General features: G+C 31.3%; 2 protein-coding genes across 2 annotated transcripts; one reads left to right on the top strand and one right to left on the bottom strand.

The window, feature by feature from the left end:
* Window positions 1-18,025: 18,025 nt before the first annotated feature.
* Window positions 18,026-21,422, bottom strand: LOC139492413 (acetylcholine receptor subunit alpha-type acr-16-like). The gene is made up of 4 exons (XM_071280613.1): window positions 21,295-21,422; window positions 20,631-20,767; window positions 19,566-19,702; window positions 18,026-18,499 (listed from the first exon to the last, which is right to left on the bottom strand). The coding sequence occupies exons 1-4, from the start codon at window positions 21,338-21,340 to the stop codon at window positions 18,142-18,144; spliced, it is 678 nt and encodes a 225-aa protein (XP_071136714.1). The 5' UTR covers window positions 21,341-21,422; the 3' UTR covers window positions 18,026-18,141.
* An 8,759-nt stretch (window positions 21,423-30,181) lies between these two features.
* LOC139492412 (very low-density lipoprotein receptor-like) lies at window positions 30,182-44,647 on the top strand. The gene is made up of 10 exons (XM_071280612.1): window positions 30,182-30,277; window positions 30,975-31,032; window positions 36,100-36,219; window positions 38,253-38,372; window positions 39,190-39,315; window positions 39,697-39,822; window positions 42,950-43,075; window positions 43,633-43,761; window positions 44,127-44,302; window positions 44,574-44,647. The coding sequence occupies exons 2-9, from the start codon at window positions 30,981-30,983 to the stop codon at window positions 44,276-44,278; spliced, it is 951 nt and encodes a 316-aa protein (XP_071136713.1). The 5' UTR covers window positions 30,182-30,277; window positions 30,975-30,980; the 3' UTR covers window positions 44,279-44,302; window positions 44,574-44,647.
* Window positions 44,648-62,971: the final 18,324 nt, after the last annotated feature.

Genomic DNA, 62,971 nt, shown 5'->3' with positions numbered 1-62,971 from the left:
ACCTGACCTAAACTATATCTTAAAATAGTTCAGGAGTGTCCGTAACAGATACACATAATAATGTATTATTTTCTTCTTCTGGATCGATATTACTAATGTAAAATAGAAAATACTTTACATACATTGTATGTATATATCTCGTATCTCTATTAAAATAATAGTATTATTTATTGGTCAGCGAAATAATTATAGTTTGATAGTTAAAGTCAATTAGTATTTTTCATTAAGAAAAAAACTGTTATTTGTCAGCGGTTGAACCTATTCGTATATACAGGTGGTCGAATCCCCATGAGAATCAAATCTGAACTAGTGACTTGTATGTATAAGTCAAGAACTTTATAACATTCTGTTGATGCAATTAATATTTCTTGTCATTTCACTTTAATTGACATATCCTGTTAAGTACTTCCTGTATTCTTTTCATGTGGCACTTTTATTTCGGACATAATTATTTGTTACTTCATTGTAAGTTATTGATGGTCCATTTTACTTTTCAAGCTTAATTCTTTAATATATTTGCAATGTCCCTTCCTTTGGCTTAGAGTTGTTCTATATAGTTTTTCAAATCTATATTTCAGTTTTTTGTCCCTTATCATCATGATCATGGTTTTGATAAGCAATTCTACAAAGGGTTATAATAAGCGTATATGGAGATTGTCTAAGACAATACTCAGGTTAGACCACTTTAAAATCAATCGGGTCCAGGACCAATCCAGTATATCTTATCAAAATCCTTCGTTTTAAATTCAATTTTCTATGTGCCTTCCTTGTAAAATAATTAAGAGCTGATAATTTCAGTGTATGATAAATATATATTTCCGGTTATGGAATATATTCTTCAGCATATATTTCCGTATTTTTCTAGAAATTCACAATTGCATGTTTGTAGTATAATAATTTTTGTGTCTGTATTAAAAAATATTAACAAATATAATGCTTACCCATGTTAAAATTAGCATTGAGCAGGGCAGGATAGAATTATTTCTTAATGTGTTGTACATTTGGTTGCTATGGTTACAATAGCACCATAACAACCCTTTAATTTCAGTCCTAAAACCTAAATAAATTCTGTCTTTCATCACAGATTTTTTGTACAAACTGCAAATTAATTTCGATTAAACAAAAATATGTTTTCATAGTTCCACATTTGTTCTAAAAATTAAAGTTGATAAACAGAATGTGTAACTACGGCAACTCTTGTTTCCTTGGCAACCAATTGTTTCAGTTTTTCATTCTCTTAAAAGGAGTGAAAATTACGTTTTTCAAATTCTACTTTCTTCCAAGAGCAGGGTCCTATGTTAAACTTGTTTGTTTACATTTGTTCATTGGACATTTGTATAGAACATGTAGAACATATCAAAAATAATCGTTTGTAGCCTCTTTTACATTTTTCAGAAAAAAAGTTTGTTTTGTCTCATTTTTTTTTATGCATTTTTTTTCTTACAATAAGCTTAATTATTTTCTTGTATTTATAGCACAATTCATTTGATTGTGTCTTTTTAACTTGTATTACACCTAAATATAGAAACAAAGTAAAGAAAACAGTTACTTATTTATTACTATCCTCAAATCAGGGAAACAGAACACACCGATTTTGAGAATGACACATTTTTGATAAATGCTTTGTAATAATAAAATTTTAATCAAGCATTTTTTTTAATTTTTTTTTCTCCATTTTGGACAAGAAAAGGGGGTACATGTTTGAACCCTATCAATATAGTAGTAATGGTTCAAGATAATGCTCAACACTGTTTCTAAAAAGGAGAACACATTGGTTGTTATATAGGATCAGAATACACATGTATCTCATCAACTATACATTTTTTTAAAGATCCATGACAATGAGCCATTGAGGTCAAGGTCAAATACATCCTGTCAGACAGACGTGTACACCTTACAATTGTTCACTTCAGTACATTAAAATAGTAATATCTTGTTTTGCTTATGATAATTAAAAGACATACCAAAACACAAAACGTAACATTGACCAATGAATCATGAAAATGAGGCCAAGAGCAGATCAAACCACCTGGAAAGTATATTTTTTTTTGATTTTGCTGAAACATGAAAATGTTGTCAAGGAAAAGGGACATCTGACAGAAGGAAACTTCTTAGCATAAGGTATCTGCATAAAAGGTTTGAAGCATCCATGTCTTCTCGCCTCTAAAATATAAAGCTTTATACAAATAGTTAACACTGCTGCAACAAGATAGTAATCTCAAAGTCTCCCATATATAGAGCTCTTTTTTTCACAGGCAATACACAATTCAGTTAAAAGCATTATTTTCTTTATAATTTTATAAAAATTTTGTTTTTACATATAATCAATCAAGTATTTCCTTTAAAGATGCAGACGCACACACGCCAATTCAGTCCCTTCTAAACAAACCACTTAAAGGATAAGGGCAAAAACTTTATTGCCCAGTCCTTAATTTCAAATCAAAACTTCTTCAGGCTATAATTCATCCAAAAGGGTAGTATGTCCACTTTCCTATTGATATCTTATAAAAAGCTGCTTCCAAGACATGATATGTGACTGTGATAAATCTATGTCTGTTATGTAACTCAATATGTAGTTCCTCTAGAAAATTTGCAAAACAGAAATAAAATATTTTAATACATGCAAATTATTAAAGGTTACATGTATGATCACGTTTAGAATAATTGCAAGAATAAAAATCATAGAAATCAAATGTCATACTTATAAATGCCTTTTTACTCAACATGCTTGTGATGTCAAAACTTGAAACTGTTAAATTTTGTTTAATTAAAATTGAAGTACATATCTTCCTACATTATATTTTTGCATGAAATTGTGTTTTGCTTTGGGAGAGGAAAAAGTGAAAGTAGACAGTCATCAATTATGAATACTAACAGGTATTTATTTTTTTTTAATATAAGAATAACTTTAAAAAAAAATTCTATTGGTTAATTGCCATGTGTACAATGTATCACTTTATTCATAATTAAAATTACTGCTCTAATAACTTTAAATGACACTGGATGACTGGTAGAAGGTACCATAAAAACAGATTAATAATAAATATCCATAAGATTTTTAAATTAAGCTAAACAAAAAATAAATAAATATAAAATATGGAGTTTAGTATGGCTTTCATTATCACTGAACTAGTATATTTATTTGTTTAGGGCCAGTTGAAGAACACCTCCGGTTGTGGGAATTTATCGCTGCATTAAATACCTATTGGTTACCATCTGCTGTTGCCAGTTCTATGGTCGAGTTGTTGTCTCTTTGACACATTCCCCATTTTCATTCTCAATTTTAACCTTCTTACCTTTTCTAAAAACATATTTTTGAATATATTGGCTTAATTAGGAATAGTAAAAAAAGTGAAATACAAATGCAATTCCAAGATTCCTAAAAGTGAGTCTTGCAACAGTAATTATAAAGAGTAATATAGAGTCAGTGATGTCCACTGTGATATATAACAAACAAAAATACAGTAAAAACAATGTATGTATTTCAGTTGCTCACTCTGACATATTAAGAAAAATAGTTTCACAATGCAAAGGCATCATGACATAGTAATCAAGATATTGCAGATTTCTGAAAGTTTCATGCAATCCAAGTCCTGGTCTTTGTGGAATTGCATATTGCACATTGTGTATTGCATCCATAAATCTCCAATATTCAACTACATGTAAATGGCAAAACAATAAAGGAAGAACACAAATTATAAAATTATAAATTCTTTAAAAGCAGCCTTAAAAGTCCGTAATACATACAATTCAGTGCATGTGGTTGTCCTTTGTTTACGTACATGTACTAACTAAATGTTGTATATATCATACCGGCATTTGTTTTTTATATAAAAAAAATTGATGTAAATCAGACTGTTTAATAGTTTTCTGTTTGGAATGCTTTACATTTGTTATTTCTGGGTTATTCAGAGCTTACTATATAGTATGGGTTAACTCATTGTTGAAGGATGTATAGTGTTAATGACAGTAACATAGAAAGTAAATTTAGATGTGACTGTCAATTGATCTCTAGCATGTCTACCTGTTATGGTAATAGAGAATGCTTTCATTGTTATCGGGTCCGTTCGCCCTGATAACATGTTCGCCCTGGGTTCGTTCCTCCGGGTTCATTCGCCCAAAGAGTCCGTTCACCCTACAAAAAAAAATATTGAGGGCATTGAAGTTGAATAAAGATATTTTTATTCTTGAAATTTATGAAAATTGTAACATGGAAATATTTAAAAGTTGATGGCTTGTTTTGGATCAATTAATGACATAACCATTCTCACTGATTGTTGTGATACTTATAAATGATCTTTGATGGATTAGTAATGAAAAAACTTTTTTTGATAATCTTGTTAACTTGGAATTAACAAAAACAATGATGTACGAATTGCATATCATAAAAGGATTTACAAGTTAATTTACTAGTTAAGTAGTCGCAGTAGTCATGTCAGTTATACTACACACACTGACTAAACATTTAACAATTATCAATAAAAGTAGATACATTGTATTTCAGTATTCTTCTATGCAAATCAAAGGAAAAATAATAAATTGGTTTTGGCAATGCAAATATTTGGGTAATTTTTCAACAAACTTTCAACATGTTCTGTTCACATAATAAACATTGTGCCACTAGGAAACATTTAGGAAAAATATAAAAATCAGACAGACTTGAAGTTTTTCACTATGATCCAGCATTTATTTTTAAATCACTTTTTGTCGCGTTTCAACATCAACTGCTAACCTTCTTAAAATCTGTATTACTGAATCAATTTAAAAAACTAGAGTACCATTTTCATCGTATCAGCTAGTAGAACACAGAAAATATAATAACAATTGAGGCAGGAGGGGAAAAATTCCACCTTACTGTAGCACTCCACAGTTAGGTGTGTAGTTAAGCATTTTGGCCCCTGTGGATTTTTCAAATATGAGAGCTAGTATGCAATAAAATTCATTTTTGGATAGCTGATTATCAAAATAGCCTTTGAGTTGAGTTTATATGAACATCAATGTTATGTTAAGTATGTAATATAGGCTGTTTTCTGTATGACAGTCCGTATTTGCAGGTCCGTACCATACATTGGTCCGGCAATTATTGTAATGCTTTTTTTCCAACTTTTTATCGCACGAACTTTGTGATTGGATTTTACGAAAAAAATGAGGCGTAAGACACCCATTTTTTATTTGATCATTAGGAAGATGAATGTCAACAGCTTCTAAAAAGGTATCACTCAAAGTCATTGAAATTCTAGTTTGATCCAAATTTTTGTGGGATATGTGACATGTTCACCCCCCTTTTTGCAATATTTTATGGTAAATAAATGCAGAATGTTGCTATGGATACACATAAAAGGAATTAATTTTCACCCTTTTAACTTTTGAAAATCAAATCTATGGAAGATACTGCTTACATACATATGCACATGTACAACACAAACAGTAAGGTTAATGTATTAGAAATCCAGAAATAGGAGATGATAAAACATTTTGTGGCTCATTTTTAATTTAATTTTTAATTTTTAACTGTGGAGTGCTACCTATGCGATACAGGGTATGCGATACGGGGTATGTGATAAGGGTAGATGATATAGACTGGAAAAAAAGAACCTTTATTAGATATACAAAATTGCTGTATTTTGTACTAAACATATGATAAAAAAAATATCAGTCAAAAAAGGCTTAACTAATCAGATGGATACAAATAGAAATACATCTAACAAAATCACAGAGTGAACGTGGTAGTGTACTTATACATCCCAACAACAAAGACCATAAGTACAAATCTGATAGTACTCGTCGTTACTGATAGCCAGTTTAATATAAAAGCAAAAACAATTAATCAAAAACATCATTCATCAAAAACTAAATGGATTTATTAAGTTTATACATTTCAACTTGTTGTAATTTGAGTATACATTTTAAAATTGTATGCTCCTTCAAATTAGAAATAAAGTTGACTGTGTTTACTAAATTGTATGTTTGAGTTTCATTGTAAAACAAAAGTACATGTTTCTTATGAACAAACACACATACATCTTCAGAAAAGTACTGTACATCCACCAAGTAAGATTAGATAATAATAATACACGATAATGGCTGTCATTTACAACATCAGAGATTATATTTTAAACAGATGAACCCTATATAGTTTTGTTAATTTATTAACGCATTGTTCTGACTTCCTCTAACCTGGGACAGGGGTGTAAGGTACAACATAAAACAAAAACATTTAGTCGAAAAAGGCTCACCAGATTGAAACAAATAGAAATACAGTTTGTGCGATGGAAATGTAAATTTGCTCAAATGTTGGATATAGGAAATCAGAAGTGGAATACGTACTGGACAAATCAAAGCACAGCCTACTTAGCAACCAATGAAGACAAACCCCCTTCCTTGTTCTTTTATGGATCTGAAGAAAGGATGATTTGCAAATGTGGAATTTCTCAAACCTGTCAACGGAGAAACGTACTATGCAATTGCGATATCGACGATGGGATTTGGCGATCTGATGGAGGATATGTCACAAACAAGGATGCTTTGCCAATAGTTGCTTTCTTTGCAGTTGACACAGGTAAGGAACAATTACCATTTAACAATTGTATTAGATAACAATAGTCAATAGATATGCGTATATGATATATCGTGCTCATCAGACTAATGTTGTTGTTTTTTTTTTGTTTTTTTTTATTGCAACAGAGAATAGCATCATTGTTTAAATATCTGTCAACGTAAATATCTTGCATGACATTAGTACCTTAGCCGTATTTGGTATAACTTGTTTGGAATCTTAGGTGCTCATTGCTCTTCAACTTTATCCTTGTTTAGCTTTCTAGCTATTTTTGATCTGAGTGTCACTTAGTTTTTACTAAGACGAAAAGAGCGTTTGGCGTATCGAATTATAAGCCTTGTACCTTTGATAACTATTCACTTTCCAAAAATGATAAATAAGGTCTGTTTTATCTCTTACGATGCCACAATTTCAATGGTAAAGCTAATCACTTGGAGAAACAACCAAAAGGTGTATGTCTCATTGCGATTAGTGACAGTGAATCAGTGGAGAAATCAACTGAAAATACGTTCAATACTGTAAACCAACTTACTTTTTTTCACGGGATTATAGTAAAAGTATAGAAACTTAGGATTTGCGAATACTTTTGTATTGAATCTTCCTTTATATTGATACATTACGAACATAGGAAAACTCGGCTAGAAAGAGCAAAACATAAAATATATCATATAAGTTCAAATTGGTTTACAGCGTATCTTATGTATTGGTAGAAAAAAAAGTTTAAGAAAAAAACACTTTCTCTGATTGTCAATAAATATTTCCTGTAAAGTCAGAAATTGTGAGTTTTTTATTAATGCAAAAAATGTGACTTGGTGATTATCGCAATAATAGCAACTCGCATTCTTGTATTTGATATATATAGTTGTATGCAGATTTTCCTGAAATTGCAATAACTAGCCTTCAAAAATCTAAATATTAACATACATGCCATAATTTCTACAGTTACAGTGTAACACACAAATATCAATCTTCAAAGCAAGTTCAAAATGGTAAATTCCATCAAAAATGAAAAAAAAGCAAAATCAAACGGTATCAATCAACGGAACAAGTGCCATATTCCTAACTTGGGAGAGGCTATAAAAAAGGTTAATATATAGGAAATAATTATTAGTCATAGGTGATGTGGCGTGAAATCAAACAGAAACCTAATACCACAAACATTCAGAATGTATATACAGGTCAAAATACATTATTTAGTAATACATGTAATAGGTAAGGACCGTAATGTTAAAATGATTACAACATTGCTCTCATTGTATATCTTCTAACAATGGTCAATAATAACGACATAATTTGAGTTTTTCTTTTTGGACTTTCAGGACATGCCGTGGACAGGAAAACATTTCATATGCCCAATTAAATATTATGGGATTACCTAGTTTTTCATGTTGAGCAATCGGGAGCAGTCATCCAATCCTGGAAAACTATCAAGTCAACTTTACAACAATTGTTCATGTTCATTTTTAGACAATTATATTTATTAGATACATATATTCAATGACACTGTACCTTCTTATATATATATATTATACCTTTCTGGAACAAGATAATTATCCGTTTATGTATGCAGCTAGATCGGAGAAAGTCATGAAAACATTATTACAAAGGAATCGAGTGTTAAGCAGCAAAGATTAACACTCTTTTTAGTTGACATTTAGTTAGTATACAATTTCAAACGGACCATTTTCCAATGTAGACAGTGAATGGGAATAGATCAAGAAGACTTCAAATACAAGTACAAGACTATCTTTTCTTAAAACTGTATAAATAATATTTGAAGGATACCTATTTCTTAAAATGTATATCTCTATTTTTTTTAACTTGTTCCGACGGAAATTTTATATTCACTGAAAGACAACATTTCTATATTTAATGTTCATGTAACAAGAGCAGACCGGTGTACTCAAACACTTAGATGGGACGATGTGTAAGTGTATTTTGGAAAGTTGTAACACGCTATAGACTTTGTGAACCATCCTGGCAATTGGTTACTCGAAATTTTTTTAGATGTTATATGTTCATAATTTTTTCTTACTTTTTTCTAAATAATATGCAGCAAATACTTACATTCTTTGTCTGCTTTGATATTTTTCTACCAAAGTCAACAAATATATTATCGATCAAAACTTCAACCATTTAGATGATTTAAAATAACTGACTGATAGTCAATTTCGAATAATGACAGTTAATCCCCTTTGCATGTATCTATGTTTATAGGTTGCATTTCTGTAAATATTGACAATGCAATTTCCCATAGGAACTCCTTTTACGGCTAAAACTGTGCCACTTTTACTATGAAGTTTTGAAAAAAATCTTATCCTAGAATTGAAAGTTCATATGCACTACAATTTTTTTGAAAGGTCAAGATATAGGGCTGTGCGGCATATTTTCAACGTTTATATGCCCTGAACTTTTCAGAGTTTAAACTAACACTAATTTTTTTAACTACCCCTACCTCGAATGAATGGTTACCACAGATTTCAATGTAAACAATATGCACATGTATATTTACTGGTAACATTCTCAAGTTATGTCTCTGTGAGATGGAAAACAGAGAGCATAACTGGGAACCAGTATGTGAACAAAATTAATTTTCTATGAATATTCTTAATCTCCCCAAAAAAGGCGTGGTTTGAGAAACAGCTGTATTTACAAAGTGCAACCTAAATGTTTGTTGTTTCGAAAGGATACCGTTATCGTGTGTATGTATATGTATATACCACCCATTTTATTAAGTACCATCCTATGGAGAGATTCAGATGGCTGCCTGATTTCAAATCCATGTCGGTATTCTTTTATCTTGCATCCTTCAATTTAAAATTTTGATTGTTGATTAACATTCTATCACTGTCTTTACAACATAGATGATTATTACATCACCTTAATTGCACAATATGACAATTTTCATTAGTATTTCAGACATTGAGATTTTTACCAGAAATGTTATTGAAATGGCTATATTTAAGCATGATAATTATTCAAAATGAGACAAGACAAAACATTAAAAAAATTGTATTTAAACGTATACAGGTTATTACCATTTCACGTATTGGTTAATGTACCAATCTCAGTTGAAATTTGATGCGACAATCATACAAGTGAGAGGTTTAGCTAGCTATAAACAATCCACCATTTTCGACATTAGAAAAATGCCTTTACCAAGTCAGGAATATTACATTTGGTATCCATTCGTTTGTTGTGTTTCAGCTTTTGATTTTGATATTTGGTTAGGGACTTTCCGTTTTGAATTTTCCTCGAAGTTCAACATTTTTGTGATTTTACTTTTTTCCATTATAAGTTATAATCAGAATTTAAAAGATGACATATTTAATTTGAATATTTATGTTTCATTTTTTCAAATACAAATTAAGCTGTACTTTTAACATGATTAAATGCATTAAATTATGCATTGACACATCCTGCTTTATAAAAAAGAAGATGTGGTATAATTGCCAATGATACAACTGTCCATAAGAGACCACAATGACATAGACATTAACAACTATAGGTCACCGTACGGCCTTCAACAATGAGCAGCAAAGCCCATACCGCATAGTCAGCTATAAAAGGCCCCGATAAGACAATGTAAACCAATTCAAACGAGAAAACTAACGGCCTTATTTATATATAAAAAATGAACGAAAAAAAATATGTAACACGTAAACAAACGACAACCACTGAATTACAGGCTCCTGACTTGGGACAGGCACATACATAAATAATGTGGCGGGGTTAAACATGTAAGCGGGATCCCAATCTTACCCCTAACCTGGGACAGTGATATAACTGTACAACATAAGAACATAGAACTTTTTCAATCAATTATAAATAATACACATGTGAATGATTACATACAAATGAGCAGTAGCATAAAACATCTGCAATCAATTACTAAAAATACACATGTGAATGAGTACACGTGGAAATGAAAAAAAAAAACATGAGCAGTAGCATAGAACATCTTCCAATCAATTACTAATGAAAGACATGTAAATCTAAAAAATGTATTGTTTAACAAGTAAAATAATTCAAAAAGATCTTTCAAACTTTATTGTACTTTGTTTGTACTTTTTGCTAATTTGGAGTTCAAATGGGAAAATAACACCTTCCGTTTATTTCATTTTAATCGTTTTTGAAACAATAAAAGGTATCAATTACTCAATCAATTTTGCTCATTAATTTATTTTGTCGCTGACTAATTCTTATCACGACAAAAAAGCAAAACGAGAAAAAAAAGAAGAGTAATATGATCTCATTCATAAGATAAACCCCAATACCTAGTCAACATTGAACGGATGACATGAAATAAATGGAATTGTGAACATTGATACGATATTCTAGAGCGTTTGTGTCCTAGGATATAACATTTAACGAAACTTCATAGTAAAAGGTGGCACAGATGTAGTCATTGTTTCTTCTCCACGAATGGTGAGGGGGTAGAAACATGTTTGAAGGCGCTTATCCTCCTCACATGCCCTTTTTTCTTTTAGTACGAACCAGTGTTGAGCTGAACAGAAAATAAAGATAAAACTCCATTTGAATGATTTAATTTAAAAAAAATATTTGGATTATGTATTGCATTGTGGTCCTCTTACTAGTTCTACTTAATTTTTTTTTTATCTTTTTGAAAGGGATTTATGGTGTAAAATCATTGTCCTTTTGAACATTTGAAGTAAAATCTCAATTTCAAATGTATTCATATTATTTCATGGTGCTTTCTGCAATTATAGACAAGTACCCCACGTATTTACGTTACCTCAGATGTAAATACCTTGAGGTACACGAAAACAAGCCTTCAAAACTAATCCATGGTGTATGTACTCAATTTGTATAGCTTGTATATATTTCTAATTATGCATACAAAATTGCAACCCAAGTTTGGGTAAAATACGTCTGATAGGCTTATATTGCTGAGTAAGTTGAATAATTTATTTAATTAACAGGGATTCTACTAGGTCAAAATATAGTTTGCTGTCCGAATTGAACATTGATTATCCATAATTTTACTTCAACTTTTACGATCTTTTTATGTTACACAAGTTTATTGGTGATTATCAATGATACAGGACATTGAAATCATTGCTTTTGCATACTTAACTGATTGATTTTCCATGAGTAAATATATATAAAAGTACACCCGAATGTGTGTCGTCCTTAGACAAAAAAGAACGGCCTTGATTTTGTATCAAAAATTTTCATTTCAATGACGTTTTTTGAAATTTCTCCAAAATTTTCAATTGTATTTTTTAGGCAAAACAAGTATGAAAGCTGTAATATTAAAATACAAAATACGCTAGTCAGAGAGAATACGTTTTTATATCAACTTATATTTTTGCAAAAAAAAATGTTTTATAAAAACGGATCCAAAAAGACAACTTCATATCTATGTGTTTTTATATTCAAGTAAATCACATTTTACACATGCTACTTATCTTTTTATCATCATATTCTGCATGGTCATGTGTTATTTAACTTGGTTTTTTTTTCGTAATTTGATATATGTGGGAAAGAAAAAGTAATAAGCGCACATTTTTAGATTGAAGAACGAAATGTACGTAAGTCAACACTTTTACACCCCTATGAGTTTACAGAAAGAAGCATTCAATGATATCATTCAATTCTAAAATAAACTAAAAGCAACCATAAAGACATAAATAAAAGGTACATTAGATAAACGAGTAGCAATCTGGTTAAATATATATAAGAAGATGTGGTATGAGTGTCAACCAGCCATCTCTCCATTCAAATCATAATATGTAAAAGTAAACCATTATAAGTCCACGTACGGTTTTCAACACAGTGCATTGGCTCACATCGAACTGTAACATGCGTAACAGATAGATAAAAACTTATTTTACTAATAAACAAGACTTAAGCATATAAAACAATAAACTCAATAAATCACAATAGTCCGAAGCAACTACCAAATCAACTCTGAATTGGTTCGAATTTGCATGATAGACATTTGTATTTTTTCTCTACCCGTCTACTAATGATGTGGTTTAAGAATACAGAAGAAAGTCTATATATAAGTTTGATTTGTTTCAGACATTGATTTGTGGATTAAAGAATTTGATTCACCGTAATGCTATTGTTGTTGAGACAAATAACGATTGAGATGTCGAAGCTATTTGTTGACTTCTTAAACATGTGGAACATTGAAAATTGAGTTTCTTTATATAATAGATCAACCATTTAAAAATGATGTGCATCTCGATATTCATTAGCACAAGTCTAGAAATTTTCCTTCAGCTTATCACTATTCATTTGTCTGAAACACACAAAAACATGAATTCCATTTATATTTGACAGAAATACAGTTAAGAAGAAATTTCTTTACGACAAAAGTGATAATCTAAAAGTTGCGATTGTTTTTAATTTCGCTGTTCTTATGTTGTAATACTATATACTCGACTATAGACTTTAACTCTATACAAGAGCGTCAATGTCATAGGCTATTACCACTGGGGTAAAGCTGATGACCGTAACTGCATTCACGGTCATGCCAAGATGTCGGATGAAAAATAAGGTCAGTATCTGTATTGTCTGTTTAAGTGTTTCTATACCAATTTTTTAACAAAACATACATTGATACGATGTAAATTTATAAAAGATTCACACGGAAATCACTAATTACTACCGAGAAATGTGCATGAAATTTCGATTTGAAAAAAATGCTCAGATGACCGTAACAGAATCAGCGATCCATAACAAGGGTGACCGTAATTGGTTTTAAGATGACCGTAATTTGTAAATGATGACTGTAACTTTAAAAGGATGACCGTCAATTCTAACAAATATTATCCGTATTTATATAACGACTTTTTTTGTATCAAACAATTAATCGTGTAAGTATATTGCTATTGCTATTTATATTAATAAATGTTTTGAACTGAGAAAACTATCAATATAGTATAGATATTGTTTATTAAAGATGTTGAGAATATTTGCCTGTTAATAATAAATATATTGTTATGCCTTTTTATGTATGTGGCTCTGATCTGGTTGTAGATTAACATCTAAGAAATAGTTAAATTCATGTTTATGATTTGTGTCATTATTGTTTCATTATTGTAACAATTATAAAAATCATTGTAATAAATTACTTTGCTCTTCATGGGCCCTTTAATTGGAATAAAAATATCTTATCTTATCTTATAAACGTATTTATATGAGCCTATACGTAGATGAAAATAAGACGTGCTTCAAATACATAGTTCACCATATGTATATATTTTTTACAGTAGAGGGCTTAATTTTTAAAATGAATTCGCAACAAGACATGCACATGAACAATTGGGGAAAACATGCTACAAAAAAAACCAATAACATGACACCTTACAAGTAAAATTTTAAAAAATGCGGTGCACAGCCTCAAACTACAAGTCAAAAGATTTTTTTTTATTTCTAGGATTCCTTTTAATGACATATAATAAATGCACCTTTTTTATGCCCAACCTACAATATATATCAGATATACCAATGTTTTCTGTTCGGTTCGTCCGTCTGTGCATCCGTCCTTCCGCACAGACCAGAAAACATAATGCCCATAAATCTACCATAGAAAAAACATTAATTATACATATGAATATCCGGTAATCGAGCCCATGTGTATAGTTCCAGAAGAAGCAGATTAAAATCTTAATTTGTCTTGATATATGAATGACATTTCTGTATATATACAAATTGACAAGGTTTCCCCTTGTACATGTAATACACTATTCTAACAAGACTATTTTAAGGATCTATTTTGCTGGAGTTCACCTTTACTCGTTTGGTCGTATTATTTAAAACAAAACATTTTCTATTACTTCATTTGCAAGACAAAATGGGAGACTAATCAAAGACGATATAATATCAATGGGTGTGCATGCGTGTCCAAAGTACATGGCTGCCCCACTCGTCCGTTCTTCTGTCCGTCGGTCCAGCTTCAGGATAAAGTATTTGGTCGAGGAAGTTTTTAATAACGTGGAAGTCCAATCAACTTGAAACATAATACACATTTTCCCTATGATATATGACAGTGTTATCCCATTTTCACGGTCGAATGAACATAGACAATGATAGTGTTGATGAGACATCCGTGTACTAGGGACACATCCTTGTTTCTTCAACATTTCGTCGTTTCGCTGTCATTTTTTATTAAAATTTCTACGTCGTTTTAATAAATATTTCATTGTTTACGAGACATATGTACTTTACTATCATTGTCATGAACCCAAAATACGGCAAATAGTTAAAAAGAAATTCGTGAAACATATATCTATATCAGCTAACCAAGCCCCTATTGAGACAAACTCAACAAAAACTATGAACATAAATACGGATATTTCTTAGAATTGACAGTCATCCTTTAAAAGTTACAGTCATTCTTTTTTAAAATTACAGTCAACCGTTTACAAATTACGGTCATTCTTTACAAGTTACGGTCATCTGTTTACCAATCACGGTCATCCTTGTTATATGTTACGGTCATCCTGAAAATATTTTGATTATAATTTACGAACATCTTAGCGATTTTTCAAATCGAATTTCCCCTTTCATGCATATTTCTCGCTTATAATTAGTGAATTCCGTGTGAATCGTTTATAAATTTACATCGTATCAATGTATGCTTTATAAAGAAAATGATATAGAAACACTAAAACAGACAATACAGAAACTGACCTAATTTTTTATCCGACATCTTGGGATGACCGTGCATGCAGTTACGGTCATCAGCTTTACCCCAGTGATTACTTTTATAATGATCATAATAAAGTGCTTGATATAAGTACCAACACTTTGGTGTACTATTCTTGTGATCAAATGACCATTTATCTTCTTCAAATCTTATCAAATAGTATGTTTTTGACTTAAAATAAGGCAAAGGTTTTCATGTTTTAACTTTGGTGTGTATAAATCTATTATTATGTTTTCTTATGGTTCTAAAGAAAACAATATTATTTTGCGCACATAGAATAAACATGACTGTCTGATTTTAACAGCATTATAACGAATGTACCTAATAAGTCACTTTGTGCATGTTAATAGATGTGGATATTCTTTTATATGTCTTGTTTTTCTGCACTTTTTTGTTTTTTTTATAAAATATTAAATTACAAAGTTAATACAGTCTATCAATTTGTAGACCATACGAATTTAACACGCTGACTTATTTATCTCGTTTAATTTGTGATGATTATATTTGTCAAATGACCTACAATGAACTGTTTATTTGTTGTTTGAGTGATAAATAGTTATCAAAAGTACCAGGATTATAATTTTATACGCCAGACGCGCGTTTCGTCTACATAAGACTCATCAGTGACGCTCAGATCAAAATAGTTAAAAAGCCAAACAAATACAAAGTTGTAGAGCATTGAGGACCCAAAATTCACAAAAGTTGTGCCAAATACGGCTAAGGTAATCTACTCCTGGGGTAAGAAAATCCTTAGTTTTTCGAAAAATTCAAAAGTTTTGTAAACAGAAAATTTATAAAAATGACCATATAATTGATATTCATGTCAACACCGAAGTTCTGACTACTGGGCTGGTGATAAAAGATACCGTAGCATACAATACAAGGTCAGTTCCCTATATAATACAGATAAATTTCAATGAAAAACATCACATCTCAGTTATATTGCTCACAATGTCATCTTAAAATTTGCCCTTTGATTTAATGGAAATTTGCATCATTGGCAATTATGCTACGTTTCCTTATTCATATGTATGGTAATACGATGAATTTATTAGTTTATGCATAGTTTTACAATAAAATTGTGGATACCTGTATCTATCTTACAGAGTTTCTATAACATATGTTGCCCTTGTATGTTTTAAGAATGTAACATAGATAAACATAATCTGAATTGGTCCATTTAGACAATTGTCTGAAGATTTTTTTAAATTTCAAACTGCAACAGTATACAAAGTAAAAACATGCAAACATACATTTTTCTCCAGTGTAAAAATAATTAGTTTGTAGATAAAAGCTTAACATGAAGACCAAACGATCAAGATGATCATACATGTATAACATGTATAAAGAAATATCTTATGTTAGGGTGAAGGGTGGCGCCTGTTACAACGATTAAACCCACTGCATTTATTTGAACCTGTCTTAAGTCAGAAAACTGTTGTTCAGTGGTTGTCAATTGATTGCTGTTCGATGTGAACCAAGGCTCCGTGTCGAATGTCCTACTTTGACCTTTAAGTCCGAACAAATTACTTGGGTGGAGAATTGTCTCATTGGCACTCGTACCACATCTTCTAAATCTATAATCTGTTACTCATTTCGGGTTTTAGAACCTCTATGAAAAGGCGGTAATTGTTTGAAAATTGATTTGTTATAAGAACATTACAAAACAGACCAAAATTCATTTTTTTAAAGTATTTTAATGTTCCAAAATTATCAAAGTCTTATGAATGTACATGTATACATGAAGCATTTTGTTTATAACGAACATTATTTAGAGGAGACGTTGTTGTGGCAATACATGACACAACATATAACGTCGATAAGAGGGTCAAATATTAGACACTGATTTTAGTGTGACATCATTTTTGGACATCGATTTAGTGTAAGGACGTCGATCTGAGTTTAATATATACGTTAAATCCCATTTGTGGTATACATATGATATTTTAAAGAATAAATATACATTGTTTATATTTATAAATAATTGATGTTGGGTCCATTTGAATGATACATTAACCAGACGATAAAACTTCAAATTCATGAGAACAATTTACAGTCGTCAACAATAAATCGGTGTTTTTCCAATTTAATGTCCAGCTTAATTAGTTATCAATGGTACCAGGATTATACATGTGAGTTGCGCTGGAGAGAAATCGATCTTTTGAAAAAATATAGCAGAAAATCTGTAAACATTTTGGGTTGAAAAAAATAGGATTTTTATATTGATCGATTGTCATGAGAGATTTCAATCTTTAAAACATGATACATGACTGTGTTTACGACATGGTAGTTCGTTTTACTTCCAAAATTCAGATCACAACGTTATTGTTGAAGTCGTCTATTTGTCTTTTTATTTTTTTTTGCCATGGCGTTGTCAGTTTGTTTTCGATTTGTGAGTTTGACTGTCCCTCTGGTATATTTCGCCCCTCTTTTCTTCTTCCAGCAATTCTTTCTATCTCGTTGTTCTAAGTTTGTTTTTTGACGCCTAGAGTTCAAGGAAAGAACGAAAGACCTTCGGCATAAAAACTGTCATGAGTAGTAAAATAAGATCAGAGTTGAAAGCACATTGCCTCGAGCGTGTTTCGAACATAAAACTTCAATGTTAAGAGACCAGTGAGCACTACAGAATGATCTTTCAGACAAAAGTGTTATATATGTCATATTTAGTTCAATAAATTGAAAGCAGTTGCCATTGCAACTAAACATAATTTAGTTTTATTCTAATTTGGCGTAATATGATTTGTTCTTTAAATAAAACATTCTCACTTGTAATAGTGTATATTTTATCATTTGAAAGAGAGAATCAATGCATCAAAATTCATTAATATTCATTAACGCTTCACAACAGCACAACAGCACAAAACAAACGAGTACAATTACACGAATTGATAACTAGATTGTTTTAAGACCAAGGAAACCATTGTTGGAACTGCTGTTTAGGTTTCAAATGTAGTATATAATCTAAAGTAATATATGGTTCTGGGCAGCATGCATATTTAGTTATGTTACGTTGGACTTTAGAGTTAACAATTTCGTAGATATCATTAGGGATGTAATCGTCCATGTCTATCGTTTCACTCGTTGCTTCAATATTGAGCTCATTTCCATTGTATGTCCAGGAGCCAACTTTAAATTTGCACTCAATTATAACATTAACAAATTTGCAGTCATCTGTATCTAATTTGGTCACTGGTACATAATGAACGGCACCATTTCGTCTCACCACGGTATTTGGCTCATATGTAGACGTCGTTATTGGACTGTAAATTTATTCAAAGAGCATTAGATTAATTCATTTGTAATTGATGTGCATATTCATTTCAAAAATGATTAATTTAATAAAATGTATTATCCAATAAGCCTAACATGAAAAAATCAGCATATGCAAATCTATTAACGTCGACCTATCGTATAGATGAAAGTGTATGCCTGTTGACGCACATATTTGTTGATTGATTAGTGTTAAACGCCATTTCAGCATTTTGTTTTCTTTTTCTGATGATGATTTTTTTTTAATTTTTAGAGTACCTGAAGAGAACAAATCATCAGAAAATGTAGAAAAAACCTCGAAACAGCATCGAATCATTTTACGAAGCAGCTTAGATAAGATTTAAATTGCTCTATTTCAGGGTACAAAAATGTTAAATTCTTGTGAAAAGAAATAAAACACACAAAAAAACTGCAGGTTAACACTGTAGCTAATTAATAGAATTATCATAACGAGCCAATATAGCAAACCTGGGGCAAATAACACGATGCAATAAAAAAAATAATCACGTAGTATTATCACGGTATAAACTCGAGGCAGACATATTATCTCGAGAGCTCTACTAGATGGATTATATTGAATAAGGCTTAATACGGTGTGAGATACTTTATAAGTCATATCACAGACACTTTTATATCATATACTTAACACATGTCTTCCACCCGACATGACACATAAAACTTGTAGCGCATTATCTTATATTGGCCTTTACATGTCGTTACTCATAATTACTATGTTGTATTCTAAGTGGAATTAGACGTCATTCAGGGGAGCAACTCAGTTACAATAAAACATCTAAATCATAAACATTACGAGAAAATTTCATACGTAATTTCTGGCTAAGGCTAACAATATTTGAGGATAGGGATACTGCTGATGTATGGTAATACCACAAACATAACAACATTTCTTTAAATTCACTTGACATGGCGTAATTAATTAACAGTTACTGTTAAATGTGTAATAGTATTTCATGTACTAAGATATTGTACCAAGAAATTGATATTAATAAACCGATTATCGTTTTTTGTGTATCTAATACTTAAACCGATTCTTACTTATTGTAACATACGATATCGGGAGTCCATATCTCAGAGGGAGGGAGGTGTACAGTTGAAGGTCCTCCTTGCCATACCAGTCTTGGGTCTTTCCATGTCATCACGTTCCAGGCGTGAACAACTAGTCTTTTAGTGTCCTGTTATAATCAAAAGTTTAATAGACATCTGTAAGGCTAACTCAACAGTATTTGACTTATTTAAACAGTACTATAGGTAGAATTTTTAGAGCTGTGATTTAAAACATTTGTATAAAAAGACCAAAAAAATAGTGTGTCATGCAATGATGCGCAATGGATACAAGTATGTAATATATTATCTGTTTGTTCGGTGAACAAGGACTTGTGTTTGTCTATTACGGTGAAGAGAAAATAACAGATGGAGACAAGAAGAATATGAAACCGTAATGCAAAAAAGAAACGGATAATATCATGACAAATAGTCTTAAAACAAACGGTATATTCTTGTCATCCGTATCTTGTTTCCTTAGAAAAAAATGTTGATAAGGATTTGAGGCAAAAAGCGTTATATTATTAATACTCGTGTCACAATTAGTATAGAAAAAACTTTAACAATATATTGTGATATCCTTTATCTTAAACTTTGTGTTTGCATTGCATTAAGTAATTACATAGAGAATACACTATACCATCAGAATATCACACACACGAGAATGTTAGACCTCAAATGGCATAGGCTGACGGAAAAGAATTGAAACAAATATTAAAAAAAACTATAAAGCCTGGTATCTAAATATATTAGTTGTTTAAATACGATGGATATTCTGATCCTGGTGACGTCTTTGATAGATAAATACAATACACAATTTACACAAAAATATAGCCATGAGTTTGATGATATCCTCAGTTTTGTCATGCTTCTTGTTAAACAATTCGGTGTGTCTTTAGAAATGCTCGTCAAGTTATTCATACATAGCAAGACATATCAACCCTGTCTACGCATTTTGGATTACTGCATTTTATTTTCCACATATTTATCATTGGTTTCACTATTACATGTATACTTGCCACTGTTTCATGAGGGTAGAATTATGTTTAATAAACTTACGAATCCAACAATCCTTCTGATACTCATTGAATATGTAACATTGACTGGTGAGTCATCAGTACTAGCTCTGGCATACTTATTATAGTTGTGAAAAATGGTGTTGATCGGGGTATCGTCTATGCTATGAATAACTGCCTCTAGTTTATAATTAAAAAGAAAGAAAACTTATTTTTGTGTTTCTACATGGGTTTATGTGCACTTTGAATATCATTTTGTGATGTAGATAAGTCGTATTGTAAAAATTAAACAGATAAAAGCAGATGATTGTTTATTCATACAGCTAATATGAAATAAAGTCTATGAACTAGTTGTGTATTTCGATGTTCTTTCAGAAAAAGTCTTAGCATTCAATCGTAAATTACATAATTACGGTTGCCTAAAATATGTGTCTTTAATGAACGTCTCTTCAAAACGTTATATAAAAGGACACATCGCTTACTTTGCAACATCAAACCATTAATAGGCTCTCAATACCTGTACCCTTTACGTCTTTTTTCTCCCATTTGTTTTACTTGACGTCACGTTTGCTGCACTCTCATCGGTGCATGGTTTACATTAATAGAATTATGTTCATTGACGTTGCTTTTTTTATATATCAAACAAGTTGTTACAAAAATTAGATAAAATCATCAAGTGTTAGTTGCATATTATAAAATTACAATACCTGAATCTTTTAAGACAAATAACACTAGAAAAATAAGTTTCAACATCGTCTTCTATCGGGTATAAACAGACAGAAAACTAAAGAATACCATCTACGTTTATATCTTTAATTGGTCTTGATTGACCCCGACAGATAGTTAATAAGCAAGATAATTCTCTCTATCTGATGAAGTTCAAGATCCATACAATGTAATAGTTTTCCTGTGTCAATAAAATATTGTTTACAATGATGAATGGGTTTATGTGTGATAACTGTTTCGTACAATGACATATATTTGCTAGCTTATGCGTCATTTAGTCAATGTTACAACGTTATCACATTGACAATAATACCCACAACTTATCCTTTCGTATTATTTACCATATAATCTCTTTCAATTGATATTTATAATGTGTCTTTCTATATTTTAATGTTACACTTTTATTCCAGGTTAGGATGAAGGCTGGTACATGTTTAAACGATCAGAACCCACTGCATTTGTTTGCACCGTTCCTAAGTGAGGAACCTGTAGTTGTCGTTTGTTGATGTGGTTCATTTTATTTTACTTCACTTTAAAGACGCTGCGTACTCGTGTTACCAGTAGGTAGAGGTAGCCATAGCACAAAATATATTTTTTTTTCAATCCCAAACAGAGGTCTAGTACGTTAAAAGGAATAAATCCGATATTCTTTAACGGTTAACCAACTCGTGATGGCATCCATTTCTCAAATTAAACTGTTGTAGGCATCCTTAAAGCATAATTAGTTGATCTACGTTGGATAGAGTTTACATCATAATTATCGATACATATGGACTGTTGGTAACCGAGAGTTTAGTTGCAAGATGATCAGAACTAACATACAAACACTACTGTTGTTCTATTTAGTTTTGATTTTTTAAATCATTTTAAAATTGAGTATTATATATTCCTCGTGCAGAGCTCTGATTCCTGGTTTGGTGTTGTTTCTGTTCGTGTTTTTATTTTTAAAAAATTGAATGCTTCTTTTTGTAAATTTATTCGGGTGTAAAAGCGTTGACCGAAGTACATTTTGTATGAAACGCGGAAGCGCTTCATTCTAAAAATGTGCGCACGGTCAACGCTTTTACACCCCAATTTTGCTTTGAGCGTTCCTGGTGAAGGGGAATTTAAAAAGGCTCTTCAGATGCATGAAACATGTAAAATGACAAATTGTTTGTTTTCATTTTATACCAGGTTTACTCATCGGATGTATTTGTCATACGTTATGATGTATTAACATGGCCCGGCTGTCTTCCAAAATGTAGTTAATCAATATCGATCATATATTTGTCCTGAACACATTTGGGTTATTAGAGTGTGATTCCCGATCTTGGCATGTTAATTTGACTAGGATGGTCCATTCCCCTTTCGAAGTTCTGTGGTTATCTCTGGGCACTTGCACTTCTTAAACCAATTATACAGGTTGTCACGATATAGCCAGGAGTGCCAATGGATACTTTTTACACAAACCAACAATCAATGTAATGCATGCGAGTTCTGAGTTGAAAACTGTTAAACGGGAGGCAATCTAATCTAAGTCATGAACAATCGCAATCTCCAGCGCAGAGTTCATATCCGTTCCATACATGCTCCGCAATACATATGCACTACTGCACTTAATATGAGTGTAGTGTTACAAAGTATTGAACGGAACGGATATGTGATCTCTGCGCCGGAGATTGGAACAATCGTCCTAACAAATGCACAATATGTATACTAGCCTGGTTCCCTGTCTATCACTTGTTTGGCTCTGACATATATACAGGACAACAAGGGTAACACAGTTAACCGTATGATGCAAGGAAAAGAACTAACCAACAAGAGTACTTTAAAATAGTTTCAATATGAAAATTATAATGTTTCAGCGATAGTGAGTTATCAAGGAAGGGGATTCATTGCATGGAAAGAAATGCGATTATTATATATGTTTTTCGTTCAATTTTATTAGTTGAAATATGCAATGACTGTGAGTTTTTAAATAATTAACATTATTTAAAATGTATAACAGACACTATGTTCAAACTTTGCAATGAATATTATTAGTCTTTATCACATGTTTAACTCTTATTGTAAACAATATAACATGTGTAGAAGAAGTGGTGTAAACTGAATATATCTTAATAATCAAATCTTTATTGTAATCGAAGGGGTGATTTTGTAGAGGAATCTATTGAATTCAAAGAATTGTGTCGTTTGCACAAGTTTCCTTAGGGAATCTTAAAAGGTGGATAATTTGAAATTATATGAGTGTATTGTACTGATTTGTTGTTCGATTTTTTTTTTTTTTGAAAATTTAAAAATCAGACAAACAAACATGTGTATGATAACATACAATGAATCATAATGGAAAGGTTGTGGTATGTCTTAAATTTACACTGAACGATGTCTGACGAAATTTCATTTCCTTGTTTTTTAACAATGAACCCTAATAAGAACAGGTGAATTGTACTCTTAATTAAAAATAAGTCGTTTTAACATGTTCGTTAAATTTTCATTCGCCATATATGTACAAATGTGTTTTTGATATTTTATCGACTTTCTAAATATATCTCTATTTTAACACATACTGCAATAGACATTTGTATAAAAAAAGTCCAAATAATAAGGATGTTAGAATCTTAACATCAGAGATAATAAAATTTTCTAGACAATAATACAAAAATTACCGGAAATTAGGATTCAAATACAACAGAGGACATGTATTTAAACGTTTTTAAATTATTAAATGATATTTCAAATGCAAGCAACTTCATGAAATTAGTGACAAGTATAAATCTATTGACCTATGATAAAACTGTAATAGAAATAGAGTTGGAATTGGGGAATAATGACATTGAAATTTTAATATATGTATTTAAAGTTATACATGTAATTAAAAACGATCTTGACTGATTCTAACTATGGTCTATTTCTCTCGTTCATGAAATATTATTATTGCATTTGTAACGTTCAATAGCCTGAGCAGTCAACGTGGTCGATTTTATTATTACTCATTAAAGGTTTGTTCATAGTTTTATAATATATTTATTTTCAAGATACAAATTTAACATCAAAATGTTTATGTATGAAAATATTGAGAAAATCATTTTATCACAACAAGTATATGTATTACTTTTCTTTATATTTTTTTCTTTAAAGGGGCACTAGCTGTCAAATTCAAGTTCACCGATTTGACACAAATTATCATATTGGATTTATAACATACTAGAACCTATATTCAAATTGCAATAAGCATTAATACCGGTAAACAAAGCATGTACTCCATTAAGTATATCAGTATTTTGTGTGTATTTTAGTCTAGGCGCGATCTAATCATCTATCGAGATGACAATAGAACACTGCCAACGCTCACAACCAGATATAAACATAATCATAAATATAGATAGATTGCGACCTCGTGCAAATAGATTTTTTTAGGTCTGTTAGATTGCATGTTATAGGTTAACAAAATATTTTTATTAACGTTTCTACCTGTATAAGAATGTTTTTTGTGTATCGAGTCATTCAACGAAATGGTTCACCTTTGTTTCACTCTCAATGTTGACATAAACAATAAAACAAAAATTTAGGTAAAAATGGATGATGTGAAGAAATTGTAAAGCTTCATTTCATGTTATCTTTGGTTTCATCTTGTTCTTCCTTTATTGGTCAGACTATATTTACGAATGAAGAAAAAAAAACACATTTGCATTGCAGGTAAAAATGAATAGCATAGATGTTTTTCTGGTGGTAATTTGTCTCTTATCTGTATGTGGTAAGTATAGTTTTTTAAAATTTCTAAACACGAAGAATTTTGAGTATTCACAAAATTGATAAAACCAAGATGGATCTAATTCTTCCATTACAAGGGTTTTACGATCGTTGCTTCACAAACGGAGTAAATGTAGATAAAAAATACTTTTTAACTTCTTTTTAAAGATTGATCGTTGAAGTAATAATTATTAGGTTTAATTTGTATTCTGACATATGTGAATATGACAATTTATAATGGCACGTATTTAAAGGGCATTAGCTGTCAAATTCATTTTCACAGATTTGATTCAAATTATCATCAAAGTTAAACGGTTGTTCAAATTACAAAAATTACAAAGGAAACAATTTACAAATGCTACATGTAGATTATCACGTTGTGTGTATTTTAGACTACACGCCGTCCAAATAAACATTGAGATGATTTCGAAGGCTGTCGATGATCATACGATTTAATACAAAAACAAATATGATAAAATTGAGAATGGAAATGGGGAATGTGTCAAAGAGACAACAACCCGACCAAATAAAAAACAACAGCAGAGGCTCACCAACAGGTCTTCAATGTAGCGAGAAATTCCCGCACCCGGATGCGTCCTTCAGCTGGCCCCTAAACAAATATATACTAGTCCAGTGATTATGAACGCCATACTAATTTCCAAATTGTACACAAGAAACTAAGATTAAAATAATACAAGACTAACAAAGGCCAGAGGCTCCTGACTTGGAACAGGCGCAAAAATGCGGCGGGGTTAAACATGTTTGTGAGATCTCAACCCTCCCCCTATACCTCTAAGCAATTTAGAAAAGTAAACGCATAACAATACGCACATTAAAATTCAGTTCAAGAGAAGTCCGAGTCTGATGTCAGAAGATGTAACCAAAGAAAATAAACAAAATGACAATAATACATAAATAACAACAGACTACTAGCAGTTAACTGACATGCCAGCTCCAGACTTCAATTAAACTGACTGAAAGATTACGATTTCATCATATGAACATCAGGCACAATCCTTCCCGTTAGGGGTTTAGTATCATACCATCATAACATATATGAGAAGAACATAACCCGTGTCATGCCAACAACTGTTTTTAGAATAAATGTGTTTAGTTCCGATGCAAAGACCTTATCAGTGACTCAATATAAACGCCAAAATATGCAATCTAAAATGAACAGTATCGTAATTATATCCCTTCTTAATAAGTCTATTCAAAGGTTTTGTAAGTTTCTGAGGTGAATACTGACACCTTTGTGCTTTATAAAGAATATTTCCATAAAAAATTGGATGTGAAATACCTGAACGTATTAGAAGTCTGCATGTTGAGGTATATTTACGAATGATGTCTTCATACCGATGATAAAATTTAGTAAATGTTTTGACTAGTTTGTGATATCGAAAACCCTGGTGTAATAATTTTTCAGTAATACATAAATTTCTCTCGTTAAAATCTAAAACATTGTTACATACACGAGCGAATCGTACAAGTTGAGATATATAAACACCGTAAGATGGTGACAAGGGAACGTCACCATCTAAAAACGGATAATTAACGATAGGAAATGAAAAATCATCCCTTTTATCATAAATTTTAGTATTTAGCTTTCCATTAGTGATATAGATATCAAGATCGAGAAAAGGGCAGTGGTCATTGTTAGTATTAGTTTTATTTAAAGTAAGTTCAACAGGATAAATTTCATTAATATACATACTGAAGTCGTCATTATTGAGAGCCAAAATATCATCCAAATATCTAAAAGTATTATTAAATTTGTTTATCAGATGTTGTTTCGATGGGTCTTTGCTTATTTTTGTCATAAATTGTAACTCATAACAATACAAAAACAGGTCCGCAATAAGTGGTGCACAGTTAGTCCCCGTTGGAATTCCGATAATCTGACGATATACGGAATCCCCAAAGCGAACAAAAATGTTATCTAGTAAAAATTCCAGGGCATATATAGTATCAAAGCATGTCCAATTAACATAGTTTTTTTTGTTTATTGCTACTAAAAAATGACCTAAAAGAGTTTGAACATATATATTCACATTCTGATTTTTTGAATGCCCATTTAATTAGGTGTGTGAATTTTTTCTTAATGAGAATGTGAGGCAATGTGGTATACAGGGTAGAAAAATCAAAACTTTGAACAGATTCAAAATCACCAATATAAGCATGCAATTTATCAAGTACTTCCAACGAGTTCTTGACACTCCAAAAGTAATTTATTCCACTATTTTCGAAGGCCTTATTTGAACAATTTATTATCAGGTTTTTAATTGTACCAAGTGTGCTGGTAAGAAGAATAGACAATTTAGTAGTTAAACAATGGCTTGAAGACGAAATAAATCTATATTTGTAAGGGGTTTTGTGTAGCTTCGGAAGCCAATACATAGTTGGGACTTTCATTGTATTTGGCTCTGCTTGTAAAGCGGTGGCTAAAAGTTTATGTTTGTTACAGATTTCGTTTACTAAAAATGGAATCAGTTGGAATTTTGGTGAATTGGTGATTTCCTTTTTCAGAACCTCAATGTAAAATTTACGTCAAACAATAATAATATTATTAGCAGCTTTATCGGCCGGGACAAAAACAAATTCCTTGGCTAGTTCTTTTAGTTTATGTTTGATACGAGAAATAGGTTTATTGTGGTTATTGTTAATAGTAAAATGTTCTTTAAAATGTTGAATACGTATATCAACTATCTTCATTACTGAATTAAAAAAAAGAGTCCAAAGATTTTTTGTCAGCTTTTTCCCGTTTTATCCATTTCATACAGTAAGTATGGAGTGAGTCGTGGATGATATTACGACACTCATTCCAATTAATAATAGACGGGGGACGATATTTAGGTCCTTTACTGAGGAATGATTTTAACTCTCGGTCTTGAACGATGTTAAGATTTCCTGTTATAACATGGGAAATGGGTCCATAAATATATTCGGAATTACTGCAATTACATGAAGTAGGTGTATTTTCACTGATATTAACATCTTTACACAATTGACTATAATTAAACACAAATTTCCGGGTAGATTTCTTATAAATATAACAAATAAGAGGTAGCTCAGTATTGTCAAAATATCCATGAATTTGTTTTTTAACAGAATGGTCGTTAAAAATACCGGCAATATTTACAAAATCGAAGCCTTTATTGACATACTTAATTTTAATAAAATGTTTTTTATGATCTTCAGGGCGATCAATTTTGGGAAATAATTTAGAATAACAATATGCCATAATAATTTGAACAATTTCATACTTAGGACTGCTATATGAAATTGTGTTGCAATCCTCCAAAATTTTATTTAACTTATTAACCGGTAACGAAAAGAGTTTTATTAACAGATAATGTCTGCCGTTGTTTTTTGAAATAGAAATTAGGTCCGAAATATTAGTATGATTGGCCCGAAATTTTCTTTGATTGCGATTTGTTCTACGACCGTGAGAACGTTTTTTACGAACAGTTTTAGAAACTATATCCAAAATGTTAACGGAATTGGTTCTAGATATATTACCAATTCCCATGATATTATCATTTAGACCAAGAGGGGAAACTGTCTGTAATTTTTTAATCCAATTTAATTCAATTATTTTCCGTGATCGTAAATGCGATTCACCAGGCTGCTTATTTACTACTTCTAAAGGTTGAACTGCTAAATATTTAAAAGGATGGTTGTGCTTCTTGAGGTGTTGGTAAATGATACTTTTGAATTTATTGGGTCTTTTAAAACGATACAGATGTTCTTGAGTGCGTTGAGATAAATATCGTCCAGTTTCTCCTACGTACTGAATATCACACCCCGGTTTGTTTCATGTGAGTAAATAAATAATACTGTTTGTTTTTCAAGTTATATCAGTTTCAAAATTTAAAGAAAATGTGCCACCATTAAAATGTGATCTCTGCGCCGGAGATTGGAACAATCGTCCTAACAAATGCACAATATGTATACTAGCCTGGTTCCCTGTCTATCACTTGTTTGGCTCTGACATATATACAGGACAACAAGGGTAACACAGTTAACCGTATGATGCAAGGAAAAGAACTAACCAACAAGAGTACTTTAAAATAGTTTCAATATGAAAATTATAATGTTTCAGCGATAGTGAGTTATCAAGGAAGGGGATTCATTGCATGGAAAGAAATGCGATTATTATATATGTTTTTCGTTCAATTTTATTAGTTGAAATATGCAATGACTGTGAGTTTTTAAATAATTAACATTATTTAAAATGTATAACAGACACTATGTTCAAACTTTGCAATGAATATTATTAGTCTTTATCACATGTTTAACTCTTATTGTAAACAATATAACATGTGTAGAAGAAGTGGTGTAAACTGAATATATCTTAATAATCAAATCTTTAATGTAATCGAAGGGGTGATTTTGTAGAGGAATCTATTGAATTCAAAGAATTGTGTCGTTTGCACAAGTTTCCTTAGGGAATCTTAAAAGGTGGATAATTTGAAATTATATGAGTGTATTGTACTGATTTGTTGTTCGATTTTTTTTTTTTTGAAAATTTAAAAATCAGACAAACAAACATGTGTATGATAACATACAATGAATCATAATGGAAAGGTTGTGGTATGTCTTAAATTTACACTGAACGATGTCTGACGAAATTTCATTTCCTTGTTTTTTAACAATGAACCCTAATAAGAACAGGTGAATTGTACTCTTAATTAAAAATAAGTCGTTTTAACATGTTCGTTAAATTTTCATTCGCCATATATGTACAAATGTGTTTTTGATATTTTATCGACTTTCTAAATATATCTCTATTTTAACACATACTGCAATAGACATTTGTATAAAAAAAGTCCAAATAATAAGGATGTTAGAATCTTAACATCAGAGATAATAAAATTTTCTAGACAATAATACAAAAATTACCGGAAATTAGGATTCAAATACAACAGAGGACATGTATTTAAACGTTTTTAAATTATTAAATGATATTTCAAATGCAAGCAACTTCATGAAATTAGTGACAAGTATAAATCTATTGACCTATGATAAAACTGTAATAGAAATAGAGTTGGAATTGGGGAATAATGACATTGAAATTTTAATATATGTATTTAAAGTTATACATGTAATTAAAAACGATCTTGACTGATTCTAACTATGGTCTATTTCTCTCGTTCATGAAATATTATTATTGCATTTGTAACGTTCAATAGCCTGAGCAGTCAACGTGGTCGATTTTATTATTACTCATTAAAGGTTTGTTCATAGTTTTATAATATATTTATTTTCAAGATACAAATTTAACATCAAAATGTTTATGTATGAAAATATTGAGAAAATCATTTTATCACAACAAGTATATGTATTACTTTTCTTTATATTTTTTTCTTTAAAGGGGCACTAGCTGTCAAATTCAAGTTCACCGATTTGACACAAATTATCATATTGGATTTATAACATACTAGAACCTATATTCAAATTGCAATAAGCATTAATACCGGTAAACAAAGCATGTACTCCATTAAGTATATCAGTATTTTGTGTGTATTTTAGTCTAGGCGCGATCTAATCATCTATCGAGATGACAATAGAACACTGCCAACGCTCACAACCAGATATAAACATAATCATAAATATAGATAGATTGCGACCTCGTGCAAATAGATTTTTTTAGGTCTGTTAGATTGCATGTTATAGGTTAACAAAATATTTTTATTAACGTTTCTACCTGTATAAGAATGTTTTTTGTGTATCGAGTCATTCAACGAAATGGTTCACCTTTGTTTCACTCTCAATGTTGACATAAACAATAAAACAAAAATTTAGGTAAAAATGGATGATGTGAAGAAATTGTAAAGCTTCATTTCATGTTATCTTTGGTTTCATCTTGTTCTTCCTTTATTGGTCAGACTATATTAACGAATGAAGAAAAAAAAACACATTTGCATTGCAGGTAAAAATGAATAGCATAGATGTTTTTCTGGTGGTAATTTGTCTCTTATCTGTATGTGGTAAGTATAGTTTTTTAAAATTTCTAAACACGAAGAATTTTGAGTATTCACAAAATTGATAAAACCAAGATGGATCTAATTCTTCCATTACAAGGGTTTTACGATCGTTGCTTCACAAACGGAGTAAATGTAGATAAAAAATACTTTTTAACTTCTTTTTAAAGATTGATCGTTGAAGTAATAATTATTAGGTTTAATTTGTATTCTGACATATGTGAATATGACAATTTATAATGGCACGTATTTAAAGGGCATTAGCTGTCAAATTCATTTTCACAGATTTGATTCAAATTATCATCAAAGTTAAACGGTTGTTCAAATTACAAAAATTACAAAGGAAACAATTTACAAATGCTACATGTAGATTATCACGTTGTGTGTATTTTAGACTACACGCCGTCCAAATAAACATTGAGATGATTTCGAAGGCTGTCGATGATCATACGATTTAATACAAAAACAAATATGATAAAATTGAGAATGGAAATGGGGAATGTGTCAAAGAGACAACAACCCGACCAAATAAAAAACAACAGCAGAGGCTCACCAACAGGTCTTCAATGTAGCGAGAAATTCCCGCACCCGGATGCGTCCTTCAGCTGGCCCCTAAACAAATATATACTAGTCCAGTGATTATGAACGCCATACTAATTTCCAAATTGTACACAAGAAACTAAGATTAAAATAATACAAGACTAACAAAGGCCAGAGGCTCCTGACTTGGGACAGGCGCAAAAATGCGGCGGGGTTAAACATGTTTGTGAGATCTCAACCCTCCCCCTATACCTCTAAGCAATTTAGAAAAGTAAACGCATAACAATACGCACATTAAAATTCAGTTCAAGAGAAGTCCGAGTCTGATGTCAGAAGATGTAACCAAAGAAAATAAACAAAATGACAATAATACATAAATAACAACAGACTACTAGCAGTTAACTGACATGCCAGCTCCAGACTTCAATTAAACTGACTGAAAGATTACGATTTCATCATATGAACATCAGGCACAATCCTTCCCGTTAGGGGTTTAGTATCATACCATCATAACATATATGAGAAGAACATAACCCGTGTCATGCCAACAACTGTTTTTAGAATAAATGTGTTTAGTTCCGATGCAAAGACCTTATCAGTGACTCAATATAAACGCCAAAATATGCAATCTAAAATGAACAGTATCGTAATTATATCCCTTCTTAATAAGTCTATTCAAAGGTTTTGTAAGTTTCTGAGGTGAATACTGACACCTTTGTGCTTTATAAAGAATATTTCCATAAAAAATTGGATGTGAAATACCTGAACGTATTAGAAGTCTGCATGTTGAGGTATATTTACGAATGATGTCTTCATACCGATGATAAAATTTAGTAAATGTTTTGACTAGTTTGTGATATCGAAAACCCTGGTGTAATAATTTTTCAGTAATACATAAATTTCTCTCGTTAAAATCTAAAACATTGTTACATACACGAGCGAATCGTACAAGTTGAGATATATAAACACCGTAAGATGGTGACAAGGGAACGTCACCATCTAAAAACGGATAATTAACGATAGGAAATGAAAAATCATCCCTTTTATCATAAATTTTAGTATTTAGCTTTCCATTAGTGATATAGATATCAAGATCGAGAAAAGGGCAGTGGTCATTGTTAGTATTAGTTTTATTTAAAGTAAGTTCAACTGGATAAATTTCATTAATATACATACTGAAGTCGTCATTATTGAGAGCCAAAATATCATCCAAATATCTAAAAGTATTATTAAATTTGTTTATCAGATGTTGTTTCGATGGGTCTTTGCTTATTTTTGTCATAAATTGTAACTCATAACAATACAAAAACAGGTCCGCAATAAGTGGTGCACAGTTAGTCCCCGTTGGAATTCCGATAATCTGACGATATACGGAATCCCCAAAGCGAACAAAAATGTTATCTAGTAAAAATTCCAGGGCATATATAGTATCAAAGCATGTCCAATTAACATAGTTTTTTTTGTTTATTGCTACTAAAAAATGACCTAAAAGAGTTTGAACATATATATTCACATTCTGATTTTTTGAATGCCCATTTAATTAGGTGTGTGAATTTTTTCTTAATGAGAATGTGAGGCAATGTGGTATACAGGGTAGAAAAATCAAAACTTTGAACAGATTCAAAATCACCAATATAAGCATGCAATTTATCAAGTACTTCCAACGAGTTCTTGACACTCCAAAAGTAATTTATTCCACTATTTTCGAAGGCCTTATTTGAACAATTTATTATCAGGTTTTTAATTGTACCAAGTGTGCTGGTAAGAAGAATAGACAATTTAGTAGTTAAACAATGGCTTGAAGACGAAATAAATCTATATTTGTAAGGGGTTTTGTGTAGCTTCGGAAGCCAATACATAGTTGGGACTTTCATTGTATTTGGCTCTGCTTGTAAAGCGGTGGCTAAAAGTTTATGTTTGTTACAGATTTCGTTTACTAAAAATGGAATCAGTTGGAATTTTGGTGAATTGGTGATTTCCTTTTTCAGAACCTCAATGTAAAATTTACGTCAAACAATAATAATATTATTAGCAGCTTTATCGGCCGGGACAAAAACAAATTCCTTGGCTAGTTCTTTTAGTTTATGTTTGATACGAGAAATAGGTTTATTGTGGTTATTGTTAATAGTAAAATGTTCTTTAAAATGTTGAATACGTATATCAACTATCTTCATTACTGAATTAAAAAAAAGAGTCCAAAGATTTTTTGTCAGCTTTTTCCCGTTTTATCCATTTCATACAGTAAGTATGGAGTGAGTCGTGGATGATATTACGACACTCATTCCAATTAATAATAGACGGGGGACGATATTTAGGTCCTTTACTGAGGAATGATTTTAACTCTCGGTCTTGAACGATGTTAAGATTTCCTGTTATAACATGGGAAATGGGTCCATAAATATATTCGGAATTACTGCAATTACATGAAGTAGGTGTATTTTCACTGATATTAACATCTTTACACAATTGACTATAATTAAACACAAATTTCCGGGTAGATTTCTTATAAATATAACAAATAAGAGGTAGCTCAGTATTGTCAAAATATCCATGAATTTGTTTTTTAACAGAATGGTCGTTAAAAATACCGGCAATATTTACAAAATCAAAGCCTTTATTGACATACTTAATTTTAATAAAATGTTTTTTATGATCTTCAGGGCGATCAATTTTGGGAAATAATTTAGAATAACAATATGCCATAATAATTTGAACAATTTCATACTTAGGACTGCTATATGAAATTGTGTTGCAATCCTCCAAAATTTTATTTAACTTATTAACCGGTAACGAAAAGAGTTTTATTAACAGATAATGTCTGCCGTTGTTTTTTGAAATAGAAATTAGGTCCGAAATATTAGTATGATTGGCCCGAAATTTTCTTTGATTGCGATTTGTTCTACGACCGTGAGAACGTTTTTTACGAACAGTTTTAGAAACTATATCCAAAATGTTAACGGAATTGGTTCTAGATATATTACCAATTCCCATGATATTATCATTTAGACCAAGAGGGGAAACTGTCTGTAATTTTTTAATCCAATTTAATTCAATTATTTTCCGTGATCGTAAATGCGATTCACCAGGCTGCTTATTTACTACTTCTAAAGGTTGAACTGCTAAATATTTAAAAGGATGGTTGTGCTTCTTGAGGTGTTGGTAAATGATACTTTTGAATTTATTGGGTCTTTTAAAACGATACAGATGTTCTTGAGTGCGTTGAGATAAATATCGTCCAGTTTCTCCTACGTACTGAATATCACACCCCGGTTTGTTTCATGTGAGTAAATAAATAATACTGTTTGTTTTTCAAGTTATATCAGTTTCAAAATTTAAAGAAAATGTGCTACCATTAAACGTGGACCTTACCGTATTGTTGGTGGAAAGACGGGGACATGTAAGTCATTTTTTGGCATGACACTTATCGATAGAAGGGTAACCACGATTTTTATTGTTAAAAATGTTAGCGATGGTAGTATTTTTAGATAACCGATTTTGATTATTGAGACGTGTAGTTACCCTTTGAACAAGTTTAGTATTTAGTAATTTTTTATTATTTAATGAATATAGATACCCCGACCAGCACGTGAAATCGTATAATGGAGACTTTTCTTGGTCTGTTTGAGTCTGTGTCATTGATTACGAAATATGTAAATCATCGCGTTACTTGTTACCTTAGCATCTGAGATTACCCCTAGTTGTTGGTGGGGTCCGTGTTGCTTATTCTTTAGTTTTTTATATTGTGTAATGTGTACTAGTGTTTGTCTGTTTATCTTTTTCATTTTTAGCCAGGGCGTTGTGAGTTTATTTTTGATTTATGAGTTTGACTGCCCCTCTGGTATCTTTCGTCCCTCTTGTACTAGACCTACTTTTTGTGTGCGAAATCTTTCAACGAAATGGATCTGCCTGATACTTCACTAATTTCTCTCTCCTATGTCAACATTTTGTTTAATGATTTAATTATTATTCAACAAAGTGTTAAATTGTGTGTCACATGAATTTGTATTTAAATGAGTTGAATTGCTGATTTGCAGGCTGATAAGACATTACCGATGTTTTGGCGTACTTTGTTAAAATTGAACCAAACTGACTGCTTGTATCAAAATAATATTTCACAAATCTGCTATTATATTATTAAAAACAAATATTTTGAATTCTTTATCGTTATTAATACCCCTTTAAGATTTTATTAAACTATACTTCTGAAATAGATTGCCTTAGCTGTATTTGTCAAAACTTTTAGGAATTTTTGTCCTCAATGTTCTTCAACTTCGTGCTTTATTTGGCCTTTTAAACTTTTTTGTATTCGAGCGTCACCGATGAGTCTTGTGTAGACGAAATGCGTGTATGACATACATAACATATTTAATCCTAGTATCTATGATGAGTTTATCGAAAACGCCAGTTGAAATAAAGTCTTTCATAAAAGAAACATAATATGGCACAAGAACTTCTGGTCATTTAAAGTGTAATAATGATAATCAAAGCGAAAAGTCCACAAATTACCGAACGTTTAATCATTCTAATTGTCAGACTGCAAGTGTAAGACTGGATATATACAGTGTAACTACAGTAAAGAATGTGTCTATGCTGATCTTGCTTGTTATGGATGGAAACACTGTCCTGATAACACATTGCCAGAGGCCTGCAGAGGTATTAAGATGAGATTAGCATAATAATGTATTTAAAAAAATCGTAAAAACCTCACAAGAAAATACAACCATTATGCAAATGCAAAATCAATCTGTTTTACTATAAATAAAGGCAACAGTAGTATACCGCTTTTCAAAAGTCAACATTCGATAAAGAAAACAAATACAGGTCACAAAATAAAACCGAGGAAAACTATAAGAGGAAAGTAACGGAACAACAGAAACACTTAACTGCAACAACACCAAACACCAACAAACATAGAAACGGACTTATTGATAACACCTTCCACACTCAGGACTTGATATAGGACATTTATACCTTTTGAGTCAAAATGTTTGGTCGAACCTGGTTTTATGACCGACTAAACCTCCCCACTGATATTGCAATGTGAAAATATATCACTAAAAGACAACACTACATTGCCTGAATACAATAAAATCAAAGACAATAACACTCAGCGCAGGCACATGCAGAACTAAATAACATAAATGTAAACATGCATATTGATCCATCGTTCAACTGTAAGATGCTGTTTTTTCATGATTGAAATGGTTGTTTGTATACGTGTTTACTTTTATCATGGAAGTAATATTTAGAAGGAATAACAACGACTAATTAGCATGAATTTATAGCATGCTGAGCTCTGTACTAAAGTCATACGATTTCATCCAATTATAGTCTCAGCGGTAAGACGCCTTTGGTTACTATCTGCGTTACCGCGGTTGTAAAAGGCATCTGGAATTTCTTATCAGTCACGTGGTTTTATCGAGTCCGGTAATTATAGCGCACCTGTGGGAAATCCCTAGTTTATTAATAACAAGGTAGCGCATTATCACATAGAATATTACCTTTAGAAAGAAATCGAATGGTGAAAAAAACTTGAAAAACGGACGAGAATTGTTCAAACTACAGCAGTTTAACATGGAAAATTGTGTTTAATTTAGCATATTTTTGCTTTTTACCGTTTGTTTTAAACTGTTCTAAAAGTATTTTCCGGTTAAAAGCGGATCCCGAGTTAAACAGTTAAATACCGATGAATCGATCAGGTTTCACATGATGTTTAACAAAATAATGTAGGCAAATGTAGGCATAGATTTTTTTACTGTTGAAATGTGCAAAGTTTATCGAGATTGAATGAAATAATATTTACTTTCAAGTATTCTAAATTTATGTATATGTCATAAATGTCATTGATTGCATTATTGAAACTGGACAACTAAAACGGAGATAATATTTTCGTAAATATATATTTAAAAAGTGTTTATTGTGGAATGCTTGTATTAATATAATAAGCTATACAGCAAAAAATATAACAAACCGACGAAATGGGATTGCATCTATCTGTCTTACGGTAAATTCATTTTTACACAAATTAGTTTATGTATCAAGAACTTAAATTGAAGGATAGAACCGTTTAGAATTGTTAATAATTTAATTGACTATAAATACACGAGAGATTTAGATTTTTCGTATTTAATAAAGGGTGTCCAAACGTATTTTTTGTACAGTCATCTTCTTAACTTTATACGGAAATGGTTTTTTAATTGTCTGTAAATTTTAAAATTGAAATGACACAACTTTGTTCTCCAATTTCGTATGTGATAGCTGTCGGTTTTAACTATTAAGTTCAAACTAACCAAAAATAGGGAAAAATTGGACTAAAATAAAAATTGAACGAATGACTCTTTTCGGCAGCGTACATCAACGGAATGTAACGAATGGACTATTCGGGTTACTTCGCATGTATATTCGACAAAAACTTTTCTGTTCGTAGTTCTCCGTGAACACGAAAATGACCGATAAGTGTCAGTGATTTGATCGATCACATGCGGAGAATAAACTTCCATGCCAGATATTGAACCAATTAACGAGTTATTGAAAGATGGGCGGTAACTCAGATGAAACATTTGAAGTGACGACGATGTTATTCCTTCCAATATTATTTCCATGCTTTTATAAATTTTGAGTTGTCTCATTTGCACTCATACCACATCTGCTTATATGTATAAGAGTGTATTTATTGTCTATTGTAGATATTGATTGTCAGAAAGGGTATCTAAAATGCAGTGACCAGCTACAATGTATAAACGCAGACCAAGTATGCCATATGAAGGAACATTGCATCGATAACAGTATACCAAAGGCTTGTAAAAGTAATAGCATAGTGGTTGACTGTCGTTAAATATAAAGGTTTTCGTTTACTACGGTTAAAGCTTCATTCATAATCAAGACAATCTATTATGTTTACATAGTAAATTCAAGTTAATAAACGTACATGTACATATATAACTATGTATAGCTATGACTTGATGTTTGATTTTTCAGAATACTGCTTTTGATTCACCAATTTGAAATCTAACAAAATTAATACTGCAAACTCGTGAAAAATGCTTTTATTTGAATTTCTAATAGAATAAAACGACTCTTTATAGGAATTAATTGGTGTATAAATCCGAACAATTTACTAACAAAAGACTATATGATATGTTTGTGAGTGACTTGGTCTAGTTTTTACACCACTAAATTTCCTTTTTAAAATGCGTTTAATCCTTAAGATACGGAATTTATTTTCCATTTTCGAAACCTTTATCAAACGCAAATTATACTTTTTTGGCATTTAGTTTACCTGGAATATCAACAAATGTTTTTGGTTAACGCCAAAAAATATTTACTTAATGAAATTTGCTATCTATGAAAAAAAAAAAACTAAAACAATATCTTATTTTCTTGCAAATAAATGATTTCTTAAATTAACAGCATAAAGGGTGCTAATAGAAGAGCATGATCTTTATGCAATTTATACCTGATATAAATCTTAACTTTACTGTAAAGTGTTTTGTAGGCTTTTGCTTACCTTTTTTATTAACTTTTCTGTTTTCTTAGCCCCCGGATATTTTTCATAAATTTTTGTCTCATTTGTTTCGGTTTTTAATGCCTTCCATATTTACATTTGTTACATTCACAATTTAGGATTTAAATGCCCTGAAAATGAAGTTAAATGCTTAGACGGCAATAAATGTATCCATGAACAAGAACTGTGTGACGGCAAGACGTCATGCCTTGATTCATCCGATGAATTCAAAGACTTTTGCAGAGGTAACTAATTTATTTAGAAAACCACATAAATCTGCAAAAGGACAAAACTTGTAACGAACGGTGACAAACCAAGAGTTTTTTTTTAACAAATATTGGTAAAAGAATTGTCATTGAAATAATATATTTTTCATCCATTTGATCAATTGCAAATGAACAGAATTCAATGTCTACAAGCTGACATATTGAAAAATAGAAAATGTATAAACTGTTAAACGTTCATTTAAAACGTGAGTATAGATTTGGCAAAGCAGTTCATCACTAATAACATACATGTACCAAATGTATGGCAAAAAGTTTCGAAGCACTAATTTATTCATAATTCAACATTGAAATGTATTTTGATATGTTTTATACTATTACTTTTCTTTTGTATTCTTAAAGACCATAAGTGTAGTTGGGGATATACTAAATGTGATGATGGATTGCAATGTATTCCGGAGAAACAAATATGTGACGGTAAAGTCAACTGTCGAGATGGGTCTGATGAAATCACGGATATGTGTTCAGGTACAAACTTAGGTGCATGCCAAGCGCTAAAACTGATTGGTCTCAAATGTATTTCCTGTCGTTAGTACAAAAATACATTAATGACAAAATAAAAATACAATAATAAATATGTATATGAGCATTATAAGACGGCTCAAAGAGGAGAGAAAGATATCAGGGATAGTATTTTGCTACAAATTATTAATAAAAGGGATAATAAAGTAAATTCTAGTACCTGGACATTATGACTGAAGTTGGATTTTTTGAGTGATCTGATGAGTCATGTTTAGCAGTAGACACGAACACTTACAACGCATCTTGCTTTTCTGCGTATTACCCGAGTTTATGAAGGTAAAAGCAGCATATGTAAACAACAATTTATAACACACTTAATAAACAACAAGATGACAAAAGCAGTATTATTGTTAAAACAATCAAGGCCATGAACTCTTCAAAGACAATAAAAGATCTCCTTTTTATCATTAAGGACAACAAAGTATACTTTTAAAATGATTTATTCAACATGAACAAGTTTCCAAGTTAACCCGCATAACCGACTTTGCCAATTATGAGGTGTTGTATGCAGGGATGGGGTAATTGAAAATGTAATGGTAATTAAGTGTAATGCATTACAATTTTCCATGTAATTGAATGTAATGTGTAATTGAGCATTTTTTTAATTACTTGTAATGGTAATTTAATTAATTACAATGAAAAAAGCATTTAATGCTCAATTACTTTTGAATTACATTTCAATTACATGTACTTTTATGTTGTAAATGATAAGGATTTATGTTTAATAATATAAATTGTAAAAGTATATTTATTTTTCAAATATTGATATCACATACTTTCTGTAATTTATTCTAAAGTTTTTATATTACTTATTTGAGCAACAGAATTTTTTTCTGAATAGTCTTATGATTTGAAAAAATACATATGTTTTTAAGAAAGATCTTTAACTAAATAGATTGAAAAGTAATAAATCACCATGTTAAACAAAAACAAAAAAATGTGTGAAAAATCTTTATGAGATAAAATTGAGAATGGAAATGGGGAATGTGCCAAAGAGACAACAACCCGACCATAGAAAAAAAACACAACATTTAGTTGTTTTAAAGAGTTTTAAACATTTAGAGAGTTCATTTAGAATTTAAATTTACTGCACATAATCATTTTGTCAAATTAGTATACATAAAAGTTAAGGATTATAGAGATCAAAATTAACAGCTGTAAAAACAAACAGCAATTAATCAGATTAAAATGTCATGGGGCAATGCCACTATTACATGTATTTTATCTAATTAGCAAAATATTGCTGAGATATAGACATTATATACATTGTTTGCTCTAAAAATTATTTTCAATGTTGTGACAAGCATACCTTTTAATAATTATGAAGTGAATTTTTTTTTATTTATTTATAATTTCTTTATTCATGCTAGTTTTTTTTTAAATAACTTCATTTCTGAGATGTCAAAATACCCCTAAATGTATTGGCAAGTTAATATGAACTAATTTCCTCTTCTATTGTCACATCTACTGATTATGGAAGTATAATACCTCCAGGTTATAATCAAGCGATATATGCCACATTAGCTCCTATAGAAATACTTTTGAGAATGGCTGTCAAAATGTACAGACCAGAGAGATGCAGACTAAATGACAAAACATTAAAATTACTCATGATTATCAAATGCAACGCATAAACTATGTTTACATGAATATTTTACACATACATTATACATACATGTATAATATTGGTTAACAAATATTATGATGAAATGTAATGTGTAATTTAATTAATTACTTTAGTAAAGTAATTGTAATTTAATTAATTACATTTTAAAAACTGTGTAATGTGTAATTAGTGTAATTGACCATTTTTGCAATGTAATGTGTAATTTAATTAATTACATTCCAATGTAATTGACCCCAAGTCTGGTGGTATGTTTGACAATGAGTCAACTATTATCCATTAAGTTCAAAGGCCGATAATGTCGAAAGTGCCACAATTCAATTAATAGACTAACTTTTTAACAACAGAAATGAAATTGTCAATATTAAACTTCAACTCGATTTGAAAAACGGTCACACAATATTAAAACATTCGTTTTGCTACTTGAGTTATTGTTAGTGTATGGACGACAGCTGAACTCACTTGCGCCGTCTGTCAATCCGTCTATCCGTACAATGTACTACCGGAAATTGATTTTTTTAGATCGGAAATAGCTGTTTAAATATATGGACCTACATGTATGTACTATTTTAATCCCGAATTTAAATGTTTATTATCAGAAAGAACATATTCCATGTTATCTGCAATTGAGTGTGTACTTGAAAAATATCTAAAATTGGTTATTACGATGAATACTTGCTATTGTGTGGCACCAAAGACGGGAAATATATATTAAAAACTGTTGTAAACTTTATGGTGATTATAAGATACTCGAATACGATTTTATTTAAATATAAGAAAATTTCCATTCGACATGCTACTTTTTTTCATTCGAATTCATAGGAACATAACGTTTGCTGAATACACGAAGCAAATTTAAAACAAATCAATTTCATGAATCGACTAAAAATGAACAACAACAGGCTGTTACAAAAACAAAACATACCAAAACCAACACTTTCATTAAAGATGTATCACAATAAACAGCAGCACTCACAAAAAAAGTGAGAACACTATTTCAAGAGTGTTTATATTTAAGAACCACGTTGTGCTCTGGAGGAATTATAACAAATTGTTATGATTAATCATGCTCTAGTGCCAATTAATATTGAAATGACACGGAAAACGTATTTTTCTGTGAAAAAAAACCCAAAGAAAACAATCAAATTAATTGAAGGATCAATCGTACTAAGTTTATAACTTGTTTGAAATGAGGGACGAAAGATACTAAAGGGACAGTCAAACTTGTTTATTGGAACTGGTGACGAAACTTGGATTCACTAGGAAGAAGTATAACCATTCCATTTCATATGAAAAGCTATTTATTCATTTTATAATTTGTGAAATACATAATAAACATTTCAAAATGGCAAATGAAAGTAGTATAATATAATAATCAAATAAATCAAAATAAGAAAAAAACATCAATTTCACTTAGTTTGATATAAGAAAGTGTTTGATATAATTAAGGGTACCGATGCTTTCGTGGTTGGCTGAAGTGTGACGACGGGCTTCAATGTATTAAACTTGAGTCCCTATGTAAGGGTGATGCACAATGCAATGATGGTACAGACGGTTTTAATGGAGCATGTAAAGGTATAATATGTATAAACATGTATGGTGCAGGTTACATGCAAAAATTATCATAGAAGTTCTCTTCGCTTGCCAAGGGTCACGCTTCGCTCCCTTCGTAATTTTTGGCTAGCGCAGACCTGTATAAGTGGGATGCTTAAACAACTCATAGGGTGAACATTTGTTGAAGATACAATTCGTATAGCATTAGCAGATACAACAATGAATAATGTAATAAATAGTAAAAGCACACAAAAAACTGAACTCCAAGGAAAAATTCAAAAGGAAACCAATGTGCTCTAAAATATAACTGAAGGTATGCTGAATTCTCCAGCACAAGTCAGGATAAGTATTAATCCTAATTAACATAGAAACCAATGGGGCTATGAATAATAGAGGTTGTTTCTTTTTAACCCGTAATAGTTTTAACACTAACCAAAACATAATTGCGTACTTAACATACATTTGTACATGCAAACATATATATATACATTTTTTTATACCAAATACACAAAAAATGCATATGTTTTTTTAAGCTTGTTGGTTATAGGATATGCGTTTATATATAACTATGTTTCTAGATTATCAGTGTCCACATCTCTATAACAAATGTCCCAGCGGAGGCCAATGTATTTATCAGCAACACACGCTATGTGATGGTAAACAAGATTGTGCCAATGGAAGTGATGAATCGAAAGACTTTTGTACATGTAAGTTTTTTTTAAACTTTTCACAAGCGTAATTAAATACATGTGAAAACCTTTCACCAACAGTTATGTTGTTGTTGATATCGGTTTTTGTACGCATTAACAGTTATTATAAAGTGAATTTCAAACCATATATTCGGAGCATTTGTAATAACGGTAACATTAAATCAAAATAGTACGTCATTTTCATTCCACCTAGAACTGTCTGTGGTTGTCAAGTTATTATCATATAATAAAGCATTCTCAACATCCTTTACTGATTTTACAGAGTTGAAGAAATTCATTAGTATATACATACATGTAATATAAGTTTTTACATAAACGAACTTACGCCATATGTTTGAAATCGTTTTTTTTTTCTATTTAAGACTACCAATGTGAACAGCCGTTTATCAAATGTCCAAGTGGTTTACAGTGCATTTACCCTAGAAGTAATATGTATTGTAATGGAGTAGATGATTGCATTGATGGATCTGACGAGGCTACCAATTTGTGTCTCTACGGGAAGCCCACTACATAAAGCATTGTATGTCAAACTAAGAAAGTAAGTTACTAGAACAACTGATGGATTTGTTTGAAGACTTGACAAATTCAGTTGATTTGTTTCAGAGAAGTACTTAAGTTAAATTAAACTGTGACAACCCTAAATAGACTGTGTGTAGATATATCAATTTGCCTTCGGAATATGAATGTCATATTTCTTTACTTAAGAAAGTCTTATATATCGTTTTGTCCTCGTAAAGTTTTACGAGAAAAATTTATTATGAACAAATAATAATGCATAGCTACATATTTTTTTTATTTTTGTGTTGTAGATTACAGACATGGACAGATACACATTACGATTTGATACATTACTGCTCAAATGTTAAATAAAATTCATTTTTAATGGTTTTACTTGATATATGTATGTTACTTTTTCAGAAAAAAAGACAAAAGTTTGAAAGGATATTTTTCATTCGAGCCAAAACAAACATGTTTTCTTCATTAATGACTTGTATCTTCTTTTTCAAATATACATGACAGTAATGAGATTTTTTCTTTATATTACCCGTGCTGCCGAAGTGGGGAAAAAAATGAAAATTCTAATACTATATAACGTTTCCAAAAAGGTTTTAGATAACACTTGCATTTGTATTATTAAATTGCAAATACATTTTGAATGTTTCATTAACAAAATACATGGAGTAGATCGTGACAGCCACAGTTTGTTTTTAAGACGTGTTTACCTGTTGTTAAAGCTTTTAGATAATTCATTATACTACCAAATTAATAAATTAATAAATTAATGTTAACATCAAATAAAGATAAAAAAAAAAGTAATAAAACAATAATCATGATAATAGGACAAACATTATGAAATATAACGATGGCTTCGACAATTTCAATAATTTATTCGATAAAGAAAAATACAAAAGACCTAGATTGTCAAAATTTGATACAAATTAAAATATAAAACCAACAGCTCAATTTTCTAATACGGGAAACGAGAACATTAACGGCCTACATCAAATAACCACATCCACTCTTGTTGATTAATGGCTCATGGCATAAGACAGACACGTTTATAAAGTGACAGTACAACAATTTGCAAATGCAGTTTAAATCGCATCTAACGTTCGTAAGAACAAAATATCTAAGATGTTCTACTGGCCAAGAGTTCGTAGATATGGAGAAACAAGTAGACGGTCATCAAGTGTATTGACATGTATTGCTGAAAACAATAATGAGAGTACTTCAGATAAATGTATGCAAAGCTATAGGTTCTGGTTCAAAATTGGTAAAGTGGTTAAAATTCTAAAGAAGACTGCCGTTATCTCCATGGCTCTGAAAAAAGTTATCAAAGGTACCAGGATTATAATGTTATACGCCAAACGTGCGTTTCGTCTACATAAGACTCATCAGTGACGCTCAGATCAAAATAGTTATAAAGCCAAACAAGTACAAAGTTGAAGAGCATTGAGGACCCGAAATTCCAAAAACTACCGCATCCACGTTGTAGACTAATAATCCTCAGTAACTGTTTTATTTGGATAAGTAATCACTCAATTGGCATGCCGACGAAGAACGACTCGTCAGAATGCAAGAACCGTAAGTGCAGAATTTGAAGCAGAACAATACTAGTGCAATTTATATGTAAGAGCAGTTAAATTTGTTAGTTAAAGATTTGATAAGCTATCTACTGCAGGTGATATGTTATAAAAATATGCGATAAAATTTCAAGTCATTTTAGCAATGAACTATTTCTAAATTAACTCTGGTAAACAAGTACACATTCTTTTTAATTAACGTGATATGTATTTAGGAGATGTAACGTTCGTGCTTTCTGTGGTGTTTCAATAATTTTCTTTTTGTCCGACACTTTTGGTACTTGGCCGTTGCTTAGTCCGATCATTTTGTTTTTCGTCCGACACGTTTATCAGCCATTATAGTTAAACGTTTGTTTTAAACGTTTATTGTTCTCAACCAGTATTATCTTTCACAGCAGCAACGAGGTAACAATCAAAATAACAAAACAACACAACAAGCAAACATCAATATACAAAAAGAACAAGGTCTTGCAGCATCAAATTTATGCACATTTAAATAAAAAAAACACTCAAATTGTTTTGAGACGTAATTGATTGGAAAAGGACTGGTTAAATATTACTTAATTCTCACCCGAGTTTTATAATCAATAAATGTCGACTCGATACGTGTGCCGTACACGTAAACAATAAAACACATGTTTTTATCCTCATTGTTTCCAACACTTTGAAGTACCAAGTTTGAAAATGTATGTGTTTACCATAATGTAATGGGTACTCCGCAACTCCATCATGCAACATGATGGCAGATTATTTACGTGCGAAAAACAGGTTGTCACTGCGACAAAATGTTTGTGAGTATGTGTGTTTGTTTTAGGTGGTGTTACACTTCTTTCATGTATTTGTCATTAGGGATCGATTAATGCAGACAAATTAAGTTTTCAGAACTTTTGACAATATTGTACGCACCATACTAAAAGAGGGACGAAAGATACCAAAGGGACAGTCAAACTCATAAATCTAAAACAAACTGACAACGCCATGGCTTAAAAAAAAAAGACAAACAGAAAAACAATAGTACACACGACACAACATAGAAAACTAAAGAATAAACAACACGAACCCCACCAAAAACTAGGGGTGATCTCAGGTGCTCCGGAAGGGTTAGCAGATCCTGCTCCACATATGGCACCCGTCGTGTTGCTTATGTGATTACAAATCCGGTAAATAGTCTAATTCGGTAGGTCATATTCATGAAAGGGAACGGGATTGTAGTTACGACGTAAGGAACATATCCGATATCATTTGTTAAACGGTTATTCCATAACGGTCAACCAACTCGTGATGGCGTCCGTAAAATTTACGAAGGGATGATTTCAACTTCACCATTTGGAATTCTTGGTTTAATAGCTTCCTTGTGAGCAGCAAACCTCTATCAAGAAAATCATGATAGGAAATGCAAGCACGGGAATATCGTATCAATTGGGAGATATATACCCCGTATGCAAGTGCTGCTGGAATGTTGCTACTTAGAAATGGAAAGTTCACAATTAGAAAGCTGAAATCATCTCTTTTGTCGTAAAGATTTGTTTTCAACCGACTTAACTGTATCTGTAGTATCCTTTATCTCTAGTTCGATTGGATAGATGCGTTCCACATAGTCACCAAATTTTGAATTGTTTAGTGAAAGAACATACTAAAGCAACAGATGCTTTAACAAGTAGCAAAATGAATGCTGTTGCAGGTTAGATGATGTGAACACAGTGTATCCATGAAAGAGGAATGACTACATCTGTCTATTACACGCGTTGTGATCACACCAATGCTTTACGTCTTATTATAGTTGAACAATTGTCTGTTCTGTCTTAGGCATGCACTGACCATGTCTAGTTCATTACAGTGTATCACAGCACACACTGTCTTTAAAAAAAGTCTTGGTTGTCGGTGTCGTAAATACATGTGTGTAATCGAATAATAAATGGAAATGATGAACGGTTCTCTATATTGGTATGCAATAATTATGCCCCACCTACGATAGTAAAGGGTCATTATGTTTTCTGGTCTGTACCTCCATTCGTCCGTCCGTCTGTGCCTCCGGTCGTCCGTCCGCTTCTGGTTAAAGTTTTTGGTCAAGGTAGTTTTTGAAGAAGTCCAATCAACTTGAAACTTAGTACACTTGTTCCCCATGATAGGATCTTTCTAATTTTAATGCCAAATTATAGTTTTGACCCCAATTTCATGGTCCACTGAACATAGAAAATGATAGTGCGAAGTTCAGGTTAAAGTTTTTGGTCAAGGTAGTTTTTGATGAAGTTAAAGTTACATCAACTTGAAACTTAGTACACATGTTTCCTATGATTTGATCTTTCTAATTTTTATTCCAAATTAAAGTTTTGACCCCAATTTCACGGTCCACTGAACATAGAAAATGAAAGTGCGAGTGGGGCATTCGTGTACTATTGACACATTCTTGTTTTAAATGTTTCAAATTTATGAAATTATATCAAAACATCAATGACTTTAATGCATCAATAACAAAAACTAAAACCTATTGAATTCATAAATTTTATGATTATTCAAAATTAATTCAAATAACTGTACTCAAATGTAAAATCATGAACGTGTTCAAGGGAGACAATACTCGCATAGCTTGGATTGACTTATTCGAATCGGAACAAAATTAAAGGAACGCCACTCTTGCATACAAATGACACATATCAATATAATTAATAAACTGAACGTTTCTGATCCATCTTCAATGAAGATTCTAAATCATAAAAATAACCAAAAGTTGTCAATCTATAGGATAGTTACATCTAATGAACAAACCCACGGTAAAGAGTATTTCTTTGATTTTTTTAAACTGCTCTAGCTACTTGACTTTCATAGCTCATAATTAACTTTTTTACACAAAATTAGTATTTAGTAGATCAAGATTATTTTGCTTCTTAAAGTGTAAGACGCAATACAGATCGTAGGCTTGCATCAACTTACCCAAATACAGATTGAATAAGTCCTGAATATTTTGATATTGCTTAATATTTTTTTATCAATACCGATTTGTAAACAAATCACAATTACATGTAAAAAATCCGACTAAATACCTGTATTCCGATATCGTCAGGTAAATTTGAGGTTCATTACTAGCAATCGTAATTTTCCCCGTTTTTACTTCATTACGAGACAAGATTCGATAACAATCAAAATGTAATAAATTTTTTTATCAATACCGATTTGTAAACAAATGACAATTACATGTTAAGATCCGACTAAATACCTGTATTCCAATATCGTCAGGTAAATGTGAGGTCCATAACTAGCAATCGTAATTTACCTCGTTTTTACTTCATTTCGAGACAAGATTCGATAACAATCAAAATATAATAGAAGTGTTAAACTTCATCAGCAAAATATTAATATTCCGGAATTTAAACCAGAAAAAGACAAGATGGTACAGCAATGTATACTGCCATGCAGAATCAGTGACGAGAAATAATTTTGATGAAAAAAATAGACGCAATAAATATGTCATTTCAAAACATCTCCCTAAGGTGATACTACATCTGGAAAGTTTTGAGACAATGATACTATTCCTCTTTTATCAAAAATTATTTCTCTTTTAGAACAAAAGAAAACTTTTCAAGATATGATATTTATCTATTCAAATCAGATGTTATCGTCTCAAATCTAGCACAAAAAAGATAACACGGAGAAAGTGCATGACTACATACACCATATTTGAATCACTTAGACGTTCGTTATTCAGCTGTAAGTTTACATCATCACCTTGGTGTCCATCAATCGCTTTAGTTTTTTAACTGCATCTTTTTTTTTACATAATTGTAGCATATAAAGGCAACAGTAGTATACCGCTGTTCGAAAGTCATAAATTGACTGAGAGAAAACAAATCCAGGAAGCAAAATTGTTAAAAGAAAACTTCTATTTTGTAAGATTTAGATTAAGTTTAGAAATGGATAAAAGTTTAAATTGCATTGTGTATCACAATTTTCAAACGTTTACAATTCCTGAACGACGAGGTTGTTTGTAAACGTGACATTTCCAACTTATTTTTCAACAGCTTTTCGATTTTCAGATACTAACGTTGACAAGTTCTACATCTTTTACCAAAAGTTTATTTTTGTATTATACAATTGCAGATGAACATTTAACAGCTTTGCATCGAAATAACAATGCGTTCACAAACAATATAAATCTGGTCTAAAACACGTGGGAGTAGTCTCTAAGTCTAATTTATTAATGAGCCCGAAATGTTAACTTATTTGCAACGTATTCCTGCATCAAGGTCAACCATCAGTCATGTTTTACATCGAGACTTTTTTTACATTTCAGCTGATGCATATTGACAACCGGTCATAAATTGTTAGATCTTAATAAAAATACATTGCATGCACTGTTAAGTCGTTGTTTTATCCTTATGGGTGATTGACCTTGCGATCTACCGCACCGAAAGTAAGCATGTTTTCATGTGAAATCGCTGTACTAATGCAGTTCATGCAGATAATTATATAAACAAATTGCAGCCTTGAAAACCCAAAGATAGATTTGAGTCTAATCTTCGTGTATATCCATGATTGTATATTATGTCACGTGGAAGCAGACATTATCAGTTGTAGATACTACTTTAATCGAAGCCATTAAACAATCAGATTACTATAATTCGATTCTTGATGAATTAAGATGAACTGCGATAACCTTCTTAATTAGTTATTACACATTAATGAGGTATTTTAATTGGAATCATTAGATTAAAAAGTATTCAACTTGCACACCTTTTAAATGACTTAGAAAAAAATCAAACGGTTATCAAAGAAGATTACAAGTCAGCTTGATTCATGAATTAACCGTTAGATAGATAATAAATTTTATCTGTCATTTTATTGGAATAAGCGACGTTTGGGGTTCACATTAGATTGCTTTCTTGGTTTTATTTCTTTTTTGTCTGCTGGGTTGGTTTTTTTTTGGGGGGTGGGGCGGGTTAGGGAGATGTTTCTTTGACTATGTTTAACAGGAATGTATTTGCTCATTCTTTTAAATACCCAAAGATATGTAAATGTTTAAGCTATTGTACGTATAGGCAATACCGTTTATCAAAAGAACATTTAAGAAAGTATTGTTAGAAACATAAAAATCATTCCAGAACCTATACACGCATTACCTAAATGATTAAACACCCTGGACAAGCAGTCTAACAGTAGAAATTTCAAACCAATAGAAAGTGAATACAAAAGCTTGAGGGAAGAAGAGATCCATCCCCAAATTAGATATACATGCATATTCTTATATGAGCGGCCATTCTATAAAACAAATGCTGCTACGTACATCAGTTTAACTGTCGACTGTACCTTTAATCCGTTCTAATTGGTTTTATTTAGTTGACCGTTATTGCAATTCTTCTGTTTTACAGATGACGACAGATATGTTCCAGCTGTTGGAACCACAATTCTGTCCTCTTTTTCTCACTGCAGTGGTACTTACATGAGCACCGCGACGAATGACGCATGTGGAGCATGATATGATTATTCATCAAAAGCACATGAGATCGACCAGGTTTTGTTATAGAGTGCTCGTTGCTAAGTCTTTAATTTCCAATATTGTTTTTGTTTGTACTTGTTTTTGCCATGACACTGTCGGTTTGTTTTTGACTTATGAATTGGTTTGATTTAAATTATATGCAGCTTAATAACAGTTGTTTTCAATTTTGCCCTCTGTGAAGGGACTTTCCGTTTTTAAGTTTGCCATCTGTGAAGGGACTTTCCGTTTTTAATTTTCCTAAGGGTTTGGTATGTTTGTTATTTTTTTTTTCATTCGTCGTTCTTAATACATCAAGTGTAGTATTTTGCTGAAATAATTGAATATATCACGAAGGAATTTGAATAACTCTGTTATCAACACTGAAGTGCAGAAGTTACCAATGAGCATAAGATACATTTGATTATGAATATTGCATTTTCATTTTTTCTTTGAAACAAAAACTTTAACATATTTTTTTCAGTCTGTCACTGAGGCAAATTGATTTCCAAATAGTATTACAATATGGAAGAGATGCATCGAGCTGTAGTCAAATATCATGAACGGCCACCATCTTGATTTGGTCGACATACAATATGTGTTTCAACGGTCTTTAGATGCATGTTCCAGTATAAAGTAAAATCACAAACATACTGAACTCCGAGGAAAATTCAAAACGGAATGTCCCTAATAAAATGGCAAAATCAAAAGATATAACACATCAAACGATTGGACAACAACTGTCATATTCCTTACTAGGTACAGGCATTTTCAAATGTAGAAAATGGTGCATTAATGCGTGATCAAAACAGACATGATCGTTGAAATAGTCAAAATATGGTATATTCGTTTACTTTGACGGCAAATTTCAAATTGTTACATTTTTATTAGTTTAAATTCGCATGCATACAAAGAGGAAAATAGAGGAAGTTGTGGTATGAGTGCAAATGAGACAACTCTTCATCCAAGTGTTCATTTTGTTGATGTACCCGTTCATGCTCATTTAAGAGTTCATGTGATATTACCAGATCACGTTCATTTGAGAGTTCATGTGATGTGTACCAGATCACGATCATTTGAGAGTTCATGTGATGTGTACCCGATCACGCTCATTTGAGAGTTCATGTGATGTGTACCCGATCACGCTCATCTGAGAGTTCATGTGATATGGACCCGATCACGTTCATTTGAGATTTCATGTGATATGTACCCAATCACGCTCATTTGAGAGTTCATGTGATGTGTACCCGATCACGTTCATTTGAGATTTCATGTGATATGTACCCGATCACGCTCATTTGAGAGTTCATGTGATGTGTACCCGATCACGTTCATTTGAGAGTTCATGTGATGTGTACCCGATCACGCTCATTTAAGAGTTCATATGATGTGTACCCGATCACGCTCATTTAAGATATCATGTGATAACATCGTTACATTGATTTATGAGATACAAACATCGGTAAAAAAAGTGTCGCAATAATTTACCATTAATTCCTGAACGTGACCTGTGCGATATTAATGTGTTACGCTAATTGGCGATCCTTGAGTGTTAAGTACCTATTAGAACATCATAGGTGTTATTTATTGCCAGAACTCAAATTAGAAACATTCTGTTTATGAATTCCTTGTTTAAGAATGCATGGATTGCAGACATCACACAGTGACTAATTGCTTCTTTTACAAGAAAGTAAGTGTTAACCTATGTCACAAACAAAAAGAGATTGATGAATCATTGTATTCAAATTCAACTGCTCTTAAAAAATCGAATGTAATTTTGTTTTCGAATGGAATGAAACAAAAACAGAATAGTTATATCAATGTCACGAAATATCATTAATTGAAGATGTCACAGATTTTTAGCTCTTTTTTTACATATTTCATTTCCAAATTATTGTCATATTTTGTTTAAACAAGTTGATACATGTGTATTTCTTTCTTTCTGTTTCATCTTAAAATAGCGACATTGTATGCAAAAGGGTTAAGTGTCAACCAATTACCGAAACTTGACCTTGAAAAAAGTTCAACGGACAATTTTTGAATGAAATGGGCACCACATTTTTTGGGAATCAAGTTACCGGTTTGTGTTTTGTATTTTATCAAATGAGTATACATGTATGTATGTTTCAAACAAGTGAGGGTAAAAAAATGATATTTTACCAATAATGTTTTTTTATTTATTAACATGACGATCAAATGTATCATTTTGTCATTCCGTGTTCATTAACCTCATACTATACCCATAAAAAGATAATTCGAAGAGTAAGAAAAAATAGATATTCCTTTGCACTGCACAAATGATATTTTATGACAGAAGTTTGTTGCGTACATTCACTTAGAGCATATACAACATCAAACAACCTTACGTTTGTTTTCATGTATAACGATTCTCATATGAGAAACATAGTATGTAGAAAACAAATGCAATAATAACATAACATGACTGAATTTCCTGTACTGTGTGGTACTTATTTATTATTATTATTGCTGATTTGAAACGAACTAGTGCAAACGTTTCCTTTTTGTGAATTGTTAGTCTTTATTCTTTGAATACAATTTCTGAATAATTTACAAATTTAAACGTCAAACACTATTAAAGACAAAATGATATTTTGTATGAGTCATCTCCTGATGATCAGTCTATCACGGTATTGTCAACTCAGTAGCCATTTCTTCATCCACAGTTAACCTCTCTAGCAACTTAAATAAACGAGTACATCAAATGCGTAGCTAAAGGAGGCGGTAATATAACTAAACTAATTCAAGGGAAGCAACGAACCGATACAGATTAAATAAAGAATAAAACGCAGCTTCAAAAGACGTACAAAATTGGACCAACTATCGGATTTTAATCAAACTTATCGTATAAGGAAAACACAAGTGTGTTTGAATCACATTTGTTTGGTTTTTTACTCCTCTGAAAAGGTCGGATTTGGACATAAATTATAAAAGAAGAGCACACGAGAAAAATGGTCGATTACATGTATTTGAATCAAACAGAAGTTAAGTATTCAGATGAAAACATGAATTCACAAAAATACTGAATTCCAAGGAATATTCAAAACGGAAAGTCCCTAATCAAATAGCAAAATCAAATGATAAAACACATCAAACGAATGGAAAACAACTGTCATATTCCTAACTTGGTACATTCATTTTCAAATGTAGAAAATGGTGGATTGAACCTGGTTTTAAAGCGCTAAATCTCTCATTTGTACGACAGTCGCAGCAATTTCCATTATATTGACAATGATGCGTTAACAAAATGTCACAAATAGAGGAACAAAAACAACACCGACCCCACTAAAAACTAGGGGTTGATGCAAGTGTATCTAGAAGAAAATATATTCAGAATACTAATATACTGCGTGTCTAAAGATATGCAACCTCTACAAGTACTTGCATTTCAATCATAATCGAAACCGAAAGATTGTATTTGGAAATTCGGCGTTTCGGACTTTGATACCATCTCTGAAGTCCAAATCATTAATGGTTTATGATAAATATTGAATATGATTGTCCCATGCATATTTATGTGTTTGAACTTTTTGAAAAATAAATGTTTTAACCTTTTTTAAAGACTAATTGTTATCTAGTGAATCTATTTTCAATTAGACATAAAGAAAAATACAGTACGACAAAAACGTAGGTGGTGTTATATCACTATATGGTTAACCGATACAACGTGTCGGTGTCTTAACTTACTAGCGCAAAATACATACAGAAATACGAGGAAAAAAGGGGAAGTCTATAAACTTCAAAATTAAACGTTATTAATTTACAGATAAATACAAAAAATAGTAGCCATATTTCGTACTTGGATACGATTTAAACCTTTAGATATCAGTAATTTCACTGTTTGTATCCTATTCAAGATTGAGACATTTTTATTGAGTGCAAATTTGTATTTTGGGTGATGCATTCATTTAATTTACGCTAAACTTGTCGATGCACCCGGTCGCACTCCTTTTCGAGTTCCAGCTGTTTCCTCAGTTTGTGCCTTTTACTTTGATTTTTTTTAATTAATTTTCAAACAAGATACAATAACAGTAAAATAAACTGTTGCATTATTTAACTTTTTATTTTTTTTTAATTTACGTGACCTGTAAATAATCAATGTGTTATACTAAATGGCTATATATATATATATATATATATATATATATATATGAGTCTGAAAGATTGTGTAACAATACCGATAAATAGATGGAAAACAAAACACTAAAAAGTGTTGAATAGCATTGCACAAAGATGGAAAAACTGAACAATAAGTCACAGTTTTTCCATCTTTGTGCAATGATATTCAACACTTTTTAGTGTTTTGTTTTCCATCTATTTATCGGTATTGTTACACAATCTTTCAGACTCATATAATTTTTCCTGTTTGTGTAGTATTGTCAATTTTGATGATCCAATACCTATTAAGTTTACTGGTTGGTAGATTCTTATAGACTCTATATATATATATATATATATATATATATATATATATATATATATATATGAGTATGTACCTATCAGCATGTTACACATGTATATCATTGTTATGCCTCAAATAGAAGAAAGATTGCTTTTGAATTTTCTGGTGAACAATGCATGGATTGCAGACATCACAAAGTGACTTATTGCTTCTAATACAAGTATTACACTAAGTCACAAAAAATAACAGAGTGATGAATTATTAGGTAATATCCTGGCAAAGAATTGTTTAGTTTTTCAAATTGAATTGATAACAGATGATGAGAAAACAAAGTTTTTTGGAAAAGAATAGACATATTCAAAATGGGTCTATCAAGGCTAAAAACTATAAATTGACAGTTTACAGATTTGTTTGAATTTTGCAAACAAATATATTCTTGAAAATTATTTGTTGGTTACATTTTGTAAACCAGTTAATACATTTGTATTATGTATATTTATTTTAATTGCATCTTTAAAATTCCGAAGTGGAATGCAAATTTGGTACAGGTATATGTTGGTTCTATAACTTGACATTAAAACACTAGTTTTAAATTGAATGGGCACCGAGTCATGTAAAAGGTTTGTGAATCTATTAAAGTAAACAACATCTGTACATGTATGTTTCAAACATGTGTGATCAAATCATTTTATGTGTTACTAATACCGTTTTATGTTGACGATTATTTTGATTTATTAACAAAACGATCAGTTCCAATATTTGTTGTATCATTTCGCCATACCTTTTCCATACACCTCATACTGTACACTTTAAAAGAAACAAATCAAAGAGTGATAAAAAAAATAGATACATCTTGAAATTGCACTTCTGTCCAAGAAAGATATCTAAACACAAACGTGGCTTCGCACATAAGCCAAGAAATACAACAACTTCAAACAATTTTGCGTTTTCTTTCATGTTGTATTCTTGGTATTTACAGGTGATATACAAGAACCATTGTTAAGAATAACAACTGCAACAGTAGCATTTAGCATGTGACTACCATAATTAAATTGTAGTACTCTTTTTAGCTATTGTTGATTCAAAAATGTTTAAGTACGTAACTTTTGAAACGACATATTATTCCAACTATTTATCATGATCGATAGAAAATGCATTAAAGAAAACATATATCTATATTATTGTACTTCTTTTTGTATTCTTCAAATAATATTTCGGAATGAGTGATTGTTTTCAACAGTGAAACACTAATATAGAAACGATTTTAGTTTACCTGCATCGCTGGTGTACTATCATTCCCCTAGTGTATGATTAACTCAGTTAAACATCCTTTGCTTTTAAATATTCGGCTTTAGACGTTTCTTGGGTTAAATGCTCGAACGATTGGAATGCATGACGTGTTGCTTTCATTTTTGTATTAATCAATAAATCATTCCGCCATTATCATGCTCCAGTGTAATACTCCTAAATCTTGCATATTGTTTAGTTCTCACTGATGGTTAAGTATGATCTAGCAGTATTTTAGTTTCTAGCAGAACCAGTAATAGTTTCGACAACCAAACCTTTCGACAGATCGTTTTGATGTTGACTAGATGAATTCTCACAACATATGTATGGATGCTACATTGTAAAAGAAAAAAGAATAAAATGCTAAACAGCATAATTGCCGTTTTGCCTTATTTTAAGGTTATGGTATTAATATTAAATAAAAGCAAGAGTTTTATGCAAAACGATACGTATTCGGCAGTATGTACTTATCTACGTTGCAAATGTTTGTTTTAAATATTATTTAATATAACTCTTGCTCATATATATTTTCCTTTGCTTGATATGTTCGTGTAAGGTCAAATATGAAAATTTCGATTTTTTTAAGACGTTAAAGTATAGTGGCACTACACATGAACTGTTTGATCTTAACTTTCCATATACAATATGGTTCATATATCAATAAGATAAACATCATTTTGAAAGTATTGAATACGTTTTCGCAATTTCAAGATTCACATAAAAGAGGCGAAAGATATCAGAGCCACATTAAAACGTATAAGTCGACAAATAAGCTGACAACGACATGGCTATAAAAGAGAGAAAGACTAACAGACGGACAATAGTACACAAACCACAATGTAAAAACTGAAAACCAAGCAACACGAGCCCCGTCACAAACTGAAGCTGAACTCAGGTGTTCCGGAAGGAGATGCAGATCATTTGGAACCCGTCGCTCATACAATATATAATAACAAACACTATTTTCGGCTTTGAACTTTCCTGTGCACTATTCGTATACTAGTATTCAAATGAATAGCATTGAGTAAGTTATATATCGAAGACAATAACAATCAAAACCAAGGAGTAAACAAAGACTCATAAGACCAAAAGACATTTACATCAACCGGGAGTGAAATCAGGTGCTCCGGCAGGATAAGCATTTCCAGCACCTGTTATTACTTTTTTCAGTTCGGTAAAGATGGAAGGTTATTATGACTGAGGAAGAATATCAGATATGATTTCTGACACACTTTTGTCATAATGGCCAATCAGCTCATGAGATGGCGACCGTAACATTTCTTGAGTGATGACCTTAATTTGATAGATTCATAGCCCTGTCTTAGCACCTTTTAAGAAAGCAAAATTTAAGTACTTTGAGCTAGCTCTACAGTAACGTATAAATTGAAACACATATACTCCAAATGCTGGTGCCGCTGAGATGTTGCTTTAGGTGTAATACCACCAAATCATGATACGGCACATCCGGTTGCATACGAAAGTAGGTCTAAAAAAATATTCCCTTGAATTTGACAGTTGTAGAAAATTAACCCTGCATTTCAATGCACTTAATTTTTTCTGAGTCATAAACATGTATGTTGGGTGTCTGAAAGCATCATTCTTTGTTTATTTGATGGTCTTATAAAATATTTTGGAAAGTTAAGGTTACCTAGTTACCAAAGCAGGTAACCAGTAAATAATAGTGTAAAAATTGGGTTGTTTACTTCCGGTGCTGGTTACTTTCTTATATGCAATGAAATGTAGTGTGAAATTTTCACTGTAGCACTGGACAGGATTAAACTTTATTCATGCAAAGTATTTCTTTGGTTGAAATAAAGGTAAATACTGTACATTTTTTTTAAAAGTGCCAATTTAACAAAGACTAATAGGGGAAAATCAATGGTGGTATTACACCTATTTAGGGAAACTACACGTGCACTGGTGACCTTATTGTACTTTCATTTTTAAAAATTATTACTAAACTAGTTCATACGTTGTAAAAATGGACTATTCGGAATGGATTGAGACACAGAAAGCACGTTTGAGAGAAAATTGCCTTGAAATGGGGGTTTACGGGTGTTTGCTAAGTCAAATGGGTGGACAGACAAGGCTGTATTCAGTGTATAGTGTTAGGTTTCCTTGGGACAGAAAAAAAAGAACCTTGTATGGTCACAGATTTGCATACATGTTGCACACTGAGAAATTTGACCTATCAGAGGAATTTGATGTGTCTCATCTGTGTCATCAGAAGAGATGCATTAACCCTGAGCACTTGTCTTTCGAGCTGCCTCATATTAACCAAGACCGCCAAGTTTGTCGTGGTACACACCCAACAAGGTGTCGAAAACACAAACCCTACCAAGACTGTTTGATTTAAAATGGTAAAACAATAATGGTTTTAAAGAGAAGTCTTATTTTTCTTCATATGATATAATTTTATTTATGAAATACACTTTTGAATCAACATACATATATTACATTGAGACCTTTCTTATAGCTTGCCATGCTAATCTCCATTTTACGTGAGCCTCTGTGTCAAATTTTAAATCACCTTTACAGTTTTGTTTATACAACATGTGATTTTTCATTTCAGTATTAACCATGAATCTGACAAGCATTCTGTTGGAAAATCTTATATGTGAATTGGTCTGCAGATGACACTTTAGCATTGAGGTATGTATCAACTAATGTCATGTTTTATTTTTGTTTTGGCCGCAAAAGTTTACAATTTGCCATTGTGCCATCTGTATTTTGCACCGACAAAACATCATCTAAACACTTGCCTTGGATTTATACACATCAGAATCCAGTCTCACATACTTAAATTTTATAATTCGTACCAATTTTTTTTTTACCAGCATTCAAAGGGACATAACCCTTTTTAAAACCATTTTGATGTATTTTTTATTACTCTTTCTCCTCATTTTTTAATGTAAAATACAAGAAAGTGGACTTTTTAGGTGTAAATCTATTAGAAATATACTGCAATAAATAAATGAAATGATTTTGATATCAGTAACAATTATGATTGACTGAAAGGGAACCGTTATTTGTCATACTCGGGGAACAGACCAAAAACTCAAGTTACACATAAGGGCTTATAGAAACTTCGGTGGAGACTGTTAACATTTATAGAAACAGTTCTTTCAGCTAAAACACTTTAATTGTTGATTTGACATTACATTTCTTTCATTTTTTCTGGGAAAATAATTACATTTGCTTTATTTTTTAGGCAAAAGATATCAAGTTTTGATGTAAAAAGAAGGAAGAAGGAAAATGGACCAAAACAGACCAAAACAGACCTTCAAATGAACTCTAAAAGGTGCAATAAAATTGTATATCATCTTAAAGTTGTCTTTTGTATCCTATTTAATTGTTTGAATGCTTAGATCATGAGTATATGATCAGATATTAGTCAACACTGCATTTTATAATGATACACTGAAAAAAGGATTTTTCGAAGAAATAAGACTGAAATCGCCGTAGGATATAACCTTACATTATAGTGATTTTCTCTGAAACTATAGATCTGACTGAAACAAAACTTGGCAGTTATGCTTGAAATAACTTACAATTGGAGGGAAAAAAATTACATTAAGTTTATTTGACATTTAGGTGTTCTTTAGGTGTAATACCACCAAATCATGATACGGCACATCCGGTTGCATACGAAAGTAGGTCTAAAAAAATATTCCCTTGAATTTGACAGTTGTAGAAAATTAACCCTGCATTTCAATGCACTTAATTTTTTCTGAGTCATAAACATGTATGTTGGGTGTCTGAAAGCATCATTCTTTGTTTATTTGATGGTCTTATAAAATATTTTGGAAAGTTAAGGTTACCTAGTTACCAAAGCAGGTAGCCAGTAAATAATAGTGTAAAAATTGGGTTGTTTACTTCCGGTGCTGGTTACTTTCTTATATGCAATGAAATGTAGTGTGAAATTTTCACTGTAGCACTGGACAGGATTAAACTTTATTCATGCAAAGTATTTCTTTGGTTGAAATAAAGGTAAATACTGTACATTTTTTTTAAAAGTGCCAATTTAACAAAGACTAATAGGGGAAAATCAATGGTGGTATTACACCTACACAGAAATGGAAAGTTCACTATAGGAAAATTAAAATATCGCGTTTGTCATTAACACTTTGCAAGTCATCTTTAAGCAATTTATCTATTGTATAGGCCACACCAATTTGATAAATAGTTTATCGGACATTTGCTCTAAACAAAAATTGGGCGAGCGAGCGAATTTTTTTTTTTGTTTTTAAAATTTTTTTGAAAATGAGTTTTTGACAGGCGAGTGGTCTGCAAGAGCAGCGAGCGATATATTTTTTTCTAAAGTGTTACAAGCTAGGTTTATCAAACAAAATAAGAAGGAAAAGCACTGATATGTTGATGTATAAGGCTTGTTATCCCTTTTGAATACATTATTCTGACTCTAAGCAAACAACTGTAGACTTTTTTACCTTGCAGCAGCAAATATTTGAAAAAAACCTCTTAAATATGACTTAGAAATTGCAATACCAATGACCTTCACAAATGTAAAGAGCATGCAAAACACATGACACTTACTAAATTGATACTTTCAGTTTGTAATTTTTTGGTGAACAGCCTTTTTTGACAATGTTTAAGGTTTAATAAATTCCACCAGGGCTGTTCCAAAAATAAATGTATGTGGGAGGAAAGGAAGGCACTTTTTATTTGACCCCCCATGCAAAAATTTTAAATTGGATATTTCTTTTAAATGTTCAAGCAATCTTTCTTAAATACCCACCACCAATAAAATTTTAATACAGTTGCCTTCCTCCCCCCCCCCGTCCCCCCCCCCCCCCATACAATTAATTCTGGAAAGGCCCTAAACAAAACATGGGATTTGCTCATGCCATGGTTGAAGAATTTTTGGTTGCCTACAATTGCTTACATCTACTTCTTTTGAATTGTGGTGGATACAATTTGTAGTTGTCTTATTGGAAATTAACCACATCTCCTTATTGTTATATTAAGGGCTGTGCGTGGAAACTAAAAGACAAACAGAAGGATATGTGTTATCATCAAAACTAATGTGAATTGTAAGATGCACTCTGGGAATGAATAAATTTTTAATATCGGATAAATTTTATTTTGATAGTAGGATCTTGACATATTTCACAGTAAATTTCAGTCTTTTATGGATGTAGTCTACATTTGTATATACCACAAAGCATTTTAAAGTTTATTCTGCACAATTGTCCCTGATTCTAATTATATAAAGTATCTGAAGATCACCCACACTCTATAGTACAAGCCAGGTCAATAAGGTTGTAGGATTTAATTAAATTCCTCCATGAAAAAATGTCTACCGGACACATTTTGACAATATTTACTTATTTAAATGTGTCCTGGACACAATTTCCTATGAAAACATGTCCTCAGGTATGAAAAAGTGTCCATGAACATGGACATTATTCACTACCATAATATTGTCCAGGTGGACATTTTTTTCACAGGACATTGTGTTCGCCAGGGCATTTTTTTTATATGATTAAAGTATTAAATGATATCCATTGCCTTGTTATAACTGGACGCATTTTAACTTTAATTACGAACTTGAATTAATTGTTACTTTCAAATTGACATAAAAATTGTCTCGTTGGCACTCATACCATCCTTATCTGCATATCTATATTTTTAATATACATGTTAGATGCTGTTTCATTTTATTATCCTTTGAGGACACAATTAAATAACATTCACTACGAAACTTTGTTCTGCAGATGGACCATATTTCATAACTGTTGCTGTAAAATGCTGTCCACTGAGAAGACAATATTTCATGGCAATGGACATTATTTATTTTCTATTGCCTTCTTATCTGACATAATAAATATTATAAAGTTCTTCATATTTGATTTTAAACTTCCTTCTTATTGTTATTCTGTTATTAAATGACGGCAGTAAGTGATTTTTCACATGTTTTATCAATATGAG

The sequence above is a fragment of the Mytilus edulis genome, chromosome 10 (assembly GCF_963676685.1).
Source record: "Mytilus edulis chromosome 10, xbMytEdul2.2, whole genome shotgun sequence".
Classification (NCBI taxonomy): domain Eukaryota; kingdom Metazoa; phylum Mollusca; class Bivalvia; order Mytilida; family Mytilidae; genus Mytilus; species Mytilus edulis.
The sequence above is the reverse complement of the archived record's forward strand: the minus strand, read 5'-3'. Positions and strand labels throughout refer to the sequence as shown.

Bases quoted from the DNA above. Each gene is read 5' to 3' on its own strand.
- LOC139492412 (XM_071280612.1), top strand. From the start codon at position 30,981: ATGAATAGCATAGATGTTTTTCTGGTGGTAATTTGTCTCTTATCTGTA. The intron at 39,316-39,696 runs GTAACTAATTTA...GTATTCTTAAAG, and splicing joins ATTCAAAGACTTTTGCAGAG to ACCATAAGTGTAGTTGGGGA. The intron at 43,076-43,632 runs GTATAATATGTA...CTATGTTTCTAG, and splicing joins TTTTAATGGAGCATGTAAAG to ATTATCAGTGTCCACATCTC.
- LOC139492413 (XM_071280613.1), bottom strand. From the start codon at position 21,340: ATGTTGAAACTTATTTTTCTAGTGTTATTTGTCTTAAAAGATTCAG. The intron at 19,703-20,630 runs GTAAGTTTATTA...TGATTATAACAG, and splicing joins TCAGAAGGATTGTTGGATTC to GACACTAAAAGACTAGTTGT. The intron at 18,500-19,565 runs GTAAGAATCGGT...ATAAATTTACAG, and splicing joins GATATCGTATGTTACAATAA to TCCAATAACGACGTCTACAT.